Source organism: Coregonus clupeaformis, unplaced genomic scaffold, assembly GCF_020615455.1.
Source record: "Coregonus clupeaformis isolate EN_2021a unplaced genomic scaffold, ASM2061545v1 scaf2408, whole genome shotgun sequence".
In the NCBI taxonomy this organism is placed as follows: Eukaryota; Metazoa; Chordata; class Actinopteri; order Salmoniformes; family Salmonidae; genus Coregonus; species Coregonus clupeaformis.
The window spans coordinates 363-72,451 of record NW_025535862.1 but is presented as its reverse complement, the minus strand read 5'-3'; the positions used below and the strand labels follow the sequence as shown (position 1 = coordinate 72,451).

At 43.9% G+C, this 72,089-nt stretch overlaps 1 protein-coding gene across 1 annotated transcript; it reads left to right on the top strand.

Moving 5' to 3' along the window:
* The first annotated feature begins 34,203 nt into the window (after positions 1 to 34,203).
* LOC121558409 (polymeric immunoglobulin receptor-like) lies at positions 34,204 to 49,473 on the top strand. The gene is made up of 9 exons (XM_041871807.1): positions 34,204 to 34,282; positions 34,481 to 34,786; positions 41,178 to 41,507; positions 41,678 to 41,789; positions 47,407 to 47,501; positions 47,862 to 47,902; positions 48,925 to 49,008; positions 49,265 to 49,324; positions 49,432 to 49,473. Exons 1-9 carry the CDS (start codon positions 34,204 to 34,206, stop codon positions 49,456 to 49,458), a joined length of 1,134 nt encoding a protein of 377 aa, XP_041727741.1. The 3' UTR covers positions 49,459 to 49,473.
* The last annotated feature ends 22,616 nt before the right edge of the window (positions 49,474 to 72,089 follow it).

Here is a 72,089-nt window from a genome sequence, read left to right as displayed (position 1 = left end):
TCTTTGATGGGTCTAATGCCCACCTCTTTGACCTCTTTGATGGGGCCCATGCCCACCTCTTTGACCTCTATGATGGGGCCCATGCCCACCTCTTTGACCCCTTTGATGGGGCCCATGCCCACCTCTCTGACGGCCCCTTGTCCACCAGCTCTTTGATTTCTCCCTCCCCCTTGCTGTCTATCCTGCTCCTTGTTAAAGAAATTGCAAGTGTTCACACACACCCTTTTATATGGTGACCAATAGTGGTTGCACTATGTTTTACATTTTAGTCATTTAGCAGACGCTCTTATCCAGAGCGACTTACAGTTAGTGATTGCATACATTTTCATACTGGCCCCCCGTGGGAAACGAACCCACAACCCTGGCGTTGCAAGCGCCATGCTCTACCAACTGAGCTACAGGGGACTATGTGAAATCAATTAGTACTAATGAATGGTCATTATGTATGGTTATCATGTATCATACATGTCATTTAGATGTTTATACTATACAAACACACATTGTATTTATGTAGTTCTCTAAATACATATATATTAGACAAACCAGTCAAAAATCACTAGGTTTACCAACGGTTAAGTGACTAACCATTAAGCGCCGTTGGATTGCATGATGGTCAAATGTATTTAAACAAATGAGAAGAGAATCATATGAAAAGTATTGTGATTATTACATTGTTAAAGGCAATTACTTTATATGAAAGGTATTTCTAGATGAAACACTGATCATGTTTGGTGAAAAGGTTTGTGTGATTTTGTGTTTTGTACTTAGTCAATTGAAAATGTGCTTAAAGTTTTGAAAAAACTGCCTTTTTGATGATCTGTTTTGAGTTTTGTACTAAGAGTTGTGAAATTTTTTTTTTTTTTTTTTTTTTTTTTTTTTTTCTGGGGAATGGATCAGCTTAATATTGCAGATAGATTGTATCTTCTATCAATGTAATTGTCTGCATCACTTCCAATCCCCCATGTTTTTTTTTTTTTGTTTTTTTTTATATATATATATTTTTTTATATATATACTCCCCTTTATTACTTTTCAACCCCACCATCCTTTCCCTACTTGGAGTAAATTAGTGAACAACAATGCCCAGGCCTCTACTTCCGGTCTATACTTACTATCTACACCTTATGGACACAGTTAATTTTACAATGATTCTATTATATATATACATATATATATATACATATACATACATACATACATACATACATATATATCATTATTATTATTATTATTATTATTTATTTATTTTTTGCTCCTGAACTACTTCTACTCTCAACCTCTCCGATCGTTTTCATGATGTCCATCCGGTTTGCTTCTATATGCCATATCTTTCTAACTGTGCTCTTTCCCAAAAGCTCCCAACATACAGCCTATATACTTATTATGGACACAGTATGCTTTACATTATTAGCTATCTTTGTTATTATTTGTTGTTATTTGTTATTAGTCCCATCCTTCAACTCTATTCAATACCTCCCATCTATCTCTTAACACCATCCATATCGGATTTCTATTTGCCATATATATTTCAACCGTACTGTGATGTTTTACAAAAGTTCTGAACCTTTCTATTCTCATTGCTTCTACAGATTGAGAGTTAAAAATAAACAGCTTTGCTAAAAGTATTATTATATTATTGATTGATTGACTATGACTTTTCAGATCACCCAGTAATGCTATCTGCAAGGTTAGTTCCAGGTAAATATTGCAATCCTTTAGCCATTCCTGGACCAGTGTCCAAAAACAAGCTACAAATGGACAGAACCAAAACAAATGGTCCAATGATTCCGTCTCTTCACAGCAAAATCTGCAGAGCTGGGAAGATTGTATCCCCCATATAAATAACATTCTATTGGTAGCAAGGATTTTATATAATAATTTAAATTGAAAGATTCTAATTTTTGAATCCGTGTCGTTTTTGCGTGTCAGTTCATAAACACTATGCCATGGGATCGGTACATCAAAGATCTCTTCCCAACTATTTTGCAATCTATATGGGACGGCTGTCAATCCTTTGGTCCTTAAGTGAAACTGATATATTTTTTTTATTTATCACAGTTTTCCTTAACCAATTATGTTCTTTAATGCAAGGCCGACAGACAAGTTCCTTACTTTCTCCCCCTTCCACTTTCCTCTTCCATTTTTGCGGTAAAGCTGCCATTATTTGGTTGTAATTTTGGGTAGAGCAGACATTTCCATATGTTTTTGTTAGCTGCATGTGCGTCATAACTCCACCAGTCCTACCGATGATATCATTTACAAAGATTATACCTTTTTTAAACATTCTGTCAAAAATAAAGGTTTTTTGTCAATTAGTATATTTGAATTTAACCACAATATTTGTTGCATTATTTGTTCTGTCGTTTCTGGAGGATTAAATTGAAATTGCAACCAACTTTCTATGGCTTGTTTTAGAAATAGTGACATTTGGGAGATTATTTCCTTTTCAAATAACTGAAAGTGTGAGGTTGTAATCTGAATAAAGGGAAAAAGGCCTTTCTTGAACATTGGGTGAGACAATCTTACTAATTTGCTTGAGAACCAGTTCGGATTTAAGTATAACTTTTGTAAGACTGAAGCTTTTAGTGATAGGTCTAATGCTTTAATATTTAATAATTTCTGTCCTCCGAATTCATATTCATTATATAAATATGCTCTTTTAATTTTGTCTGGCTTGCCGTTCCAAATAAAATTGAATATTTTTTTCTCATATAATTTAAAAAACTGTTCGCTAGGGCGTAGGCAAGACCATAAGCAAATAGGTAAACTGTGATAATACTAATGAGTTAATCAGGGTGATTTTTCCACAAATTGACAGGTATTTTCCTTTCCATGGTAGTAAGATCTTATCTATTTTTGCTAATTTTCTATTAAAATTTATTGAAGTGAGATCATTTATTTCCTTTGGGATATGTATTCCGAGTATATCCACATCACCATCAGACCATTTTATTGGTAAACTACATGGTAATGTAAAAATTGTATTTTTAGTGATCCAATACGTAATATAGTACATTTGTCATAATTTGGTTGTAATCCAGAGAGGTTATAAAATGTATCTAGATCCTCTATGAGGCTGTGGAGGGATTCTAGTTGTGGATTTTAAAAAAACATGAATCATCAGCGTACAATGACACCTTTGTTTTTAAGGTCTTTATTTCTAATCCTCTGATATTATTATTAGATCTGATTTTAATCGCTAACATCTCGATGGCCACAATAAATAGATATGCCGATAGTGGACAACCTTGTTTCACTCCTCTTGACAGTTTAAAACTTTCAGAGAAATAGCCATTATTTACTATTTTACACCTAGGGTTACTATACATGATTTTGACCCATTTTATAAGAGATTCTCCAAAATTGAAATGCTCCAGGCATTTATATATAAACCCCAGTCGAACTTTATCAAATGCCTTTTCGAAGTCTGCTATGAATAGCAGGCCTGGTTTCCCATATTTTCCATAGTGTTCTAATGTTTCCAATACTTGCCTTATATTATCTCCAATGTATCTTCCATGTAAAAAACCTGTCTGATTAGAATGAATAATATCCGGCAATACCTATGTGCTATACATTTTGCTAGGATTTTTGCATCACAACACTGAAGTGTAAGGGGCCTCCAATTTTGTAAATGGACTGGATCTTTATATTTTCCACTTGTATCCTGTTTCAGTAATAATGAGATCAGTCCTTCTTCTTGAGTGTCAGATAATCTACCATTTACATAGGAGTGGTTAAAACATGCTAATAACGGTCCTCTTAGTATATCAAAAAAAGGTTTGGTATACCTCGACTGGTATGCCATCCAACCCTGGAGTTTTCCCAGACTTAAAGTCTTTAATTGCATCCAGAAGTTCCTCCTCTGTAATTTCACCTTCACATGAGTCTTTCTGTGTGGCTGTTAATTTGACATTATCAATAGAAAAAAATCTCTACAATTAGCTTCAGTTAGAGGAGATGGAGCGACTGAAAAGAAAACATATGCTTAAAGTACTTTGTTTCTTCCTTCAAAATGTCATTTGGTGAATCATGGGTGACTCCGCCAATTGTAACCAGTTTCATTAAGTTCTTTTTGGTAGCATTCCTATGTTGAAGATTAAAAAAGAATTTTGTGCATTTTTTCCCCATATTCCATCCAGTTTGCTTTATTTTTTATAATATGTTACACTTGATCTTTCTTGAATAAGTTTCTCCATTTCTTTTTGTTTTTCCTCTAATTTATTCTGAGCCTCTATGTTACAGTTTTTATTGCCATCTATCTGTTCTGTTAGACTTTCTATTTCCTTTCTTAGTATAAACTCTTTTGACCTAAATTGCTTTTGTTTTTCGAGATGAGTACTGAATTGCATGGCCTCTAAAGGCACATTTAAAGGTGTCCCATACAATAAGGGGATTCGCTGTACCTATGTTATGTTGGAAAAAATCAGTTATAAATTCCTTTGTTCTAATTATAAATAAATTATCATCCAATAGGCTTTGATTAAATTTCCAATATCCTCGCCCACGTGGAAATTCAGTAAGAGTAATATATATGCCTATTACATGATGGTCTGACCGCATTCTGTCCCCTATCAACACTTTTTTTACTTTTGGTGCCAACGAGAATGAGATAAGAAAGAAGTCAAGACGACTAGCTTGATTCAGTCTCCGCCATGTATATCTCACTAGATCAGTATATTTAAGCCTCCATATATCTACTAGTTCTAATGTATCCATGACATTCACAATTTCCTTAAGAGCATGTGGGTGATTGTTTGTGGTGTGATTTCCTTTACGGTCCATTGAGCTATTTAAAACAGTATTATAATCCCCCACCATAATAATATTGTCTTGAGTTGCTTGCAGGCTTGATAATTTATTATATATATTGTCAAAGAATTGTGGATCATCATTATTTGGTCCGTAAAGGTTAATGAGCCATATCTGTTTATGGTCCAATAACATATTTAAAATAATCCATCTACCTTGTGTATCTATTTGTACAATTTGCACATTTGGATCGAAATTACTATTAATTAATATCATCACCCCTTTTGAATTTCTTTGCCCATGGGAGAAGTATATTCCCCCATTCTTTTTCCACGCTACTTCATCTCGAATTGTTGAATGAGTTTCCTGTATACAATAGATATTATATTCCTTCTCTTTGAGCCATGTAAATATTGTTCTTCTTTTGTTATTATCAGCTAAGCCATTACAATTATAACTGGCTATACTTATTTCACCATACACCATAATGAGATACAAGTTTCAAGTCTATTTATCATTATATATGTTTGTAAATTTACCAATAAAAAATAGCGTAATGATTGAGTGTCCATATAGCTGTACCGTGATATTTGCATTGCTACGGAGTAGCCCTTCAATTGTTCTCCACTAATTCCCCCGCTAAAGCCCCTTCCCATCCCAAGTTGAGCCGTCATCGCCGTGATCAGCATCCCACCCACGTCCCTCCGTATCCCTAAGGCCCCCGAGAGGCCAGGACCCATCCATCGAAAACAGCACATAGTGCCACCCACAAAACAAAAGCAGGTCAACCGCCAAAAGCATTTCCAATGCTTTCACCTCTATATATATATATCTATTTATTTATTTTTTAATTATGCATATCCTATTTTTCATCATTATCAATTAATATGCGTAATAATGTCGGCAGTTCACGCGTAGGATTCTAACATATAACCCGGATTGCCATTGTATTACATTTAATTCATTGACAAGTAATTATTATCCCAGCAAATAATTCCCGCGGTCCATCCCATACCCTCCCCCCCAACATCCCCACCCCCCCACAACAGACGTCAGACAAGCACACACGCACATACTCACATACTCCAACACACTCAACCCCTCCCCTCCACAGTCCACCATAAAAACAGATACTCAACAGCTGTTATATCCCAGAGCCCAACTCGAGAAATAACTTGATCTACGAGTGCAGATACAGTTAAAGCTGACTGAGAAAGCATGCAGATTGAGTAGAAATTGATAACAATGTGAGATTTGATTAATCTACTTAATCTATGTCCAGTCCTAGGTGATGGAGATCAGATCACCCTCTTCACCTGAGACACAAACACTCTGATCCCCTGTTTTAACCATTTTCCCAAGCATCTCCATGCGATCAGACCTTTGATTATTTTGTGCCACCTGGGCTACAATGATAAACCCCCTCTCTGATTGTCCGAGTGTGACCCCCTCCCCCATGGGTTACTGCAGCCAGTGTTGCCAGCACTGCCACTACCTGGGTGGGCGTACCCCACGGAATCCCCACCGGCTAGGTAAAAGGTCGTCAAGGTTCTCATTAGCAGCTTTGAGAATTTCCTTGTTTATTATGCTCTCCCATCAGGGGGCTCTGGCTTTGTATGACCAACCCTGCCAGGCAGGCTCAGAATCTTGAGGCGGTGCTACTCAAGTAGGTCTCTGACCGTATTTATTTCTCTGTTTAGGCTGCATATTCACAGCAGGTCCAAAAAGAGATGGGAACTTCTCTTTGGTGTATAGGTCGCTCAGGTGGGTGTCAAGGTTATAGGGTTAGGGATCTTTCCATCATGATAGGACAATGGAAAATTAGATTAGATGTATACTATATTTAAAAATGTATATCCCTCATCCACACAAAATTGACAGCTCTCTCTCTGTACCCCTGCTCCCAGACCCCGGTCGGCTCCGGGATATGCAACCATTTCCCCTCTCACTCATTTAACGCCGCACCTTTTCAAACACAAAAATGCATACCACATGGTTGACTGGGGAAGAAATGGGCCGAGCGTGCAAACGCACCCGCATCCACATCTGCCGCAAGGGGGAAAGGACGCCAGAGAGAACACAGGACCAACCACAACAACCATCCGCCAAAACAACAACCTCCCGCCAAAAAAAAGCCATGTTCTAATTATTTGTATTTAAATATGTATTATTCTGCTTGTTATATCGTTTTATACAATACTATACTTACTATAAATGTCATTTAATATTACAATCCCTATCAGGTGCTCCAATATTTGACTCCTCTATTACCACTTAGAATAGCCATGGAGTAGTCTTTGTGTCTCTGAACATTTGGTTGTCAATATATAATTTATCCACCACTAATGCAACACGTTTCCCTTTTAATCTGTTTTCCTTGAAGATTGGATACAGAACTTTGCGCCTTTCTACAATCTCCTCGGGAACTGATCATTCATGCCTATTTTTGTGCCAGCAAGTCTTTTCCCAGGCTCTTCACCATAGCTTTCTCCTTAAAAAACGCAAATTTGGCAAACGATTGGGCGCTCATATTTCTGTCCTCTTTTTCCTAAACGATGTACACGTTCGAGTTGGATTTTATCGACAGCCTCGAGTGGGATTTGTAGCGCTGTATGCAGGAAGTCCTTCATAACATTCTCTGTTATTTCTCCCTCCTTTTCCTGAATACCGGTAAGTACTAGATTTTCCCTCATCGATCTAGTTTGGATGTCTAGTAAGGCTGCTTTCAGAAGATTGTTCTCCTTTTTTAGTTCCCTAACGTTCGTTTCTATTTTAGAGACTGTCACTTTTAATTCTTTGGTTTCTTTCTCCATTACCAAAGCTTTTTCATCACTCATTTGAACACTCGCTTTCAACTCTTTTTACGTCTTTACTGACCAGTTCTAGTATGCCCAATTTGTCATTTATCGACTTCAACAGGTCGCTTTCCACACTTACCATACCTAGTGGTGAAAAGCATATGTCATCCGTATCAGTTGAAGAGTCGCGTTTTCTTTTGGGGATCGGCTCTCCTCGCTTATCTTCCGCCATGTTTGGGTGTTGCGTGTTGATGTAATATTTGTCGATATATTTCTCTAGCCTTATGATCTGTTTTATGTTATTATCCAGATTGAATTATATTAACTGCGAATATATGAAATGCTAATATTTAGTCTAACTTATTGATTTTGAATATTATGTTTTTATCTTGAGGTGTTTCGTACCGATTTCTATTCAATACGCCATCTTGTCTACGCCCACTCTCTGTGTGTCTCAGGTTGGGAAACCTGCCTTGTTGTGAAATGTTACCACATACATGTGAAAATAGTATGAAAGCGATCAAAAAAAAATTCATGAATATTTTTAAAGACATTTCATTCTTCTCAAGATCATTTGTGATTTTGAGAGTGACATTCTGATGTATCTGAAGTAGTTTGCTGTATTGGAGCCAACAACAGAATGAATAGCTCAGTATTTAACATGACATTATGGAATGAGTTTAGCTTAAACTTGCAGCATTCTGAGCTAACTTTCACACTTATGCTTAGAGGACATCTGTGGTTGTGAGCTGTACATTTCCTGTATAGAAAAGGGAGAGAGACAGAGAGCGTTCTTGTTGAACGTAAATCCACATCAGACTGGGTTGTGGTCCGGAGGACCCTGAACCCTGACCTGGCTTAAAGTGAGAGTCTGTGGAGGTCTAGTTCCCATCACTCCATCTATGCAGCACACCTGAATTCTATCAATTTCTTTGACAAAATGAATGATATAGTTTATTTTATACAGAATTAATTCAGAAATATTGAATTTAGAAAAGAAAAGGTGCAACGCTCGCTCACCATAAAAAGTATTTGTTTTATTAAGCAAGTTTAAAAGACTGACGTTTCAGCCTTTAATGGCCTTCTTCAGAAATATTGAATTTGGCCATTGAAAATGTGGTGCATGATGCTCCTGCATCCAGTCTTTGTATCATTAGTGGCCTGTTTTCCATCAGAGGGTAACAGGATAGTAGTGACTCTTGGTGCATAAAAGGCCTTAGAGAAAGCTGAAATACATGTACATTGTAGTGACTATGACTTTTGGGTTAAACTAGCCAATTTAACGCAATAGTTGCTATCTGCCACTGTGGGGGGAATGTACACAGACACAGGAAGAGAGTTAAAGAAAGTGAGGTCTGTGAACATAAGGAAGTAGAGTATTTCTCGCTGTTGACTTTGTCCTTGACACACACATCAGTACATGGCTCCCAATCTCGCCCGCCTCATCCTCCTCTTCCTCATCTTCCCCAGACTCTCAGCAGGTATGTGTAACCTCCTACATAAAACAATATTACAGTTTACTATAGAATACTATAGTAAGCTTTAGTATACTGTAGAATTCTATACTCCACAATGTAGTGTACCTCGATTGTGTAGTGCTTACAATATAATTTTGTAGTATACTGGATAATTATATTCCACACACTGTAGTATTCCTCAATCATGTAGTACTTACTTTAGAATTTTTAGATGGATTGGACTGCTAGCTAGCTTTATTGCTAGCTGCTAGCTTTGTCCATGCTCTTTTGATTTGAACGTGCTGTCCTTGGGGAGCTGATGCCGGGGATTTCCACTGAGGTTCCCCCTCGATCATGTAGCGCTTACTATAGAATGTTGCAATATACTGTAGAATACTATACTCCACACTGTAGTATCCATTGATTGAAAATGTTATCTGACTACTTAAAAAAACAATACAACCACAAATGTGGATACAATGCATTTAGAAATTTGTCGAGAATAACACAAAAAACCTTTGACATTTATTTCGATTGTGATCCTAGTTCAAACATCAAATATATTACACATTTACAGCTTACCCACATTAATAAATACTAAAGTATACTATGGTCTAAATACTGTATTATTACTATAGTTATATACTATAGTATTGCGGACTAGTGTTTTTGCAGACATGACTGTAGTGTACAATAGTATTCACTGTTGTGTTTTTGCAGACTTTACTGTAGTATCTGTTGCAGCATGACACAGGGTCTCTAGTTTCCCCTTTGTTCCCTCTCTGTTGCAGCATGACATAGTGTCTCTAGCTTCCCTTCAGTTCCCTCTCTGTTGCAGCATGAAATAGTGTCTCTAGATTCCCCTCACTTCCCTCTCGGTTGCAGCATGACAGTGTCTCTAGCTTCCCTTCAGTTCCCTCTCTGTTGCAGCATGACATAGTGTCTCTAGCTTCCCTTCAGTTCCCTCTCTGTTGCAGCATGACATAGTCTATCTAGCTTCCCTTCAGTTCACTCTCTGTTGCAGCATGATATAGTGTCTCTAGCTTCCCATCACTTCCCTCTCTGTTGCAGCATGACATAGTGTCTCTAGCTTACCTTCAGTTCCCTCTCTGTTGCAACATGACAGTGTCTCTAGCTTCCCTTCAGTTCCCTCTCTGTTGCAACATGACATAGTGTCTCTAACTTCTCTTCAGTTCCCTCTCTGTTGCAGAATGACATTGTCTCTAGCTTCCCTTCAGTTCCCTCTCCGTTGCAGCATGACACAATGTATCTAGCTTCCCCCCACTTCCCTCTCTGTTGCAACATGACACAGTGTCTCTAGCTTCCCCTCAGTTCCCTCTCTGTTGCAGCATGGCATAGTTTCTCTAGCTTCCCCTCAGTTCCCTCTCTGTTGCAGCATGACAGTGTCTCTAGCTTCCCTTCAGTTCCCTCTCTGTTGCAGCATGACACAGGGTCTCTAGCTTCCCCTCACTTCCCTCTTTGTTGCAGCATGACAGTGTCTCTAGCTTCCCCTCAGTTCCCTCTCTGTTGCAGCATGGCATAGTTTCTCTAGCTTCCCCTCAGTTCCCTCTCTGTTGCAGCATGACATAGTGTCTCTAGCTTCCCTTCAGTTCCCTCTCTGTTGCAGCATGACACAGGGTCTCTAGCTTCCCCTCACTTCCCTCTTTGTTTCAGCATGACATAGTGTCTCTAGCTTCCCTTCAGTTCCCTCTCTGTTGCAGCATGACATAGTGTCTCTAGCTTCCCTTCAGTTCCCTCTCTGTTGCAGCATGACACAGGGTCTCTAGCTTCCCCTCACTTCCCTCTTTGTTGCAGCATGACATAGTGTCTCTAGCTTGCCCTCAGTTCCCTCTCTGTTGCAGCATGACATAGTGTCTCTAGCTTCCCTTCAGTTCCCTCTCTGTTGCAGCATGACACAGGGTCTCTAGCTTCCCCTCACTTCCCTCTTTGTTGCAGCATGACATAGTGTCTCTAACTTCCCTTCAGTTCCCTCTCTGTTGCAGCACGACACAGTGTCTCTAGCTTCCCCTCACTTCCCTCTTTGTTGCAGCATGACACAGTGTCTCCAGCTTCCCCTCAGTTCTCTCTCTGTTGCAGCATGACATAGTGTCTCTAGTTTCTATTCAGTTCCCTCTCTGTTGCAGCATGACATAGTGTCTCTAGCTTCCCTTCAGTTCCCTCTCTGTTGCAGCATGACATAGTGTCTCCAGCTTCCCCTCAGTTCTCTCTCTGTTGCAGCATGACATAGTGTCTCTAGTTTCCAATCAGTTCCCTCTCTGTTGCAGCATGACAAAGTGTCTCTAGCTTCCCTTCAGTTCCCTCTCTGTTGCAGCATGACACAGTGTCTCTAGCTTCCCCTCATTTCCCTCTCTTTTGTAGCATGACATATTGCATGTCTCTAGCTTCCTTTAGTTCCCCTTGAGCTCTCTTCAGTTCTATGGTTTTAGGTCATAAGGATTCACATGCTGTAAAAACACTGTTGGATGCATTGTGTAGAGCATGGCTCACCCTGTCTCATCTGATTTAGAAAGGTTCTGATCTCTAATTCTGTGTCTCATACCATCACACACACTACTATAAACTCTCTCACAAATAGGTGCACGAAAACGCACACACACACGAGCACACAAGCACACTATTATAAATACCCTTAGTCTCTGCCTTTTTAGTGTTCTCTCTATCTTTTTGGTGGAAATGTTCACACTCTCATTCCATTAAAGAAACACACACGTCTGAGAGGGGCCCTGCGCACTGTAAACGCCTGTAGTGTCTCTGAAAACATCACAATGCTCCCCAGTGTTGCCATGACAACAGATTGCGTTTGCCATAGCTAGCTACCTCTTTACCTCTGGAACGCAACGGCAGCACACAGGTGCATCACATACAAATTGTATAACACAGATGAAATGAGCAGGATCACACAGGTGCAGAACGTAGAAGTGGGACAACATAGATCTGGTAGGCAGGAGCACATGGAATACAAATAGAACAGACACATAGTTCCATAGGGAGAGCTATATGCTACAGTTCTTAAACATTGCTCAAGGATTATCATTAAATGCCACGGGGAGAGTCTGATTATGATCATTTCTCTAAAGTTTCCCATCCGTCAGTTTTTCAGAGGTGAGGAGCTCTCATCCTAACAGAGCTTGTCAGAGATGCGGAGCTCTCATCCTAAGAGAGGGAGGTCTGAGTCAATCACAAAGTGCTGCTTCATTCAGGCGGCCTGTCAAAACCCTCTTAAAGACTTGACAGAGGAGGAGAAAAGCTCTTTATCAGTTCCTCACTGTAGAGGGAGCTGTCAGTGCCAGGATCATCAGACGGACAGACAGGGTAGTGTAAAGAAGTGTTCACACAGTACACACTGTCTTAGTTTTGACAACACATGGACTACTGAACGTCCAGTTTAAGAAAAAACTTTATACCCCCCCACACACATACACAGCAGGATGATAATGTTGAGCTGCCTGTAAACTACTTCATAAGAAATATACATTAGAAGGTGATAAACCTTAATGATGCAACCTCAGACAAAATCACTCCAGTACTCAACTTTAAGGGTGGTGAAAGAGAGAGAGAGAGAGAGAGAGAGATAGAAAGAGAGAAAGAGAAAGAGAAAGAGAAAGAGAAAGAGCGAGAGAGAAAGAGAGAGAGAGAGAGCGAGAGACAGAAATCTACTATTTTCTACAGAAGATAATCCCACCATCCAGAGGCAATCCAAAACATTGGCCTCTTGCCCTCTCTCTAATCCAGTGGTTGTCAGAGTGGGTCCTCTGTCCTCACCCAGTTCTAATCCAGAGGATATTAGTTACTAGCACCCAGTCATAATCCAGAGGATATTAGCTACTAGCCACCAGTCCTAATCCAGAGGATATTAGCTACTAGCAACCAGTCCTAATCCAGAGGATATTACCTACTAGCAACCAATCCTAATCCAGAGGATATTAGCTACTAGCAACCAGTCCTAATCCAGAGGATATTACCTACTAGCAACCAATCCTAATCCAGAGGACATTAGCTACTAGCCACCAGTCCTAATCCAGAGGATATTAGCTACTAGCAACCAGTCCTAATCCAGAGGATATTAGCTTCTAGCCACCAGTCCTAATCCAGAGGATATTAGCTACTAGCAATCAGTCCTAATCCAGAGGATATTAGCTACTTGCAATCAGTCCTAATCCAGAAGATATTAGCTACTAGCCACCAGTCCTAATCCAGAGGATATTAGCTACTAGCAATCAGTCCTAATCCAGAGGATATTAGCTACTAGCAACCAGTCCTAATCCAGAGGATATTAGCTACTAGCCACCAGTCCTAATCCAGAGGATATTAGCCACTAACCTCCAGTCCGAATCCAGAGGATATTAGCTACTAGCCACCAGTCCTAATCCAGAGGATATTAGTTACTAGCAACCAGTCCTAATCCAGAGGATATTAGCTACTAGCAACCAGTCCTAATCCAGAGGATATTAGCCAGTAGCCACCAGTCCTAATCCAGAGGATATTAGCTACTAGTCACCAGTCCTAATCCAGAGGATATTAGCTACTAGCCACCAGTCCTAATCCAGAGGATATTAGCCACTAGCCACCAGTCCTAATCCAGAGGATATTAGCCACTAGCCACCAGTCCTAATCCAGAGGATATTAGCCACTAGCCACCAGTCCTAATCCAGAGGATATTAGCCACTAGCCACCAGTCCTAATCCAGAGGATATTAGCTACTAGCCACCAGTCCTAATCCAGAGGATATTAGCTCCTAGCAACCAGTCCTAATCCAAAGGATATTAGTTACTAGCAACCAGTCCTAATCCAGAGGATATTAGCTACTAGCAACCAGTCCTAATCCAGAGGATATTAGCCAGTAGCCACCAGTCCTAATCCAGAGGATATTAGCTACTAGTCACCAGTCCTAATCCAGAGGATATTAGCTACTAGCCACCAGTCCTAATCCAGAGGATATTAGCCACTAGCCACCAGTCCTAATCCAGAGGATATTAGCTACTAGCAACCAGTCCTAATCCAGAGGATATTAGCCACTAGCCACCAGTCCTAATCCAGAGGATATTAGCTACTAGCCACCAGTCAAGAGGGTAGTAATCATCCCTTTAGTATGGAAGAGGGTAGTAATCATCCCTTTAGTATGGAAGAGGGTAGTAATCATCCCTTTAGTATGGAAAGGGGTAGTAATCATCCCTTTAGTATGGAAAGGGGTAGTAATCATCCCTTCAATATGGAAAGGGGTAGTAATCATCCCTTCAGTATGGAAAGGGGTAGTAATCATCCCTTCAATATGGAAAGGGGTAGTAATCTTCCCTTCAATATGGAAAGGGGTAGTAATCATCCCTTCAATATGGAAGAGGGTAGTAATCATCCCTTCAGTATGGAAGAGGGTAGTAATAATCCCTTCAATATGGAAGAGGGTAGTAATCATCCCTTCAATATGGAAGAGGGTAGTAATCATCCCTTCAATATGGAAGAGGGTAGTAATCATCCCTTCAGTATGGAAGAGGGTAGTAATTCCATCCCTTCAATATGGAAAGGGGTAGTAATCATCCCTTCAGTATGGAAAGGGGTAGTAATCATCCCTTCAATATGGAAAGGGGTAGTAATCATCCCTTCAGTATGGAAGAGGGTAGTAATCATCCCTTCAGTATGGAAAGGGGTAGTAATCATCCCTTCAATATGGAAAGGGGTAGTAATCATCCCTTCAGTATGGAAAGGGGTAGTAATCATCCCTTCAATATGGAAAGGGGTAGTAATCATCCCTTCAGTATGGAAAGGGGTAGTAATCATCCCTTCAATATGGAAAGGGGTAGTAATCATCCCTTCAATATGGAAAGGGGTAGTAATCATCCCTTCAATATGGAAGAGGGTAGTAATCATCCCTTCAGTATGGAAGAGGGTAGTAATCATCCCTTCAATATGGAAGAGGGTAGTAATCATCCCTTCAATATGGAAGAGGGTAGTAATCATCCCTTCAATATGGAAGAGGGTAGTAATCATCCCTTCAGTATGGAAGAGGGTAGTAATCATCCCTTCAATATGGAAAGGGGTAGTAATCATCCCTTCAGTATGGAAAGGGGTAGTAATCATCCCTTCAATATGGAAAGGGGTAGTAATCATCCCTTCAGTATGGAAGAGGGTAGTAATCATCCCTTCAGTATGGAAAGGGGTAGTAATCATCCCTTCAATATGGAAAGGGGTAGTAATCATCCCTTCAGTATGGAAGAGGGTAGTAATCTCTGATCATTACCAATCTCATCACTGGGTCTTTAGATGATATGGTGGCACATGTTCCAATACTAACATGAACCCTTTCCTCCTCCCTTCCTTGAGGTAATCATTGATCTGCTATGACTGTGATGGTGGGAAAGCATTTGAAGTGGTCCCTTGTTGTCACCTATCCTTTAATGTTAGATCTGGGGCCTATCCTTTAATGTTAGATCTGGGGCCTGTCCTTTAATGTTAGATCTGGGGCCTGTCCTTTAATGTTAGATCTGGGGCCTGTCCATTAATGTTAGATCTGGGGCCTGTCCATTAATGTTAGATCTGGGGCCTGTCCATTAATGTTAGATCTGGGGCCTGTCCTTTAATGTTAGATCTGGGGCCTGTCCATTAATGTTAGATCTGGGGCCTGTCCATTAATGTTAGATCTGGGGCCTGTCCATTAATGTTAGATCTGGGGCCTGTCCTTTAATGTTAGATCTGGGGCCTGTCCTTTAATGTTAGATCTGGGGCCTGTCCTTTAATGTTAGATCTGGGGCCTGTCCATTAATGTTAGATCTGAGGCCTGTCCATTAATGTTAGATCTGGGGCCTGTCCATTAATGTCAGATCTGGGGCCTGTCCATTAATGTTAGATCTGGGGCCTGTCCTTTAATGTTAGATCTGGGGCCTGTCCTTTAATGTTAGATCTGGGGCCTGTCCATTAATGTTAGATCTGGGGCCTGTCCATTAATGTTAGATCTGGGGCCTGTCCATTAATGTTAGATCTGGGGCCTGTCCTTTAATGTTAGATCTGGGGCCTGTCCATTAATGTTAGATCTGGGGCCTGTCCATTAATGTTAGATCTGGGGCCTGTCCATTAATGTTAGATCTGGGGCCTGTCCTTTAATGTTAGATCTGGGGCCTGTCCTTTAATGTTAGATCTGGGGCCTGTCCTTTAATGTTAGATCTGGGGCCTGTCCATTAATGTTAGATCTGAGGCCTGTCCATTAATGTTAGATCTGGGGCCTGTCCATTAATGTCAGATCTGGGGCCTGTCCATTAATGTTAGATCTGGGGCCTGTCCATTAATGTTAGATCTGGGGCCTGTCCATTAATGTTAGATCTGGGGCCTGTCCATTAATGTTAGATCTGGGGCCTGTCCATTAATGTTAGATCTGGGGCCTGTCCATTAATGTTAGATCTGGGGCCTGTCCATTAATGTTAGATCTGGGGCCTGTCCATTAATGTCAGATCTGGGGCCTGTCCATTAATGTCAGATCTGGGGCCTGTCCATTAATGTTAGATCTGGGGCCTGTCCATTAATGTTAGATCTGGGGCCTGTCCATTAATGTTAGATCTGGGGCCTGTCCATTAATGTTAGATCTGGGGCCTGTCCATTAATGTTAGATCTGGGGCCTGTCCTTTAATGTTAGATCTGGGGCCTGTCCATTAATGTTAGATCTGGGGCCTGTCCATTAATGTTAGATGGCCGTATGTGGCCCAATGCATCAAGCGTCTCAGAATAGCAGCGCTGATCTAGGAACAGGTCCTCCGTGTCCATTTAATCTGATTCAATGTGATCTAAAAAGGCAAAACGTATCTTAAATCATGCTACCTGGTACCTATGATACAGCCATACCCATTATGCTGGTGATGACTCACAAGACCACTGATAATCTCCCTCGATCTGGGGCTCCATGCAAGATCTCACCCCGTGGGGTCAAAATGATCACAAGAACGGTGAGCAAATATCCCAGAACCACTAGGTCTAGCTCTCTGCAGACCTAGTGAATGACCTGCAGAGAGCTGGGACCAAAGTAACAAAGCCTACCATCAGTAACACACTACGCCGCCAGGGACTCAAATCCTGCAGTGCCAGACGTGTCCCCCTGCTTAAGCCAGTACATGTCCAGGCCCGTCTGAAGTTTGCTAGAGTGCATTTGGATGATCCAGAAGAGGATTGGGAGAATGTCATATGGTCAGATGAAACCAAAATATAACTTTTTGGTAAAAACTCAAACAATAGGCTGCATTAAATCTCGCTTAGCTAATTTTCTAAGCTTTGTGGAAAAGGAAGTGGACACCAGTGTGGCGTTTGACAATGTGCATCACAGTTCACAACATTAGTTCAGCTATACAGCTGAGGGATGGGGCTGGGGAAATTTCACTCCTCTCCAATTAATGAATGTTGAATGTCAACACTTATAAGCCACTGACAGGGCAGTTTCTCAAAATGTATTTTTCAATATTTTCAATAAACCACTAACTCAAGCTGAACTGGAAGAGGTGGCTGACTGGAAGAGGTGGCTGCAGCTATGGTCCATGTTGTGTCTACAACCGTCTCCAGCATCCCAACCACCCAAGTCATAGACTGTTCTCTCTGCTACCATACAGCACGTGGTACCAGAGCGCCAAGTCCTGGACCAAAAGGCTCCTGAACAGCTTCTACCCCCAAGCCATAAGACTGCTAAATAGTTAACCAACTAGCTAGCCGGACTATCTGCATTGACCCTTTTACTATTTCTGACTCTATACACACACACAATGGACTCTACATACACACACAGACACACTCACATAACACGTACACACATTCGCCACACACACACTCATCACATATGCTGTTGCTACTGTCTATTATCTATTCTGTTGCCTAGTCACTTTACCCCTATCTAAATTGTATTTCGTACCTATCTAAATTGTATTTCGTACCTATCCAAATTGTATTTCGTACCTATCCATATTGTATTTCGTACCTATCCATATTGTATTTCGTGCCTATCCAAATTGTAGTTCGTACCTATCCATATTGTATTTCGTGCCTATCCATATGTAACATAATATTTAGTGAAATATGTCTAGACTAGATATTGGTGGAGCTAGATGTTTGCTCTGGTTAACCACTGACTTGAACTATAGACTGAAAGGACCATGAGACAGATTTCCAGTTGAATAGTGTTTATCAGTCATACATTGCGTTACGTCAGTTGGGAGGTGTTACAAAGGTACAGCAGTTGGCAATTATCACAAAAATACATACTAATGGAGAATAACAAGATCATAGTTATTAGACTCATGGCAAACATAGGAGTTAACAGTTGCAGTGTTATCCTGCGCTAACAAAGGGAAAACAACCCTTGCATTGAAAAGATAGAGCCGATGTCTGCGCCCATGCGGAAATCTAATAATAATAAAATCACCATTAAAATATGTCTGTTTAAGCTAGATATATGTTTTTTTTGCATAGGGCTAAGTCTCAATCCACCGCATCCGCCTATGGCGGCCTTCCACATCTGTGGAGGAAGGTGGCAGAGCTACGCAGGTGTTAGTCAGACCAGGAGACATTAAAATTCGGTCTTCTCCAGAAAACATCTGTAGGATCCGAACGGTTTGGGCTACAAACTAGTATGACCCCTCTATGGAAAGATGAGACTCACAAACACGAGAATATAGATCTACGATATAGATAGGGACAGACACTTCAAAACAAACCTCCTTTGGATTTTTGGGGGGGGACTATCTGTTTTTCCATGCATGAATCTGTTATTCAATGTGCTTCTATGGGATAATAGTAGTACATTTCATCAAATAATGTTTATATATATTTTTTATACCTACAGGGTCCTACAATTCTAAATCTAGTGGCTAACTGATCCTTGTTATGCACATCATAAAACAAATCAATATGTTAGCTTACTAGAAACCCAGCCCTGGGTCCTTAAACTCTAGGGGGTTAAACCGAACATGTAAGGTCCTTGGACTAAGGACTAAGGTTAGGTTCCAGTCCATTATTGGGCTACAGGTAGCCTATCCAAAACGCAGAGAAATGATACGTCACAAAGAGCAGTAGTAAGCCTACACGGAGATAAAGTAATTCGGTTTTACCTGAACCATGCGGGGATTCCTTGAAGAGACGGAATGTGGTGTTTGGTGTAACAATTCCGTAATTTATAGTGGACTTTCGCCCGCAGCAAACTGTGATAACCTGACTGACAAGAGGTGTGTAGACGCTCTGTCACAAGTGACCACGCCTCTTCGTGAATATTCATAAATACTTTAGCCTATGCCAAGTTAGGAAATAAACGATCAATATGCCAAAACTTTAGTTGTACACAATCATAAATAAGCAAATTAATTCTATAAGGTTCCCTAAATGTGAACATGTAGTAGTTGAATGTTTTTCTGGATTTTTTTATTTTGTCTATTACAGTTTCATGGAAGTTGACAACGGTATTATGACGAGATCAATGGGTAAATTGTATTAATAATCATTCTGAAAAATGTGTGTAAATTAATAATAACAGCTGTGTGTCCTTGACTCCTTCCTAAATTTAGCTGTACTTTGCACTTACTGTAGGTTCATCGCTTCACATCGCAGGTGGAACTCTACTGACACCTGCTGGATGAAGATAGAAATCATTAGTATTCAGTGGGTCAAACACCCTATTGGGACAGTTATGAATGAAGATAGGCCTAATCTGAATAAAATGGCAGTCAGAACACAATGAGTTTGCTGGCACCGCAGAGATCCTATTAGGCTAAATAGTTCTATATCAAATCAAATTAAATTTTATTTGTCACATGCGCCGAATACAACCTACCTTACAGTGAAATGCTTATTTACAAGCCCTTAAACAACAATGCAGTTTTAAGAAAGTGTTAAGTAAAAAAATAGATAAGTAAGAAATAAAATAATAAAAATAGAAAATAACAAATAATTAAAGAGCAGCAGTAAAATAACAGTAGCGAGGCTATATACAGGGGGTACGGTACAGAGTCAATGTGCGGGGGGCACAGGGCGGCAGGTAGCTTAGTGGTTAAGAACATTGTGCCGACTAGGTGAAAGATCTGTCTGTGCCCTTGAGCAAGGCACTTAACCCTAATTGCTCCTGTAAGTCGCTCTGGATAAGAGTGTCTGCTAAATGACTAAAATGTCAAAAAAATGTTAGTTGAGGTAATTGAGGTAATATGTACATGTAGGTAGAGGTAAAGTGACTATGCATAGATGGGGGGGTGCAAGTAGTCCGGGTAGCCATTTGATTAGCTGTTCAGAGTCTTATGGCTTGGGGGTAGAAGCTTTTTGGACAGACTTAGCGCTCTGGTACCGCTTGCCGTGCGGTAGCAGAGAGAGAACAGTCTGTGACTAGGGTGGCTGGAGTCTTTGGCAATTTTAGGGCCTTCCTCTGACATCCGCCTGGTATAGAGGTCCTGGATGGGAGGAAGCTTGGCCCCAACGATGTACTGGGCCGTACGAACTACCCTCTGTAGTGCCTCGTGGTCGGAGGCCGAGCAGTTGCCATACCAGGCGGTGATGCAACCAGTCAGGATGCTCTCGGTGCAGCTGTAGAACCTTTTGAGGTTCTGAGGACCCATGCTAAATCTTTTCAGTCTCCTGAGGGGGAATAGGCTTTGTCGTGCCCTCTTCAAGACTGTATTGTTGTGTTAGGACCATGATAGTTTGTTGGTGATGTGGACACCAAGGAACTTGAAGCTCTCAACCTGCTCCACTACAGCCCCGTCGATGAGAATGGGGGCGTGCTCGGTCCCTCCTTTTCCTGTAGTCCACAATCATCTCCTTTGTCTTGATCACGTTCAGGAGAGGTTGTTATGTAATGCTGTGGCTGGTACCAAAAGAGAGACCAGAGTTGTGTGGCCTCTTATAAAGATGTACTTTTTTATTACATTAAACAGCTGCACAGACAAAGACTCAAATCCTTTATTTCAGTGTTGTTTTACCCTTCTGATCCGGGGAGAACTCAAAGTTGGAGGCGTCGCTAGCCAAAGCCTTACGGCTGTGTCACGGGGCTAAGCTGTGCCCTATAGAGTAGGCTACCGAAGCACCTACACACACCAGAATCATTTCCTTCATGTATATCTCAGTAACATCATAGCGGCACACATCAGATTACATGTTTGTTAACCGTGGTGGTCTAGCGCTATTCACATAATCCAATGCACTTTATTAAATGGGTCATTTTTGTAACTGTTGTTCGCTGTCAACATTTACGTTGATTAATTATGGTAGCTTACCTTATCTTATAGACAATATTATTTGTCCTTTTGAATGTGTTGTTTTTTGATTGATTAACTGTTTTGGTTTGTCTCCGTAGGTGGGGCTAACGCAACATAAAGGATGCGTTCCCCTGCTCAGATGTTGCATGCATCAACCAATGGTTGCCTTCCATGTCATTGACTGTGCGGTCCTTGCTATAACATATGAGTTGTGTTCCTCTGCTCAGACGTTGCTGATGCATGCCAGATCTCCTGCATGGGTATTTTACATATCAGCAAATCACATCATATGTTATTATAATTTATTCACTTTTATTTAATCAGGGGAGCCCAATTGAGACCAGGCGTTGTAAGATCTGAGCAGCAACGTCTGAGCAGAGAACACGGCTGGGGCAGAGCTCCTCCTGGGCAGACCATGGTGAACCTTTGACACAAGGTATTTAGCTTTTAGGGGCCCAACTTGAAGTCTAGTCTCAAGTTTGTCATTTTGTTTCGTTTTTCTATTTTGTCTTGCACTGTAATTTTCCTCACCGGATTCTGGAACTCCACAACCTTTTTGTAAAATAACCCAATGGTGACTCCATATCGCTGCCTCCCACTTTAATGCTTTTAAGCCTCCAACTGCTGGGCCAACCCCTACAGGCAGTAACAAAGGTAATAGAACTGAAAACCAAAATACAATAAAGGAAATTCAAAAGAAAATGTCATACTGCAGAAGTGCCTGTGGGCTATAAAAAATGATGTGAGCTCTGTGCTTTGTGAGTTTGAGTGTGATATTCTGATGTATCGGAAGTAGTTGGCTGAGTTGGAGCCAAAGATAGAAGGTATACAGTGCCTTCGGAAAGTATTCAGAACCCTTGACTTATTCCAAATTTTGTTACGTTACAGCCTTATTCTAAAATTGATTAAATAAATCAAAATCATCAGCAATCTACAGAGAATACCCCATAAGGACAAAGCAAAAACAGTTTTTTAGAAAACTTTGCAAATGTATAAAAATAAAATAAAATAAAATGTATTTGCAAAAAAACTGGTTGAGAAATTTTAAATAAATATGTATTTATATAAGTATTCAGACCCTTTGCTATGAAACTCAACATTGAGCTCAAGTGCATCCTGTTTCAATTGATCATCCTTGAGATGTTTCTACAACTTGATTGGAGTCCACCTGTGGTAAATTCAATTGATTGGACATGATTTGGAAATTCACACACCTGTCTATATAAGGTCCCACAGTTGACAGTGCATGTCAGAGCAAAAACCAAGCCATGAGGCCGAAAGAATTGTCCGTAGAGCTCAGAGACAGGATTGTGTCGAGGCACAGATCTGGGGAAGGGTACCAAACCATTTCTGCAGCATTGAAGGTCCCCAAGAACACAGTGGCCTCCATCATTCTTAAATGGAAGAAGTTTGGAACCACCAAGACTCTTCCTAGAGCTGGCCTCCGGCCAAACGCAGACAATCGGGGGGAGAAGGTTCTTGGGTCAAGGAGGAGCCCAAGAACCCGATGGTCACTCTGACAGAGCTCTAGAGTTCCTCTGTGGAGATGGAAGAACTTTCCAGAAGGACAACAATCTCTGAATCACTCCACCAATCAGGCCTTTATGGTAGAATGGCCAGACGGAAGCCACTCCTCAGTAAAAGGCACATGACAGCCCGCTTGGAGTTTGCCAAAAGACACCTAAAGACTCTCAGACCATGAGAAACAAGATTATCTGGTCTGATGAAACCAAGATTGAACTCTTTGGCTTGAATGCCAAGCGTCACGTCTGGAGGAAACCTGGCACCATCCCTACGGTGATGCATGGTGGTGGCAGCATCATGCTCTGGGGATGTTTTTCAGCAGCAGGGACTGGGAGACTAGTCAGGATCGAGGTAAAGATGAACGGAGCAAAGTACAGAGAGATCCTTGATGAAAACCTGTCCAGAGCACTCAGGACCTCAGACTGGGGCAAAGGTTTACGTTTCAACAGGACAACGACCTGTTGAAACGGGGGTTGTTGCTAAAATGTCTAAATAACTGTTTTTGCTTTGTCATTATGTGGTATTGTGTGGAGATTGATGAGGGGAAAAACTATTGAATCCATTTTAGAATAAGGCTGTAATTTAACAAAATGTGGAAAAAGTCAAGGGGTCTGATTACTTTCCAAATGCACTGTAGCTCAGTATTTAACATGACGTTGTGGAATGAGTTTACCCAATGTCACGATCGTCGAACACAGAGGAGGACCAAGGCGCAGCGTTGCAGGCAAATATACTCTTTATTTAGTGACACGATCAAAACGATAACGTGACAGTTCACGGTCTAACACTAACAGACTAGAAACAAGAACCCACAAACACAAAGGGAAAGACAGACAGTTTAAATATGGCTCCCAATCAGAGACAACCAGCACCAGCTGACACTCGTTGCCTCTGATTGGGAGTCACTCAGGCCAACATAGAAATACAAACTAGAACTCCCAACATAGCAATAGAATACATAGAATTACACACCCTGGCTCAACATAACAGTGTCCCCAGAGCCAGGGCGTGACACCCAAGACTTGCAGCCTTGTGTTACTGCAACTTCCTGAGCTAATTTTGACACTATGAAGATATTATCTGTGGTTTTGAGTTGCCTGTGGTTTTGAGTTGGCCCCTGAAGGACCCTGAACCTGACCTGGTTTAAAGTGAGAGTCTGTGGAGGTCTAGTTCCCATCACTCCATCTATGCAGACACACCTGAATTCTATCAATTTCTTTGACATAAATGTATGATATAGTTTATTTTATACAGAATTAATTCAGAAATATTGAATTTAGAAAAGAAAAGGTGCAACGCTCGCTCACCATAAAAAGTATTTGTTTTATTAAGCAAGTTTAAAAGACTGACGTTTCAGCCTTTAAAGGCCTTCTTCAGAAATATTGAATTTGGCCATTGAAAATGTGGTGCATGATGCTCCTGCATCCAGTCTTTGTATCATTAGTGGCCTGTTTTCCATCAGAGGGTAACAGGATAGTAGTGACTCTTGGTGCATAAAAGGCCTTAGAGAAAGCTGAAATACATGTACATTGTAGTGACTATGACTTTTGGGTTAAACTAGCGAATTTAACACAATAGTTGCTATCTGCCACTGTGGGGGGAATGTACACAGAAACAGGAAGAGAGTTAAAGAAAGTGAGATCTGTGAACATAAGGAAGTAGAGTATTTCTTGCTGTTGACTTTGTCCTTGACACACACATCAGTACATGGCTCCCAATCTCGCCCGCCTCATCCTCCTCTTCCTCATCTTCCCCCAGACTCTCAGCAGGTATGTGTAACCTCCTACATAAAACAATATTACAGTTTACTATAGAATACTATAGTAAGCTGTAGTATACTGTAAATTCTATACTCCACAATGTAGTGTACCTCGATTGTGTAGTGCTTACAATATAATTTTGTAGTATACAGGATAATTATATTCCACACACTGTAGTATTCCTCAATCATGTAGTACTTACTTTAGAATTTTTAGATGGATTGGACTGCTAGCTAGCTTTATTGCTAGCTGCTAGCTTTGTCGATGCTCTTTTGATTTGAACGCGCTGTCCTTGGGGAGCTGATGCCGGGGATTTCCACTGAGGTTCCCCCTCGATCATGTAGCGCTTACTATAGAATGTTGCAATATACTGTAGAATACTATACTCCACACTGTAGTATCCCTTGATTGAAAATTTTATCTGACTACTTAAAAAAACAATACAACCACAAATGTGGATACAATGCATTTAGAAATTTGTCGAGAATAACACAAAAAACCTTTGACATTTATTTCGATTGTGATCCTAGTTCAAACATCAAATATATTACACATTTACAACTTACCCACATTAATAAATACTAAAGTATACTATGGTCTAAATACTGTAGTATTACTATAGTTATATACTATAGTATTGCGGACTAGTGTTTTTGCAGACATGACTGTAGTGTACAATAGTATTCACTGATGTGTTTTTGCAGACTTTACTGTCGTATTCACTGCAGTGTTTTTGCGGACATGACTGGTATACTATAGTATTCACTGCAGTGTTTTTGCGGACATGACTGGTATACTATAGTATTCACTGCAGTGTTTTTGCGCACATGACTGGTAAACTATAGTATTCAATGTAGTGTTTTTGCAGACATGACTGTAGTATTCACTGTAGTGTTTTTGCGGACATGGCTGTAGTATCGTATAGTATTATTCACTAAGGGTTTGTGAGTAACGAATTACCATTTTTTTTCTTTTCTGTAATCCGTTAGGTTACCAGCTAAAATATTGTAATCAGATTACAGATACTTTTGGAAAACTACAAAGAGATGATTACTTCAAGGATTACTTTTAAATTCAGAAAATATGTTTGTGAATTTTTTGTTGTTGATACCTTTCTGTTTTCTCAATGACATTCAAGTCAGCATTGAAAAAAAGGCCAAGTTTAAAGTGGAACTGACAGCGTTTTTAACTACTTTGCAGACATGAAACAAACAGACAATCATAATATCAGTCAGAAATATCAAATTCCCAGTTTATGCTACAAACCAACTTCATAAGAGGTTTTAAAAATGGATTCTATTTGACTCAAAATTCCATGACGTACAGTAAGACATTGTTGGCAGAATAGATGGATGCAGTTCGATGCATGATATAATTCACCACTACATTTATTGGTAGTCCAAAAAATATTGCCATCAGGTTGTAAATCACAACTGACCTAACATGGTTTGCTGCCTCACCCATTCAGGATGCAGTCTTTCCAGTTTCAATGACTCAATATTTTGAACAAAAACGGAGGACTGTAACTAAGGCTGGGAATGTCAATACAATCAAAATCAGTCATAACATGGCTAATAGGCTAGCGTATCTATTTATGTAGATATGTATTTAGCAATCTAAAAACACGGAGCCTAACGTTAGCTAGCTAGCTGCTGGGAGGATTTCATGTCATTGGAGGCGTGGGTGAGTGACAGACTTTTTCCCTTCATCGCTTTTCAGTGGCTACAGCTACACATACTGGTGTCATTTGGTTAGCTAGCAAGAAATGTGAATCCGCTTTGCTAGCTAGCTATGCTGAACATGAACGACTGTTATCCACAGTTAGCATATTTCTTAGTTGTCAATCAAATCTATTTGGCATCGATCAAATAGGCGGGCAGGCAGGCAAGTTCCAATTTTGTCAAAACGTGGGTTGGGACAAGCATGCATTGGCAGGCAAGCTGCAGAATGGACTAGCAGGCTACTATTCCCCATTGTTTATCAGTGCTTTTTGACGGCCAACTAGCTGAAAAGGTTTGAGGGTTTATCTAATGTTCTCTCCCTTAGATTTTTTCTCATCTCGCTCTGGCCAGCTTTAGTTGTTGATGTGCATAGGCAACTGAGCGCGAGAGACCCTACCTTTTCACAGTTGTTTGATCAATAGGACTGTGAAGTTCCCAAATGTAAGAGGACTCCCGTGGTATTTACATATTTCCAGAAATCCATTCAGGTGTATTTTGTGGCTTTTGGCCAATGCATTCTAATGATCTAAAGTCACACTGTTGCTTCTGCCTGTAAATACACAGTTCAAACTGAATGATGGCAGGCCCATGTGAAAAATGGCTTATTTGCATATAGGCCTGCTGTAGATCTGAATAACTATGGCGCACCGGTCTGTGTAGACTTGGTCCTAGATGAGCATGTGTTTTTATTAGGTTTTATTTACTGCAGTGTCTATTAATTGTCCAAACGCAAGACCGCTTTCCCACTCTTTATTGCTATTGAATTTTCACAAATGCTTTAGTATGCCTCATTCCCAAACATTCTATGAATTTATGAAAATGACAAAATGACCATAATATTTAAGTGCTCTATAATTTTTGGAAAGGTGTCATATTCTTCCTGGGGTGTATACTGTATGTAGCAGGAGCAGTTTTCACTTGCATGTATTTGTATGAAGTTCGTCAAAATATTTGATTCTCATTCTAAAGGGAATAAATTCCAAGATGTTGTCTCTATTCAAGCTCTTATGCATTGTTCTTCCGCCCTCTCCTGGCATAAAATGGTATTGGTCTGGTGTCAAGTTCACCGTTGCCGCCATATTTGAGTTCCCTTTCCATTATGGCGAAGAAGGTATGTAGAAAGTTGAGCTTTTTTTGTGATATACCATGTCATAATCCTCATACAAGTCTAGTCTAGCTGAATAAAGTGCCTTATGAATGTTCTGTATATGGATCAAGCTGTGTGGAGATCAGACTATCTCAGCTATTTAATATCTCAGTATCTTGATGTATCGTGATGCTAGCTAACTACTTCGCACTAAATGAACGTTCTGAATGTTTACTTTGCTAGCTAATGAGTCGTGTAATGGCTAACGTTACCACGAGCGGTAAGACAAAGTTGTGACTACAAAAGGCTGTGAAGTATTTGTAGTTAATCATATCAGTAATTAGTCCATCATATCAGAGCTGTAGCTCCGCCCACCGGTGAAGTGGAGCAGAGCATGCTGGGCGATCTCCAGCTCAGAGAAGATCAGCTCGAGAGAAGTCAAGTGAGAGAAAGTTCCAGCCATCCTTGTGTTTTCCCACCAGGTAGCTTTCATTGTGTTAGCCAAGACCAGTGTGCGTCCTTGTTGAAATTTGCCAGACATCTAAGTGCCTTAGCCCATCCATACTACATACACTGTGCGTGCGGTGCTGTTCCGTGCCTGTCCATCTTCAGCGTTATTAAACCACCTCAACTGGAATCCCTACCTGTCTGGCATCTGTTCCCTTACCAGCACAGATGCCAGACAGGTACCCTAAAGGTAGTCCCGGTAGTCTCACAATGTTGCGCCTCTGGGTTTAGAATCTCTGTGACAAGAGTTTCTGTCAGACAAAGTCAGGTAGGTCCCTCCCCGTTTCATTCCATTGGCTTTTTTTGCAACATTTTGCAACATAATCTGCACAATGAATACGCCCCAGTGGACAGCTAGTGAAATATGCACTCTTGCAACAGCTGCATAGTGTATGGAATAAAAGTTTGAGTTTCTACCTTCTACCTTCTACTCCTGAGTGGCGCAGTGGTCTAAGGCACTGCATCGCAGTGCTAACTGTGCCACTAGAGATCCTGGTTCGAATCCAGGCTCTGTCGCAGCCGGCCACGACCGGGAGACTCATGGGCGGCGCACAATTGGCCCAGCCGTCTTCCAGGGTAGGGGAGGAATGGCCGGCAGGGATGTAGCTCAGTTGATAGAGCATGGCGTTTGCAACGCCAGGGTTGTGGGGTTCTATTCCACGGGGGGCCAGTATAAAAAATATGTATTCACTAACTGTAAGTCGCTCTGGATAAGAGCGTCTGCTAAATGACTAAAATGTAAAATGTAAACCCCCCATGGTATTGTAGCTTCAAAAAGTGGGGCTTTTATTGCTCAATTTAATTAGTGCTTAAAAAAAAATGGCATGCTCAAACTCACGCACTTTTTGATAGACTTATCGAGATTTCAAAGTGTCACCAACAAAAACGTAAACAATAGACCCATAGCAAATGCAGCATATGGAATACATTTTTCACATGCAAATATCACTTTTTGGTAGTGCTCAAAGCATGCCATTCCGAGAGCAGCTTTTATTTTTCAACTTGAAGCAATGAGCCCACTCAGTCCTCCATGACAACAACATCATAAACAACAGTGTAGGCTAATAGTCCTTAGTTTTTAGGTTATGCTCAGGTAAAACAATTTGACTAATTTATATTTCCAAGACCTATTGTTTAAGATCAAGGAGTATTACATTAATTGGAATGTCAAAATATCTGACAGACTGTTTTGTAAATGCAAATATATAGCCTTAATCATATTATTATCTGTAGTAGAAAGCAATGGGTTAGAAGAAGCCTATATAACCAACCCATAAAGTAAAATGCAACATACATTTATGGCAAGCTATGCAATAGATGTTGTTCAATTGATATTTGTGTCTTCTTCTAATTAAGCAGGTTGACGTTTATTGTGATGAGTCTTGTCCTTGAGGCAGAACTGAGCGATTTCCGCTAGATGGGCCAGCTTCAAAGTCAAAATTGTCTGTAGCTTATTGTAAAATGTATAAAAACAAAAACTAGCTTTTTGGTCTGAATTTAAGGTTAGGCATTAGGGTTAGCAGTGTGGTTGAGGTTAGAGTTAGGTATAAAAGCAGATGTTATGACTTTGTGGCTGTGCCAGCTACTAACCTGCACCTCTTAAGAGGAATGTAATCTAGTATACTGGCGACGTCGAATGCCGAAGGGGGTGGAGCGGGTGTAGACGTGACAGTACCACTCCCCCCACCGGCGCGGCTCCAGCCGCAGGACAACGCCGACCAGCGGGGCAGCCCCGAGAACGAGGAGCGGGCCGGTCCGGGCGGCGAAGGTGGAAATCACGGATGATGTTGGGATCCAGAATGTCCTCCACCGGAACCCAACACCGCTCCTCTGGGCCATACCCCTCCTAGTCCACCAGGTACTGGAGCCGACCCCCACGACGTCGGGAGTCCAGTAGAGATCTGACAGCATAAGCAGGACCCCCTCGATGTCGAGGGGGCGAAGGAGTGTCGTGGGGGGACAGCATAAGCTAGGGGACCAGGAACCACCGGCCTGAGAAGGGGAGACATGAAAAGAAGGTGAGATACGGTAGTCACTGGGAAGCTGTAACCTATATGTCACCCTCGTTGACCCTCCAGAGAACCTTGAATGGCCCCAGAAACCGGGGACTCAGCTTCTTGCAGGGGTGGAGTGGGAGGTTCCTGGTAGAGAGCCAGACACAATCCCCAGGATGGTACACAGGGTCGCACTGCGGTGGCGGTCTGCCTGCTCCTTTTGACGGTGGACGGCGAGCTGGAGTCTCATGTGGTCATTGCTCCACACTTCTTCTGTGCGGCTGAACCACTCAACCGCAGGAGTTTCGGTCTGGCCCGGGTTCCACGGAGCCAGGGCCGGCTGAAAACCCAGAACACACTGGAAGGGGGTCAACCCAGTGGAGGAGTGACGAAGCGAGTTCTGGGCGTACTCCGCCCATGGAAGGAGTCGAGCCCACTCTCCCTGCCGGTCCTGACAGTGACTCCTCAGGATCCTCCCCAGCTCCTGGTTCATCCTCGCTACCTTCCCGTTGGACTGAGGCCTATACCCGGAAATGAGGCTGACTGTCATAAAGGCTCTCCATACCCATGATGTGAATTGGGGGCCACTGTCGGAGACAATGTCCTCTGGAAGGCCATAATGCCGGAAGACCTGCTGGAATAGTGCCTCAGCGACCTGGAGAGCGGTAGGGAGGTCAGAAAGAGGGATTAAATGACAGGATTTAGAAAATATATCCACAACCACCAAAATGGTGGTGAAACCCTCAGAGGAGGGGAGACCAGTAACTAAGTCAGTGGATAGATGGGACCAGGGACGCTGAGGCACGGGAAGGAGTTTCCCTGCTGGAGCGTTGTGGGGGGATTTGGTTTGGGCACATACGGAACAGGAGTTGACGTAGCGAATGATGCCCTGCGCCAAGGTGGGCCACCAGTACTTCTCAGAGATGGATTGGGTAGTGCGAGAAATACCTGGATGTCCAGCGACGACAGCTGTGTGTGCCAAGGTCAGCAGCCAATCCCTTATTCCCGTGGGAACGTAGATGCGCTCGGGAGGACAGTTAGTGGTCGCGGCTCCCTCTCCCGAGCCTGGCAACATCTACATCCCAGACCACAGGAGCTACGACTTGGGAGGATGCACTTAGGACAGGACCCTCTCCCGAATCGTAGAGACGGGTCAGGGCATTGGCCTTGGTGTTCTTTGAACCTGGGCGATAGGTCAGCGTGAAGTCGAACCTTGTGAAGAAAAGGGACCACCTTGCTTAGCTAGGATTCAGCCTCCTCGCTGTCCGTATGTACTCCAGGTTCCAATGGTTGGTGAGGATGACGAATGGTACCTTGGTGCCCTCCAGCCAGTGTCTCCACTCCTCTAATGCCAACTTCAACACCAGGAGCTCTCGATCACCGACTTCCTAATTCCTCTCTGCAGGGGTCAGTTTCTAAGAGATATATGCACATGGATACAATTTCTGTGGATTACCCTGTCGTTGAGACAGAACTGCCCCCACACCCACCTCTGAAGCGTCCACCTCCACCACAAAGGATATCGTTGGATCTGAGTGTTTGAGCAATGTGGCGGAGGTGAAACATCCCTTGAGTAGACGGAAGGCCTCGTCGGCTGCTGGGCTCCATACCAACCTCACGGGGACCACCCTTGAGGAGAGAGAGGTGAGAGGGGCGGCGACGAGTTGAAGTTCCTGATGAAACTGGCGGTAGAAGTTGGCAAACCCCAAAAACCATTGTAACCCCTTTATGGTGGTCGGGACTGGCCATAACCTGACTGCATCTACCTTCTTGTCGTCCATCCTCACTCCCCTGCGGGCTGATTTGGTAGCCTAAGAAGGAGACAGCCTTCTGATGAAATTGGCACTTCTAAGCCTTGACGAACAGGTGGTTAGCCAGGAGGCAATGTGTGACCTATTTTCCAGCAGAAGGTAACAGGATAATCGTGACTATTGCTCCCAAAGAGCCCTTGCTGAAAGGGGCAGTGCAGTCAAAATGTGAGTTTCTTGTTTGTTTTTAAATTATATTTCCACACAATGAGGTTGAAATAATACTGTGAAATTGTAACACATTTGGATAATGCCCTTTTAGTGTAAGAGCTTTTTGAAGAAATAAACGCCAGGATTTTCAGACTGTTCAGGTGGAATGGAGTTTTTGACCCACAGAATGACATCACAATCTGAAATGATTATTCTGATTCTGTTTTATTTGCATATGTATCCTCCTACTTTGAAGGGGTAAGCTGGGTAGGCTCTAGTCTATACAATCCTCTCCACCAATCAGGGCTCTGTATTTAAATATATTTACATTTGTATCAACACGCACACATGATCACACAGAGCATTTCAATGTCAAAAGGAGGCTCAGGAAAATAAATCATGAAAAATGTATTTTTGATTTGTTTTCATGAAATGAACACAGACAGTGATTTAAAAATAAAATGAAACTGCATGGGGGCTTGAACAACGTTGTAGTGACTATGAGTTTGGGTTAAACTAGTCCATATGATGCAATAGTTGCTATATGCCACTGAGGGGGGCATGTACACACAAATAGAAGCAGGAAGAGTTAAAGTGAGGTCTGTGAACATTGGGAAGTAGAGTCATTCTCGACTGGTGCCTTTGTCCTTGACTGATCTACACATTAGTACACAGATACTGTGTCACACACACAGACTCAAACCTTCACGACTCCCCACCTCTTTGACCTCTTTCATGGGGCCCATGCCCACCTCTTTCACCTCTATGATGGGTCTAATGCCCACCTCTTTGACCTCTTTGATGGGTCTAATGCCCACCTCTCTGACGGCCCCTTGTCCACCAGCTCTTTGATTTCTCCCTCCCCCTTACTGTCTATCCTGCTCCTTGTTAAAGAAATTGCAAGTGTTCACACACACCCTTTTATATGGTGACCAATAGTGGTTGCACTATGTTTTACATTTTAGTCATTTAGCAGACGCTCTTATCCAGAGCGACTTACAGTTAGTGATTGCATACATTTTCATACTGGCCCCCCGTGGGAAACGAACCCACAACCCTGGCGTTACAAGCGCCATGTTCTACCAACTGAGCTACAGGGGACTATGTGTAATCAATTAGTAATAATGAATATTCATTATGTATGGTTATCATGTATCATACATGTCATTCAGATGTTTATACTATACAAACACACATTGTATTTATGCAGTTCTCTAAATACATATATAGTAGACAAACCAGTCAAAAATCAATAGGTTTACCAACAGTTAAGTGACTAACCATTAAGCGCCGTTGGATTGCATGATGGTCAAATGTATTTAAAAAAATGTGAAGAGAATCATATGAAAAGTATTGTGATTATTACATTGTTAAAGGCAATTACTTTATATGAAAGGTATTTCTAGATGAAACACTGATCATGTTTGGTGAAAAGGTTTGTGTGATTTTGTGTTTTGTACTTAGTCAATTGAAAATGTGCTTAAAGTTCTGAAAAAACAGCCTTTTTGATGATCTGTTTTGAGTTTTGTACTAAGAGTTGTGAAATGTTACCACATACATGTGAAAATAGTATGAAAGCGATAAAAAAAAAAATCATGAATATTTTTAAAGACGTTTTATTCTTCTCAAGATCATTTGTGATTTTGAGAGTGACATTCTGATGTATCTGAAGTAGTTTGCTGTATTGGAGCCAACAACAGAATGAATAGCTCAGTATTTAACATGACATTATGGAATGAGTTTAGCTTAAACTTGCAGCATTCTGAGCTAACTTTCACACTTATGCTTAGAGGACATCTGTGGTTGTGAGCTGTACATTTCCTGTATAGAAAAGGGAGAGAGACAGAGAGCGTTCTTGTTGAACGTAAAATAATATCAGACTGGGTTGTGGTCCGGAGGACCCTGAACCATGAACCTGGTTTAAAATGAGAGTCTGTGGAGGTCTTGGTCTAGTACCCATCACTACATCGCTGTAGCACATGACCCCTCAAATCTATCAATGTCTAGCACATAGAGTACATTTATCATATCGTTTCTTGTATACCGAAATATAGATTTTTGACAATGGAAATATTGTGCATGTCACCTAATTATCAAATCTTTTTATCATTAGTGGCCTATGTTCCAGTAGAGGGTAACAGGATAGTAGTGACTCTTTGTCCCAAAGAGCCCTTAGAGAAAGCTGAAAGCTTAAATAAATTACATTGTAGTGAGTATGATTTTGGGGTTAAACTAGTCTTTGTAATGCAATAGTTGCTATCTACCACTGAGGGGGCCATGTACACACAAACAGAAGCAGGAAGAGAGTTACAGACAGTGAAGTCTATTAACATTAGGAAGTAGAGTCATTCTGGCTGTTGCCTTCGTCCTTGACACACATTTGTGCTCAGGTACCATATAATATACCAGGCAGACTGAAACCATAAACATGGCTCTTCATCTCTCCCTCCTCCTCCTCCTCTTCCTCTTCCTCTTCCTCACCCTTATCCTCTTCGTACTCTCAGCAGGTAAGGGTACTATTTCTATGAATTAAGGGCGAAGTCCCCTTGGACTATTCACTTAAAACACTGTATAATCAATCTCAATCATGAACAAGCTGTGTAAAAGTGTTGGAGCAATGTGATTCATTTAGTATTTTTCCTTCTTACAGATTCTGTTAAATGTTAACTCTAATTTAAATGTGTTTTGTGTTGATGTGTCCACAGTGAAGTATGTGTCTGTGCAGTCAGGACGCTCCATCACCATCCCATGTCACTATGATCTGAATCACATCAACCATGTGAAATACTGGTGTAAAGGATTAGGCTGGGCTGTGTGTTCTTATGTGGTACGTACTGACCATCCTAAGATCAGTGGTAAGGCCTCAATCTCTGATGACATCAACAAGAGAATCTTCACTATGACCATGACTAACCTGAAGTCATGGGACTCTGAGAATTACAGGTGTATTGTGGAGATCAATGGAGGACCAGATATCAGGATACAATGGTTCTACCTATCTGTCACTTTAGGTAAGATCCCTTCACTGTTTGTATCTGGTAAAGTAGAATGAATAGTGCTCAGCAATGTCACGGTTCAGACAGACGACAAGAGGACCACAATTGCGTCACACCAGAAAGTTTATTAAAACTTAAGGGAAAAGGGAAGTAGGGGAGTGAGTGAAGGCTCAGGGGTTATCCCGTCCCAATGTGCTGGGTCTGTGCCCCCCCAGTGGCAGCGATCGTCCGATGACGCCGGTGGTTGGTGGTCCAGAAGTCCTGGGGGAGGAAACACAGACACAATGGGGCGGATGAAACAAGGCAGAAGTACAGTTCAAGGGAAATCCAAATACGTTGTAGCAAGGCAGAAGGCTGGTCAGAGTTACCGGGTCGAAGAGTAGTCAGGGAGTCGTAATGGCAGAGAGCAGGTCTGGTTTTCCTGGGGGCAGAAGAGTATCCAAGAATCAGGCAGGTCCGGGGTCACAAAACAAGGGTGAGCCAGAAGCGCGAGCACACAGGTTCCGGGGTGTGAGCTTTGCAGACGATCTGACAAAGGAGAGCTGAAAGACGGGACTTTAAATACTGGGAGAGGTTAGTGGGTAATGCAGCGCAGCTGGCAGAGTAATTAGAGCCGAGCAGAGCAGGGACAGGTGGAGCTCGTTAGGGCTGAGTAGAGAGAGAGAGATGAGCAGAGTGGAAGATAGTGGAAACACATAAAGGTGGTAACCCGGTGGAGTGAGAGGGCTCATGACAGAACCCCCCAGGGACGGCCCCAGAAGTCCCAAGAGCAACACCACGCCGGGCGGGAGGAGGGAGCCGGAGGAGGGCTAGAACTCCTCCGAACGGTCCGAGCGAACGCCCTCATCCTCGGAGGAAGCCGGAGGGCCGTGGTCGGGAGATGGGACAGGTCCCGAGACAGGATCAGGCACAGGACAGGAAGCCGAGCGGGCAGGACGGTTAGGGATCCCTCTGGGGCGGCCCTACGGATTGCAGGTTGATCAGGATGCCGTTGGTGGAAGGCGGTGATGAGAGTCCTATCCACAATCCGACTAGCTGGCACCCAGGTCCTTTCCTCAGGTCCATAGCCCTCCCAGTCAATGAGGTACTGGAGACCCCTACCCCTCCGTCTGGGACCGAAGCAGGCGGCGGACGGTGTAAACCAGACCACCATCGACGAGCCGTGGAGGAGGAGGACAAGGCGCAGCAGGGACCAGCGGACTCTCATGAATGGGCTTAATCTTAGACACATGGAAAGTGGGGTGCACCCTCATGGAATTAGGCAGTTGGAGCCGGACAGCAGTTGGACTAATCACTCTTATGATAGGGAATGGGCCAATGAACCGAGGTGCCAACTTCTGCGACTCCACCCTGAGTGGCAGGTTCCTTGACGACAACCACACCCTTTGACCAACATGGTAGGTGGGAGCAGGGATTCTCCGACGGTTGGCCCCGGTAGTGTAGCTGGCAACGGATCTGAGAAGTGTGGCTCGGGCCTGTGACCAGGTGCGGCGACATCGACGGGCAAACGCAAGTGCAGATGGGCAAGTAACCTCCCTTCCTGACTGGCAAATAGAGGAGGCTGGTATCCATAAACACATTGGAAAGGGGACATACCGATGGCAGAGCAGGTCAGAGAATTGTGTGCGTACTCCACCCATGTCAATTGCTGCGACCAGGAGTGGGGTTGCGTGACGTCATGCATCGCAGTGCCTTCTCGAGCTCCTGATTTGCCCGCTCTGACTGCCCATTGGATTGGGGATGGAATCCGGAAGTCAGACTGACTGTGGCTCCCAGCAGGTGACAGAACTCCCCTTCCAAAAAGCGGAGGAGAATTGTGGACCACGGTCAGAAACTACATCCTTTGGCAGTCCGTGGATCCGGAAGACGTGTTCCAGGACCACCTGGGCGGTCTCCTTGGCGGTTGGGAGCTTGGGGGAGGGGAATGAAGTGTGCCATCTTGCTGAATCGGTCAACTATGGTGAGAATGACGGTCTTGCCCCTTGAAGGGGGCAGCCCCGTGACAAAGTCAAGGGCGATGTGAGACCAGGGACGTCTGGGCACAGGCAGGGGCTGCAGCAATCCCGGCTGGGGGCTGGCAGGACGACTTGTGTTGGTTGCAGATGGGGCAGGCTTGGACGAATTCCCGTACATCCTTTCTCAGAGCGGGCCACCAGAACCTCTGGGCGAGCAGGTTGTAAGTGCTGGGTGGAGCCAGGGTGACAAGCTAGGCGGGAGTCATGTCCCCACTGAACGACCTGGGACCTTAGGGTTTTCGGGGACAAAAAGGCGGTCAGCTGGGCAAGTGCTGGGACCGGGCTGGTTACGGAGAGCTTCCAGCACCTGTTCCTCAACAGCCCAGGTCAGAGCTGCTACGATGCAGGGACTTGGCAGAATCGACACAGGATCCTTGGAGGGGTTGTCATCCTTCTGGAATTGACTGGGAGAGGGCGTCTGGCTTGGTGTTGCGTGATCCAGGCCGGTATGACAGAGTGAAATTAAACCTGGTGAAGAACAGGGCCCAGCGGGACTGCCTGGAGTTCAACCGTTTGGCCGTGCGGATGTACTCCAAGTTCTTATGATCGGTCCAAACGAGAAATGGAATGGTGGACCCCTCCAGCCAGTGACGCCACTCCTCCAAGGCAAGCTTCACAGCCAGCAGCTCTCGGTTCCCTATGTCGTAATTGCACTCAGAGGGGGACAACCGACGTGAGAAAAAGGCACAGGGATGGAGCTTCCTATCCTCCGCCAGCCCACTGAGAAATCACAGCACCAACTCCCACATCCGAGGCGTCCACCTCCACAATGAATTGCCGGTCCACGTCAGGCATCTGGAGGATGGGAGCGGAGGTGAACCTTACCTTGAGGGTACTGAAGGCCTTGTCGGCTGCTGGGGTCCAGGTGAAGGGTTGCTTGGTGCTGGTTAGAGCAGTGAGAGGGGCAGCAACGGTACTGTAGTTCCGGATAAACTTTCTATAGAAGTTAGCAAACCCCAGAAACTGTTGCAGCTTCTTTCTGTTCTCCGGAACTGGCCATGACGTGACTGCTGATACTTTGGCAGGATCCATTTGGATACTTCCCTCTGCCACTATGTACCCCAGGAAGGCCACTGTCTTGACGTGAAACTCACATTTCTCTGCCTTGGCGTAGAGGGAATTCTCCAGAAGACGATGAAGGACTTGCTGGACATGGCGGGTGTGTTCAGACAGGTTTCTGGAGTAGATTAAGATGTCATCCAGGTAAACGAAGACAAACTTGTTTAACATGTCCCGCAGTACATCATTCACTAGAGCCTGGAACACAGCAGGAGCATTGGTGAGGCCAAAAGGCACAACCAGATACTCGTAGTGGCCTGTTGGTGTATTGAATGCGGTCTTCCATTCATCTCCCTCCCGGATCCGCACTAGGTGGTAAGCGTTTCTGAGATCCAACTTGGTAAAACAGTGGCTCCCTGGAGCAACTCAAAAGCAGAGGTGAGCAGAGGGAGAGGGTAACGGTTTTTCACTGTGATGTCGTTGAGTCCCCTGTAGTCGATGCAGGCGAAGAGATCCGTCCTCTTCCCCACAAAGAAGAAGCCAGCACCAGCCGGAGATGAAGATGAACGGATCAATCCTGTGGACAGAGAGAGTCATTGATGTAGTCCTCCATGGACCTTCTTTCAGGAGCAGACAACGATAAAGACGGCTCCCCTTGGAGGGGGCTGTTCCAGGAGGAGGTCGATGGCACAGTCGTACGGTCGGTGAGGGGGCAGAGATGTGGCTCTTGCTTTGTTAAACACTTCTCTGAGACCATGGTAGCATTCTGGGACATGGGAGAGGTCAGGGGCGGAGTTAGTAGGTACTGGCCGAGGGGGTAGTGCGGCAGCAAGCAGGCAGGTTCGGTGGCAGTCCTCTCCCCACTCCCTGATCACCCCGGTCACCCAGTCGAGCTGAGGGTTGTGCCGGCGGAGCCATGGGTAACCCAGGATGAGGGGTTGGCCTGGAGAGGGGAGCAGGTGAAACTGGATAGTCTCTTGATGGTTTCCGGACAGACCCATCAAGACCGGGCCGTGACATGAGTGACCGATCCGAGTAAGTGTCCGTCCAGTGCCCGGGCAGGAATAGGAGGTGTCAAACGGAGGTTCTCCAGTCCCAGTTGGCGTGCCAGCTTGATGTCCATTATGTTGGCTTCGGCGCCAGAATCCACCAGAGCAGCCAGGGTGTGAGTAGAGTCAGAGAGGCGGAGGTGAACTTGCAGCAAGGGTTTGCGGTCGGAGGACTGGATGGTCATTGAGCTCAACCGGACTCCCCCTATGCCCGGGTGAGCTTCGGCTTAAAGGGCAGGTTACCACACGATGTCCATCACCTCCACAATAGAGGCAGAGGTTTGAGGTGAAGCTGCGTGGCGCTCTGCAGGAGTGAGAGAGGCTCGCCTAATCTCCATAGGCTCAGACTGATCAAGCTGACTTGGGTGAGTGGCAGTAGCTGACAGGAGCCCAGATCGAGATCTCTCGAATGCCGGTAGTTGGTGGACCTTGGCGCCCCCTCTCACGACGACGGGTCTGCTATCCTTCTGCCGATCCGGACAGTCAGTGCGATGGCTTCATCAAGAGTGGAAGGCAGTTCATGGGAGACCAACTCGCCTTGATATAGTCAGCCAAGCTATGGAAGAACGCGTCCACCAACGATGGTGTGTTCCAAGAACTTCGCCTTGCCAGGGTTCGGAAGTCGATGGAATGGTCTGCGACTGTACGTCTGCCTTGTCGAATACTGAACAGTTCAGTAGACGCCTCGCGGTTGGTGAATCCAGGTCAAACACCTTCAGCATCTCCTCAGCAAACAGGTCGAAGGTTGCACATGCGGGGTTTGACGTTCGAACTCTGCTGTTCCCCAGAGTCGAGCTCGGCCCGTCAGGTGAGTGATGGCATACCCGACCCTAGCCCCTCCGTGGCGAAGGTCCTCGGCTGCAAGGAGAACTGAAGTCGGCAGCTAGTCAGGAATGGCCGGACCTGGGTAGAATCGCCGTTGAACCGGCGGTTTCCAATCTTGGGTTCCGGGGCAGCGGCTGAAATGACCGGGGCAGGTAACTCGGAGGCAGGGCTGGTGGGCAGACTGGCTGGGGTAAGGTTGGTGAGGAGTTGGATGATCCTGGCGAGTTGTTGTTGCTGCTGCTGGGACTGCTGCTGGTGCTGCTGGAACTGCTGATGCTGTTGGTGGCCGACCTGAAGCAGAGAGGTGATGTCGCCGCTCATGCGACCCAGCTCTCTCTCAGTGTGTTCCAGGCGTAGCATGGCGGTGGGTTGCTCAGGTTCTTCGGTTTCCATGTCGGGGGAAGTGTGCGCTGAGTCCATGATGGTCAGATCGTACTGTCACCGGTTCAGACAGACGACAAGAGGACCACAATTGCGTCACACCAGAAAGTTTATTAAAACTTAAGGGAAAAGGGAAGTAGGGAGTGAGTGAAGGCTCCAGGGTTATCCTGCCCAATGTGCCGGGTCTGTGCCCCCCCAGTGGCAGCGATCGTCCCGATGACGCCGGTGGTTGGTGGTCCAGAAGTCCTGGGGGAGGAAACACAGACACAACGGGGGCGGATGAAACAAGGCAGAAGTACAGTTCAAGGGAAATCCAAACACGTTGTAGCAAGGCAGAAGGCTGGTCAGAGTTACCGGGTCGAAGAGTAGTCAGGAGTCGTAATGGCAGAGAGCAGGTCTGGTTTTCCTGGGGCAGAAGAGTATCCAAGAATCAGGCAGGTCCGGGTCACAAAACAAGGGGTGAGCCAGAAGCGCGAGCACACAGGTTCCGAGGTGTGAGCTTTGCAGCCGATCTGACAAAGGAGAGCTGAAAGACGGGACTTTAAATACTGGGAGAGGTTAGTGGGTAATGCAGCGCAGCTGGCAGAGTAATTAGAGCCCGAGCAGAGCAGGGACAGGTGGAGCTCGTTAGGCTGAGTAGAGAGAGAGAGATGAGCAGAGTGGAAGATAGTGGAAACACATAAAGGTGGTAACCCGGTGGAGTGAGAGGGCTCATGACAAGCAATGTCCTATGGATTGTCCTGTAAACCTGCAATGTCAAATACAAAATAATGACCCAATTATAAATATTGTTTTACAACAAATGAAATGATAAATGTGTAACCAGTCTGAAATTCATAGACAGAGCTATGCTGTATACGTAGGTGCAAGAACTGACCATGTTTACAATTACATTCTTTACAAACCACTGAGTAAAACAATAATATATTTGGGGTCATGATGGGGTAACAGTTGAACTAAACTCGTGAGGCAACTTTAATTATTCAAGAATCAATGGCTATATATAATTATTATGAATTCAAAAGACCAAAAATGGATGTACCAATCACTGACTGCAGCTTTAAGGAATTTGTAAGGAGCCTTTTGTAAAAACACCTTTTTCTTCTCTGAATTCTTGTTTTTTACCTCTGTGTTCAGGTACTCCAGAACTCTATGTGGACCAACAGGAGGTGACTGGAGTTGAAGGAGGGAGTGTCACTGTCCGTTGTTACTATAGTAACTCTGAAGATATAAAGTGGTGCAGGATGGGTGGTGATTGTGTGTCGTATTCTGGGACTTTACATGGAACATCAGTGACATTAAAGCGGACTAGTGATGCCAACAACAGTGTCTTAACAGTGACTATGGGTGGACTGAAGATGGAGAACACTGACTGGTATTGGTGTGAAGTGGGACAACTAGGGATGCCTGTTCACATCACTGTCAGTCAACAAACCAAATCACAGAGAACCACTAAGATGACCTCAAGTTAGTAGATCAATCACATACTTTATGATCAAATATGATTCACTCTGTTTAATTCAGTGGCATCATCTGGAACAAATTGTAATATTAACTATGAATGTGATGTTGCTATACAACCTGACTATCTGGTATTGCATTAATTTCATTGATGCCATTGTTGTTTTACATCACAGCAACCCAAGCTCCAACCAATCAACAACCCTCTGCCTCTCCAACTGCTGAGCATGTTCAGACTGACAACACAAGTCAAGGAGCTGAGGGGAACATGGAGGACGTCCACCAGAGGTTATTATCACTCATTCAGCTGTATTATCCCACATATTATAAAAATGTAAATGTAAAAATATTATGGCAATTGTTTCATAATATGAACACAAAGAAACATTACAATTCCATCATACACTACAACAGTTATGTCACGGTTTCGGCCGAGGCGGCTCCTCCTCCTTGTTCGGGCGGGTTTCGCCGGTCGTCTTCTCCGGAGTACTAGTTGCCACCGCTCTATGTTTCTTGTTTGATTGGTTTTGTCTGTTAGTCACACCTGTTTTGTGTTATGTCTCATTTAGCACCCTATTTAGTTTCCTTGTTGTTAGTTTAGTGTTGTGTGTAATTGTTCGTGTTGTGTTGTTGCGCTACCCGTGTCGGTACGCTATTTTTATAGCTTCCTCCTTGTGTTTAGGAGAGTATTTTCGCACCTGTGTGTGCGCTCGCTTATTTACGCCTGTGTGCGTCCTTTTGCCTCCGGGCTGTTTGGATAATTTTTGTGTGCTCTAGTAAAGTCTTGTTGGACTAATCCTCTGCTTCCTGCGCCTGTTTCTACACCACACCAATTCACAGCAGAATTACACACCACACATGGAATCAGCAGGAGCACCCGTCGACATCATGGAGGAGCGTCTCCTTGGTCAAGAGCACCGAATCAACCGGATCGGGCACGCCTTGGAGGGCGTCATGGACACCCTCCGTCGATGGGAAACCAGCGGGGTTCCCACAGCCCCACCTATCGCACCATCACCACCGGACAGCCAGCCCGTCCATCGACCGAACCCAGTGAGATTCGGCTCTCGCTCCCGAGGGCGTACGACGGCACCGCTGCCGGGTGTCAGGGGTTCCTATTACAAGTGGAGCTCTACCTTGCCACCATACACCCGGCGCCTCGGGATACGAGAGCGTTTCCGCCCTCATCTCCTGTATCACCGGCAAGGCGTTGGAGTGGGCCAACGCCGAATGGAGGGGAATAGACGCCGCCACAGTCACCTATGCGGAGTTCTCCCGCCGCTTCCGTGCTGTCTTCGACCATCCACCAGAGGGGAAGGCGGCGGGGGAGCGTCTATTCCACCTCCGACAGGGGATGAGGAGCGCTCAAGAGTTTGCGCTGGAGTTCCGGACTCTAGCGGCTGATGCTGGGTGGAATGAGAGGGCCCTCATGACCACTTTAGATGTAGCCTTCGGGAGGGACGTCCGAGGGAGTTAGCATGCAGGGACACTACACTAACATTTGACCAGCTGGTGGACATGGCCATTCGACTGGACACCCTGCTTGCGACCCGCGGACGTCCCAGGTGGGGGGCCTCCCATTCCACCCTCCAGCGCTCCGAGCAGAGTCCGATGGAGCTTGGAGGTGCTGGCGCTAGAGGGAGAAGAGGTAGGAGCCCGAGGGCAGTCTCCTGCACCAAGTGTGGCCGCGGAGGGCACACCGCGTGCTAGGTGCTGGGGAGGGTCCCCTGGTGAGAGAGATGGCAGGTCATACAGTGGGGAGTCCTCCCAGGTGAGTAGGCGCCCTACTTACCCAGAGCTTTCTGTCGTACACATTACATTACCTGTTTGTTTCCCACAGGTTGCACCTCGTTCCCCAGCATAAGGCGCTAGTCGATTCAGGCGCAGCTGGGAATTTTGTAGATCGGAGATTCTGTGTTAAGTTAGGGATTCCTCCTTCCAGTCGAAAAGCCCTTTCCTGTACATGCCTTAGATAGTCGTCCCGTTAGGATCTGGGTTGATTGGGAGGTCACAGCGCCACTTAGGATGATGACGCGGGGGGTCATGAGGAGACGATTCAACTCTATCTGATCGACTCTCCTGCGTATCCGGTGGTACTGGGGCTTCCCTGGTTGATTACCCATGATCCTACTATTTTAGTGGCGAGAGAAGGCTCTTAAAGGGTGGTCTGCTCAGTGTGAGGGGTTATGTCTGGGTGTTTCCGTGAGGGGCGACTCGGTGGAGAGTCCAAACCAGATGCCAGCACTGCACATTCCTCCTGAGTATGAGGATTTGGCGCCGTGTTTAGTAAGACCAGAGCGGCACGGTTGCCACCTCACAGACAGGGGGATTGTGCGATAGACCTCCAGACAGGAGCCGCTTCCGCGGAGCCATGTGTATCCTTTGTCACAGGAGGAGAAAAGGGCAATGGAAACTTACATTGCCGAAGTCTCTGAGACAGGGATACATACGGCCCCTCCACTTCTCCCGCGTCCTCGAGCTTCTTTTTTGTGAAGAAAAGGATGGAGGTTTGCGTCCGTGTATTGATTACCGCGGTCTCAATCAGGTGACTGTGAAATATAGTTATCCACTCCCGCTGATTGGGACCATGACGGAGTCATTACACGGGCACGGTTCTTCACAAAAATTGGACCTCAGGAGCGCATATAACTTGGTGCGCATTAGGGAGGGCGATGAGTGGAAGACAGCATTTAGTACTACCTCCGCCATTACGAGTATCTCGTCATGCCATATGGGTTAATGAATGCTCCATCAGTCTTCCAATCGTTGTAGATGAAATTTTCCGGGACATGCAGGCGCAGGGAGTAGTGGTGTACATAGATGATATTCTTGTGTACAGTTCTACTCGGGCCGAGCATGTAGCCCTGGTGCGCAGGGTATTGAGGAGACTGTTGGAGCATGACCTGTATGTCAAAGCTGAGAAATGTCTGTTCTTTCAGGAGTCAGTTTCCTTTTGGGTTACCAGTTGTCTGCGTCAAGGGGTGAGAATGGAGGTGGACCGAGTGTCCGCGTGCGTGAATTGGCAAACCCCAACTACGGTTAAAGAGGTGCAGCGGTTCTTGGGTTTTGCAAATTACTACCGGAGGTTTATCCGGGGTTTTGGACAGGTGGCAGCTCCCATAACGCTCTCTTCTGAAGGGGGTCCGGTGCGCTTGCAGTGGTCTGCTGAGGCGGACAGGGCCTTTGGGAGACTGAAGGACCTGTTTACCTCGGCTCCGGTGTTGGCGCACCCGGATCCCACTTTACCCTTCCAGGTTGAGGTGGACGCGTCTGAGGCCGGTATCGGGGCAGTTCTTTCTCAACGATCCGGTACACCACCTAAGCTCCGCCCCTGTGCTTTTATTCTAAGAAGCTCAGTCCGGCGGAGCGGAATTATGACGACGGGACAGGGAGCTGTTAGCCGTAGTACAGGCCCTAAAGGTGTAGAGGCATTGGCTTGAGGGGGCTCAGCACCCTTTCCTCATTCTGACCGACCATCGTAACCTGGAATACATTCGGGCAGCTAGGAGACTGAATCTCGCCAGGCTCGATGGACTATGTTTCTCGCCCGGTTTGTGTTCAAGATCACTTACATCCCTGGGTCCCAGAACGGGAAGGCAGATGCTCTGTCCCCGTCGGTATGACACGGAGGTGAGGTGCGTGGAGTCCATTCCCCATACTACCGGAGTCTTGTCTGGTGGCACCGGTGGTGTGGGAGGTCGATGCGGAGATCGAGCGGGCGTGCACGCACCGACCCTAGTCCTCCACAGTGTCCGGTGGGTCGGGCGTACGTCCCCGCTCGAGGTCCGGGATCGGCTGATTTATTGGGCTCACACGTCCCCCTCCTCTGGACATCCAGGTATTGGCCGGACAGTGCACTGCCTTAGTACGAAGTACTGGTGGCCAACGTTAGCCAGGGATGTGAGGGTTTATGTCTCCTCCTGCTCAGTGTGTGCCCAGTGTAAGGCGCCCAGACACTTGCCCAGGGGGTAAATTACAGCCCCTGCCCGTTCCACAACGACCTGGTCTCACCTCTTGGTGGATTTTGTTACCGATCTTCCCTCCTCACAGGGGAATACCACCATCCTGGTCGTTGTGGATCGGTTCTCGAAGGCCTGTCGTCTCCCTTCCCATGCCGGGTCTTCCTACTGCCCTACAGACCGCTGAGGCTCTATTTACTCACGTCTTCGGCATTACGGGGTGCCCGAGGATATAGTGTCCGATCGAGGCCCCAGTTTACCTCCAGAGTCTGGAGAGCATTTATGGAACGTTTGGGGGTCTCGGTGAGCCTTACCTCGGGTTACCACCGGAGAGTAATGGGCAGGTCGAACGAGTCAACCAGGATGTGGGTAGGTTTCTGAGGTCATATTGTCAGGGCCGGCCGGAGGAGTGGGCGAGATATGTGCCCTGGGCCGAGATGGCACAGAACTCTCTCCGCCACTCCTCCACGAGACTAACCCCTTTCCAGTGTGTTAGGGTACCAGCCGGTTCTGGCACCGTGGCATGAGAGCCAGATCGAGGCCCCGCTGTGGATGAGTGGGTGCGGCGCTCGGAGGAGACGTGGAACGCTGCACACGTCCATCTGCAGCGTGCCATACGTCGACAGAAGACGAGCGCCCGACCTACACCGCAGTGAGGGGCCAGTGTACGCACCTGGAGATCGAGTCTGGCTCTCAACCAGAAACCTGCCCCTCCGCCTGCCCTGCCGGAAGCTGGGTCGGCGGTTTGTGGGGCCTTTTAAAGTCCTGAGGAGATTGAACGAGGTGTGTTACAGGTTAGAACTACCTATTGATTACAAGAATATTAACCCCTCGTTCCATGTGTCTCTCCTCAGGCCGGTGGTAGCTGGTCCACTCCAGGACTTTGAGATTGAGGAGACTCCTCCGCCCCGTTGGACATCGAGGGCTCCGGCGTACACTGTTCGGACCATCCTGGATTCGAGACGCCGGATGGGGGTCTCCAATATCTCGTGGAGTGGGAGGGGTGCCGGTCCGGGAGGAGCGGTGCTGGGTGCCGAGGAGGGACATTCTGGATCCGTCCCTGATGACCGAATTCCATCGTGGTCATCCTACGCGCCCTGCTCCGCGTCCTCCTGGTCGTCCCCGAGGCCGGAGGCGTACTGTCAAGGTCAAGGGGGGGGTACTGTCACGGTTTCGGCCGAGGCGGCTCCTCCTCCTTGTTCGGGCGGGTTTCGCCGGTCGTCGTCTCCGGAGTACTAGTTGCCACCGCTCTATGTTTCTTGTTTGATTGGTTTTGTCTGTTAGTCACACCTGTTTTGTGTTATGTCTCATTTAGCACCCTATTTAGTTTCCTTGTTGTTAGTTTAGTGTTGTGTGTAATTGTTCGTGTCGTGTTGTTGCGCTACCCGTGTCGGTACGCTATTTTTATAGCTTCCTCCTTGTGTTTAGGAGAGTATTTTCGCACCTGTGTGTGCGCTCGCTTATTTACGCCTGTGTGCGTCCTTTTGCCTCCGGGCTGTTTGGATTATTTTTGTGTGCTCTAGTAAAGTCTTGTTGGACTTATCCTCTGCTTCCTGCGCCTGATTCTACACCACACCAATTCACAGCAACGTGACAAGTTAAAGCTAACCAAACACCCTCCCTAAATGCATATAGACACTGTTAGCACTTCCTCTTGGGTAGAACATTTCTTTGGAGAAGTAGCATCAATTTTGGTGTTATTCTCACTCGTTTGCAAGGGCAAGTTGCACACAAAAAAAACGTTATTTGTATAGTAATAATCTCAATAATAATCATATCATCTCTTCAATTGCATGGTCTTCTTCCACACATGTGAATATCTAAATAATTGTTCCATTTATCACAAAAGTTCATACAACAAGTTATTACTTTTTCACAAATGATCAATTTATAATGATCTATTTGAATTGTGTTTTTGATTCAAGTTCTTCTATGTAATCCATCAGGTCCATAGATGTGAAAGTCCTACTGATTCCTTGGGGCATGTTGGTGGTGGTGACAGCTGGTATCCTAGTCACATGGAAGATGTGGACAAAGCATAGTAAGTAGTCATTTTATGTGAATATAAAAAAGGAAAATAGTTAAGAAAAATATGTATTGACATTGTGACCAACAGTATATTGCTTGCCTGTGATTTATCTTGAATGACAGAAAATATTTGGTGGAGTTGTCTATAAGAAATCAATTCAGAGGTATTATTGTACTATAACAATCTCAGAAGTAATTGACATCTTCCTCTCTTTATGAATAATGGCACTGGAGGGGCTGCCGTTTTACAGGCTCCTAACCATCTGTGCTTATTTCTTGATCTGCATTGTTGGTTAAGGGCTTGTAAGTAAGTATTTCACGGTAAAGTCTATTCGGCGCATGTGACAAATACATTTGATTTGATTTATTCCAGAGGACAATAAGGCCAAGGACCAGACAACTAACAACTCAGTGGTAGGATACACTTAATTTTATTATATTATATTATTTTCAACCATCTGCTTTTCTGTTCTTGAGTTCAGATCATCTACCATTTGAGTTGAGCGTTACCTCTTCAGTTGGTTATCAATGAGTTGACATAAAAGGTCCCATATTCTGAACCTAAGGTCTTAAAGCACTCAAGATGTTGAAAAATGATGTTTAAAAGACAGAGAACAGGAAATTGTCAGTTCACTAAATATACCTCTGACTGCATCCTATCATATTACAGCATTACAGCTCATGTCTATTTCTAAACCAGTTCTGTGCATTCTTGACATACACTTAGTGTGCAAAATATGTGTGATACCACATTTTAATATGCACACATGACTGTAAGTCGCTTTGGATAAAAGCGTCTGCTAAATGGCATATTATTATATTATTATGTGGTAAAGGAGTTTACCACATAGTCCTGTTTCTCTTTGCTGTTTATTTCTTTGCAGTCTGCTGACCCTGAGCAGGACATTATATACAGCACAGTGAGCCACACCAGAGAAACAGCACAGCAGGTACAAACTGAATAAACCTGGTTTAGGTCTGTGGAGATCTTGGACTAGTACCAATCACTCCATCTCTGCATGGAGCTAAGGTTCTCTCTCTCTTTCTCTCTCCTCTATCTATGTAGTGTGAGCGTGGGTTCTCTCTCTCTCTCTCTCTCTCTCTCTCTCTCTCTCTCTCTCTCTCTCTCTCTCTCTCTATGCATGTATCCATATGTTTACCTTCTGTCCTGTCCATTTCCCAGAGCCCAAACCCAGACAGCCACCATGACGTGATGTACAGCACTGTGATGCCTGATCAGTTCAGGACAGAACAGAAGGTCAACATATGTCTACATGCATCGTTGGTCTTAGACAACATTATGGCTGTTTGCATCTGTTTTAGAAAACAATTGTATTTACAGTATCATTTTCTGTCTTGGAACAAGCAATAGGTAAATGTACACTATAACAATATAACAATACATTTTTGTTATCTGGGTCTCTCTCTACCAGCAGGCCCCATTTCCTGAAGATGATGATGATGTCACATACAGCATTGTCATCCCCCAGCACAAGGCCCAACTAAAAGTACAGGCCAAGGTAAAGCTGCTCTGTTGATTAGCCACAGCTAGTATTATGTTATCAGAAACAACAGTAGGTGATTGTTTCCTCAGTGTTAATATAGTCATGGTTATGTCACCATTATACCTATAGGTATAATATATCACATTTATGTCACATATAACAATTATAACTGTCTACACTTTTAATTTCACTGAGAAGTCTGTTTCAAACTGTACTCTCCATTATAACAGAACTGTCCCTGTTCACCTCTCTACCTGTTCCTCCTCTGTAGGCAGCAGAACCAGATGATAATGTGGTCTACAGCTCACTAGCTCTACAGGTGACCACACAGGTCAGTGTTGGTGTCTCCTCTGTCTGTTGTACCAGATACCGTTATCATTGTCTATCCATGAGAAGACAGTGTTGTGATTGTGACTGAATGTTTATCTTCCTCTCCAGCAGAGGGCAACAGCAGAACAGCATTGACTGACTGAGTGACCTTGGTTGAGTTCTTATCCTGGAAGGACAGCCCACTCCCCGCTCCTGTGTCACAACATCTATTTCAAATTAAGGGCTTTATTGTTAATGGAAACATATGTTAACATTGCCAAAGCAAGTGAAATACATAATATAATATTATGTATATTTACAGTGTTGTAATGATGTGCAAATAGTTAAAGTACAAAATAGAAAATAAATCAACATAAATATGGGTTGTATTTACAATGGTGTTTGTTCTTCACTGGTTGCCCTTTTTTTGTGGCAACATGTCACAAATATTGCTGCTGTGATGGCACAATGTTGTATTTCACCCAATAGATATGGGAGTTAATCAAAATTGGATTTGTTTTCGAATTCTTTGTGGGTCTGTGTAATCTGAGGGGAATATGTGTCTCTAACATGGTCATACATTTGGCAGGAGGTAAGGAAAGCTTTGACTATGTACAGACTCATTGAGCATAGCCTTGCTACTGAGAAAGGCCGCCGAAGGTGATGGTTTTGTTATGGAAGGTTTGGGAATCGCTTCCTTTTAGGTGGCTGTAGAATTTAACGGCTGTTTTCTGGATTTTGATAATTAGCGGGTATCGGCCTAATTCTATTCTGCATGCATTATTTGGTGTTTTACGTTGTACACAGAGGATAATTTCGCAGAATTCTTCATGCAGAGTCTCAATATGGTGTCTGTCCCCTTTTGTGAATTCTTGGTTGGTGAGCGGACCCCAGACCTCACAACCATAAAGGGCAATGGGGGTTCTATAACTGATTCAAGTATTTTTAGCCAGATCCCTAATTGGTATGTCGAATTTTATGTTCCTTTTGATGGCATAGAAGGCCCTTCTTGCCTTGTCTCTCAGATCGTTCAAAGCTTTGTGGAAGTTACCTGTGGCGCTGATGTTTAGGCCGAGGTAGGTATAGTTTTTGATTCGGGGGTAGATCAGCTTAATATTACAGATCGATTGTAACTTCCATCAATGTAATTGTCTGCATCACTTCCAATCCCCATGTTTTATATATATATATATATATATATATATATATATATATATATATATATATATATATATATATATATATATATATATATATATATACATACAGTGGGGAGACCAAGTATTTGATACACTGCCGATTTTGCAGGATTTCCTACTACAAAGCATGTAGAGGTCTGTAATTTTTATCATAGGTACACTTCAACTGTGAGAGATGGAATCTAAAACAAAAATCCAGAAGATCACATTGTATGATTTTTAAGTAATTAATTTGCATTTTATTGCATGACATAAGTATTTGATCACCTACCAACCAGTAAGAATTCTGGCTCTCACAGACCTGTTAGTTTTTCTTTAAGAAGCCCCTCCTGTTCTCCACTCATTACCTGTATTAACTGCACCTGTTTGAACTCGTTACCTGTATAAAAGACACCTGTCCACACACTCAATCAAACAGACTCCAACCTCTCCACAATGGCCAAGACCAGAGAGCTGTGTAAGGACATTAGGGATAAAATTGTAGACCTGCACAAGGCTGGGATGGGCTACAGGACAATAGGCAAGCAGCTTGGTGAGAAGGCTTGGTGAGAAGGCAACAACTGTTGGCGCAATTATTAGAAAATGGAAGAAGTTCAAGATGACGGTCAATCACCCTCGGTCTGGGGCTCCATGCAAGATCTCACCTCGTGGGGCATCAATGATCATGAGGAAGGTGAGGGATCAGCCCAGAACTACACGGCAGGACCTGGTCAATGACCTGAAGAGAGCTGGGACCACAGTCTCAAAGAAAACCATTAGTAACACACTACGCCGTCATGGATTAAAATCCTGCAGCGCACGCAAGGTCCCCCTGCTCAAGCCAGCGCATGTCCAGGCCCGTCTGAAGTTTGCCAATGACCATCTGGATGATCCAGAGGAGGAATGGGAGAAGGTAATGTGGTCTGATGAGACAAAAATAGAGCTTTTTGGTCTAAACTCCACTCGCCGTGTTTGGAGGAAGAAGAAGGATGAGTACAACCCCAAGAACACCATCCCAACCGTGAAGCATGGAGGTGGAAACATCATTCTTTGGGGATGCTTTTCTGCAAAGGGGACAGGACGACTGCACAGTATTGAGGGGAGGATGGATGGGGCCATGTATCGTGAGATCTTGGCCAACAACCTCCTTCCCTCAGTAAGAGCATTGAAGATGGGTCATGTCTGGGTCTTCCAGCATGACAACGCACCCCGAAACACAAAGCCAGGGCAACTAAGGAGTGGCTCCGTAAGAAGCATCTCAAGGTCCTGGAGTGGCCTAGCCAGTCTCCAGACCTGAACCCAATAGAAAATCTTTGGAGGGAGCTGAAAGTCCGTATTGCCCAGCGACAGCCCCGAACCTGAAGGATCTGGAGAAGGTCTGTATGGAGGAGTGGGCCAAAATCCCTGCTGCAGTGTGTGCAAACCTGGTCAAGACCTACAGGAAACGTATGATCTCTGTAATTGCAAACAAAGGTTTCTGTACCAAATATTAAGTTCTGCTTTTCTGATGTATCAAATACTTATGTCATGCAATAAAAGCAAATTAATTACTTAAAAAATCATACAATGTGATTTTCTGGATTTTTGTTTTAGATTCCGTCTCTCACAGTTGAAGTGTACCTATGATAAAAATGACAGACCTCTACATGCTTTGTAAGTAGGAAAACCTGCAAAATCGGCAGTGTATCAAATACTTTAGTCAGCCACCAATTGTGCAAGTTCTCCCACTTAAAAAGATGAGAGAGGCCTGTAATTTTCATCATAGGTACACGTCAACTATGACAGACAAAATGAGAAAATAAAATCCAGAAAATCACATTGTAGGATTTTTAATGAATTTATTTGCAAATTATGGTGGAAAATAAGTATTTGGTCAATAACAAAAGTTTCTCAATATTTTATTATATACCCTTTGTTGGCAATGACACAGGTCAAACGTTTTCTGTAAGTCTTCACAAGGTTTTCACACACTGTTGCTGGTATTTTGGGCCCATTCCTCCATGCAGATCTCCTCTAGAGCAGTGATGTTTTGGGGCTGTCGCTGGGCAACACGGACTTTCAACTCCCCTCCAAAGATTTTCTATGGGGTTGAGATCTGGAGACTGACTAGGCCACTCCAGGACCTTGAAATGCTTCTTACGAAGCCACTCCTTCGTTGCCCGGGCGGTGTGTTTGGGATCATTGTCATGCTGAAAGACCTAGCCAGTTTCATCTTCAATGCCCTTGCTGATGGAAGGAGGTTTTCACTGAAAATCTCACGATACATGGCCCCATTCATTCTTTTCCTTTACACGGATCAGTCGTCCTGGTCCCTTTGCAGAAAAACAGCCCCAAAGCATGATGTTTCCACCCCCATGCTTCACAGTAGGTATGGTGTTCTTTGGATGCAACTCAGCATTCTTTGTCCTCCAAACACGACGAGTTGAGTTTTTACCAAAAAGTTCTATTTTGGTTTCATCTGACCATATGACATTCTCCCAATCCCTCTTCTGGATCATCCAAATGCACTCTAGCAAACTTCAGACGGGCTCTCGACATGTACTGGCTTAAGCAGGGGGAGACACGTCTGGCACTGCAGGATTTGAGTCCCTGGCGAGCGTAGTGTGTTACTGATGGTAGGCTTTGTTATTTTGGTCCCAGGTCTCTGCAGGTCATTCACTAGGTCCCCCCGTGTGGTTCTGGGATTTTTGCTCACCGTTCTTGTGATCATTTTGACCCACGGGGTGAGATCTGCGTGGAGCCCCAGATCGAGGGAGAATTATCAGTGGTCTTGTATGTCTTCCATTTCCTAATAATTGCTCCCATAGTTGATTTCTTCAAACCAAGCTGCTTACCTATTGCAGATTCAGTCTTCCCAGCCTGGTGCAGGTCTACAATTTTGTTTCTGGTGTCCTTTGACAGCTCTTTGGTCTTGGCCATAGTGGAGTTTGGAGTGTGACTGTTTGAGGTTGTGGACAGGTGTCTTTTATACTGATAACAAGTTCAAACAGGTGCCATTAATACAGGTAACGAGTGGAAGACAGAGGAGCCTCTTAAAGAAGAAGTTACAGGTCTGTGAGAGCCAGAAGTCTTGCTTGTTTGTAGGTGACCAAATACTTATTTTCCACCATAATTTGCAAATAAATTCATTAAAAATCCTACAATGTGATTTTCTGGATTTTTTTTCTTCTCAATTTGTCTGTCATAGTTGACGTGTACCTATGATGAAAATTAGAGGCCTCTCTCATCTTTTTAAGTGGGAGAACTTGCACAATTGGTGGCTGACTAAATACTTTTTCCCCCACTGTATATACACATATACATACACATACACATACATATACATATATAAATATATATATACACATATATACACATATACACACACACATACATACACACATACAAACACATACATATCCTTAAAAAATATATATATATTCCCCTTTATTACTTTCCAACCCCGCCACCCTTTCCCTACTTGGAGTAAACTTGTGAACAACAATGCTTAGGCCTCTACTTCCAGCTTATACCTACTATCTACATTTTATGGACACAGTCAATTGTACAATAATTCTATTTTTGTTTGTTTTTTCTCCTGAACTTCCTCTACTCTCAACCTCTCCGATCATTTTCATGATGTCCATCAAGTTTGCTTCTATATGCCATATCTTTCTAACTGTGCTCTTTCACAAAAGCTCCCAACCTACAACCTATATACTTATTATGGACACAGTATGCTTACATTATTAGTTATCTTGTTATTATTTGTTGTTACGATCGTGACAATAAAATTGAATATTTTTTTCTCATATAATTTAATAAACAGTTCGCTAGGCGTATGCAAGACCATAAGCAAATAGGTAAACTGGGATAATACTAAAGAGTTAATCAGGGTGATTTTTCCACAAATTGACAGGTATTTACCTTTCCATGTTAGCAAGATCTTATCTATTTTTGCAAACTTTCTATTAAAATTAATTGAAGTGAGATCATTTATTTCCTTTGGGATATGTATTCAGAGTATATCCACATCACCATCAGACCATTTTATTGGTAAACTACATGGTAATGTAAAAATTGTATTTTTTAGTGATCCAATACGTAATATAGTACATCTGTCATAATTTGGTTGTAATCCAGAGAGGTTAGAAAATGTATCTAGATCCTCTATGAGGCTGTGGAGGGATTCTAGATGTGGATTTTAAAGAAAACATGAATCATCAGCGTACAATGACACCTTTGTTTTTAAGCCTTGGATTTCTAATCCCGTTATATTATTGTTGGATCTGATTTTAATCTAACATCTCGATGGCCACAATATATAGATATGCCGATAGTGGACAACATTGTTTTACTCCTCTTGACAGTTTAAAACTTTCTGAGAAATAGCCATTATTCACTATTTTACACCTAGGGTTACTATACATGATTTTGACCCATTTTATAAGAGATTCTCCAAAATTGAAATGCTCCAGGCATTTATATATAAACCCCAGTCGTACTTTATCAAATGCCTTTTTGAAGTCTGCTATGAATAGCAGGCCTGGTTTTCCAGATTTTCCATAGTGTTCTATTGTTTCCAATACTTGCCTTATATTATCTCCAATGTATCTTCCATGTAAAAAACCTGTCTGATTAGAATGAATAATATCCGACCATACCTTTTTAATTCTATGCGCTATACATTTTGCTAGAATTTTTGCATCACAACACTGAAGTGTAAGGGGCCTCAAATTTTTTATATGGACTGGATCTTTATATTTTCCACTTGTATCCTGTTTCACTAATAATGAGATCAGACCTTCTTCTTGAGTGTCAGATAATCTACCATTTACATAGGAGTGGTTAAAACATGCTAATAACGGTCCTCTTAGTATATCAAAAAAGGTTTGGTATACCTCGACTGGTATGCCATCCAACCCTGGAGTTTTCCCGGACTTAAAGTCTTTAATTGCATCCAGAAGTTCCTCCTCTGTAATTTCAACTTCACATGAGTCTTTCTGTATGGCTGTTAATTTTACATAATCAATAGAAAAAAAATCTCTACAATTAGCTTCAGTTAGAGGAGATGGAGGCGACTGAAATGAAAACATATGCTTAAAGTACTTTGTTTCCTCCTTCAAAATATAATTAGGTGAATCATGGGTTACTCCATCAATTGTAACCAGTTTCATAAAATTATTTTTGGTAGCATTCCTATGTTGAAGATTAAATAAGAATTTGGTGCATTTTTCCCCATATTCCATCCAGTTTGCTTTATTTTTATAATATATTACACCTGATCTTTCTTGAATAAGTTTCTCCATTTATTTTTGTTTTTCCTCTAATTTATTCTGAGCCTCTATGTTACAGTTTTTGTTGCCATCTATCTGTTCTGTTAGACTTTCTATTTCCTTTGTTAGTATAAACTATTTTGACCTAAATTGCTTTTGTTTTCGAGATGAGTACTGAATTGCATGGCCTCTAAAGGCACATTTAAAGGTGTCCCATACAATAAGGGGATTTGCTGTACCTATGTTATGTCGGAAAAAGTCAGTTATAAATTCCTTTGTCCTAGTTAAAAATAAATTATCATCCAATAGGCTTTGATTACATTTCTAATATCCTCGCCCATGTGGAAATTCAGTAAGAGTAATGTATATGCCAATTATATGATGGTCCGACCGCATTCTGTCCCCTATCAACAATTTTTAAACTTTTGGTGCCAACGAGAATGAGATAAGAAAGTAATCAAGACGACTAGCTTGATTGAGTCTCCGCCATGTATATCTCACTAGATCAGGATATCTAAGCCTCCATATATCTACTAGTTCTAATGTATCCATGACATTCACGATTTCCTTAAGAGCATGTGGGTGATTGTTTGTGGTGTGATTTCCTTTACGGTCCATTGAGCTATTTGAAACAGTATTATAATCCCCCACCATAATAATATTGTCTTGAATTGCTTGCAGGGTTGATAATTTATTATATATATTGTCAAAGAAGTGTGGATCATCATTATTTGGTCCGTAAAGGTTAATGAGCCATATCTGTTTATGGTCCAATAAAATATTTAAAATAATCCATCTACCTTGCGTAGCTATTTGGACAATTTGCACATTTGGATCGAAATTACTATTAATTCATTTCATCACCCCTTTTGAATTTCTTTGCCAATGGGAGAAGTATATTTCGCCCCCCCCCCATTCCTTTTTCCACGCAACTTCATCTAGAATTGTTGAATGAGTTTCCTGTAAACAATAGATATTATATTCCTTCTCTTGGAGCCATGTAAATATTGTTCTTCTTTTGTTATTATCAGCTAAGCCATTACAATTATAACTGGCTATACTTATTTCACCATACACCATAATGAGATACAAGTTTCAAGTCTATTTAGCATTATATATGTTTGTAAATTTACCAATAAACAATACCGTAATGATTGAGTGTCCATATAGCTGTACCGTGATATTTGCATTGCTACTAAGTAACCCTTCAATTGTTCTCCACTAATTCCCCCGCTAAAGCCCCTCCCCATCCCAAGTTGAGCCGTCATCCCATTGATCGGCATCCCACCCATATCCCTCCGGATCCCTAGGGCCCCGAGAGGCCAGGACCCATCCATCGAAAACAGCACACAGTGCCACCCACAAAACAGAAGCAGATTAACCGGCAAAAGCATTTCCAATGCAGTCACCTCCCTCTCTATATATAACTATTTAAAAATATATATCTATTCAAATATCCTGTATATCTTATTTTCCATCATTATCAATTAATATGCGTAACAATGTTGGCAGTTCATGCGCAGGATCTCAACATACAACCCGGATTGTCTTACTGAGATTTACTGTCAGGGCCCAGGTCTGGGAGAATCTGTGCAGAAGATCTAGGTGCTGCTGTAGGCCCTCCTTGGTTGGGGACAGAAGCACCAGATCATAAGCAAACAGACATTTGACGTCAGATTCTAGTAGGGTGAGGCCAGGTGCATCTATCTGCCTCCAATATACTTCTGTCATACCTCTTAACCCACCCCAGAAAGACCCCTCTATCCTTTTGTGTCCATAAACTACTGAAGACAGTCTGCTGTGTTAGTTTTCATTGTCACCCCATACACTATCTGTTATAGTAGTTATGTGTCACCCACCTTTTACCCTTGTCACTTGTTTTTTACATCATCATCTTATTTATCTTATGTATCTAGTCAAATGTCCAACACCAGTAACTAATCATGATCAAGAGTGTAAATTAAATGTACAAGCTGTGTAAGAAAATAAATATGATTATGATGCTGAATACAAAATGTGTTGAAATTAATATGTTTTAGGTTAAAACTAGACCATAGAATACCATAGCTAATATCTGCTGTGTATTTATTTAATGAAAATAGCTTCAAATATATTTTTTATAATTTCTTTCCCTAAACCTTCTTTTGCCATTGAAATGCTTGGTCTGATCTTGTGGGTGTGTTGATACAAATGTAAATATATTTACATTTACAGCCCTGATTGGCGGAAAGGATCGTGTAGACTCCCCGCTTACCCCTTCAAAGTAGTAGGACATTTTACATTTACATTTAAGTCATTTAGCAGTTTCCACTGCACTGCCCCTTTAATAGTTACTATGAGTGGACTGAAGATGGAGAACACTGACTGGTATTGGTATAGAGTGGTAGAACTAGAGATGCCTGTTCACATCACTGTCAGTCAACAAACTATAACGCAGAGAACCCCCTCTATCAGTAAGTTAAGTCTGGTTGGGTCCTGATAAACTATTTAATATGCATAGTTACTTCACAAATAATTCAATAATTTTCTTACATTAGCATCACCCTGATAATATGTATTTAGTCCATGATTTACTTCCTCACATAGATGATAGTATGTGAAAAACATAGTCTGCATGTCTATCTGATTGCAATTTGCAGAGCCTCAAAACAATGTTATTCTTATGTAGTTTACAAAAGTTTAATCAGGAGGTCCCGGGTCTTGGATTCTACTAAGTTACTAAGCTAACATATGGAATTGTTTTAACATCATCATAGGATCATGCCAAGGATAATTTAGCTATTTGATTTAGAATTGTTAAGTATAAAAAAAAGAATAACTAAATTATTTGATAAAACATTGAATTTGGCCTTACTGCTATTATCTCATAGAAACACATTGTGGATAAAACACACACACACACACACACACACACACACATTTGTTTTTTTTGTAAATCGTTTCATTCAGGAATCGTGGTGTTACAATGACCAAAGTGTTTTGACAATACTTTTTGTTTCATAGTTGTAATTTGGTCGTCTGGTTTACTGTAGCAAATCCTCTCCTTGTTGAATCAGACCCTTGGAGTACTTTACCTTCTCCAGCTTCAATGGAATATATGAATGCTTTGTTACAGTTTTTTTTTTAATCGCTTTGGCACTTTTTTCACATGTATGTGGTACATTTTCACAACTCTTAGTACAAAACTTCAAACTAACGCATTCAGTCTTTCTTTCGGAACCTGTCATTGTGCATTCATTTGGATTGTAAACGTGTAATGAGAACATTGTTTAATCACCAAAACTCAACAAAATAAATATAGTCGTTTCAAATCGCCCTTAGAAGTGCTGAAAATAATATGCTACAGTACTGTAAATTACAGTAGATTACACTGTTTTCACATTAGGCAATACACTTACATTACGCAACAAAATTGACAGAAAATCTATAATTTCCATAATATCTATCCAATGTGTGATCAAAGGTGTGATCAATGAAGACATCTAAGGAAGACATTGGTCTGAATTGATGTCGTGGCATGCCTCATCCATGGCCAGAAGGAGGGTGGCACACTCATGGGGATGGTGATCGTACACCTTCCACCTCCATGCTGAAAAAAAATCCTCAATAGAGTTGAGGAAAGGAGAGTATGGGAGCAGGTATAGGGTCATGAATCGGGAATGGGCCCGAAACCATGCCTGAACCACATCTACATGTTGGAACCTGACATTGTCCCACACAATGACATAGGTGACCCCTTCACCTTGACAGGCCTGCTCAATTTCATTGAGAAACACAATGAGGTGTGCAGCTTTATAGGATCCAAGTAATGGCATACGTCCTACACCACCATCTTCAGAGGAATCTGCACACATGGAGATATTTCCTTCACATGTAGGAACTTGGATGGTCACCCGTTGGCAATCTTTTCAGATTGGGATGAACTAATCTGGCAGCCTCTGCCATGGTAAGGCCTCTGTTTACCACATGTTCAACAACGATGGCCCAGACTTCATTAGACACAACAGTTCCCTACCATCTGCTCCCTCTCTCTGATGAACACATCTTTGACCTCTTTGACAGGGCCCATGCCCACCTCTTTGACAGGGCCCATGCCCACCTCTTTGACAGGGCCCATGCCCACGTGTCTGAAGGGCTTCTTGTCCATCAGCTCTTTGATTTCTCCCTCTCCCTTGTGGTCTATCCTGCTCCGTGTTGAAAGAAAATGCAATTGTTCACACACAAACACCCTTTTATATGGTGGCCAATTGTGCTTACAACTATGTGAAATCAATAATAATAATGAATAGTCATTATGTATGGTTATCATGTATCATACATGTCATTCAGATGTTTATACTATACAAACACATATTGTATATCTGTGGTTCTCAAAATCCATACAGTGGGGTGAACAAGTATTTGATACACTGCCGATTTTTCAGGTTTTCCTACTTACAAAGAATGTAGAGGTCTGTAATTTTTTATCATAGGTACACATCAACTGTGAGAGACGGAATCTACAACAAAAATCCAGAAAATCACATTGTATGATTTTTAAGTAATTAATTTGCATTTTATTGCATGACATAAGTATTTGATACATCAGAAAAGCAGAACTTTAATATTTGGTACAGAAACCTTTGTTTGCAATTACAGAGATCATACATTTCCTGTAGGTCTTGACCAGGTTTGCACATACTGCAGCAGGGATTTTGGCCCACTCCTCCATACAGACCTTCTCCAGATCCTTCAGGTTTCGGGGCTGTCGCAGGGCAATACAGACTTTCAGCTCCCCTCCAAAGATTTTCTATTGGGTTCAGGTCTGGAGACTGGCTAGGCCACTCCAGGACCTTGAGATGCCTCTTACGGAGCCACTCCTTAGTTGCCCTGGCTGTGTGTTTCGGGTCGTTGTCATGCTGGAAGACCCAGCCACGACCCATCTTCAATGCTCTTACTGAGGGAAGGAGGTTGTTGGCCAAGATCTCGCGATACATGGCCCCATCCATCCTCCCCTCAATACGGTGCAGTTGTCCTGTCCCCTTTGCAGAAAAGCATCCCCAAAGAATGATGTTTCCACCTTCATGCTTCACGGTTGGGATGGTGTTCTTGGGGTTGTACTCATCTTTCTTCATCCTCCAAACAAGGCATGTTGAGTTTAGACCTAAAAGCTCTATTTTTACCTCATCAGACCACATGACCTTCTCCCATTCCTCCTCTGGATAATCCAGATGGTCATTAGCAAACTTCAGACGGGCCTGGACATGCGCTGGCTTGAGTAGGGGGACCTTGCGTGAGCTGCAGGATTTTAATCTATGACGGCGTAGTGTGTTACTAATGGTTTTCTTTGAGACTCTGGTCCCAGCTCTCTTCAGGTCATTGACCAGGTTCTGCCGTGTAGTTCTGGGCTGATATTGCAGATAGATTGTAACTTCCATCAATGTAATTGTCTGCATCACTTCCAATCCCCCATGTTTTTTATACATATATACATACATACATACATACACACATACATACATATACATATATATATATATATATATATATATATATATATATATATATATATATATATATATATATATATATATATATATACATACATACATACACATACATACACATACATATCCTTTTAAAATATATATATATATTCCCCTTTATTACTTTCCAACCCCGCCACCCTTTCCCCACTTGGAGTAAACTACTGAACAACAACACCTAGGCCTCTACTTCCAGCCCATATCCACTATCTATATTTTATGCACACAGTCAATTTTACAGTAATTACATTTTGTTTGTTCTTTCTCCTGAATTTCTTCTACTCTCAACCTCTCCGATCCTTTTCATGATGTCCATCCGGTTTGCTTCTATATGCCATATCTTTCTAACTGTGCTCCTTCACAAAAGCTCCCAACCTACAACCCAAACATTTATTATGGACACAGCGTGCCTACATTATTAGTTATCTTGTTATTGTTTGTTGTTAGTTGTTATTAGTCCCATCCTTCAATTCCATTCAACACCTCCAATCTATCTTTTAACACCATCCATATAGGATTTCTATTTGCCATATATATTTCAACTGTACTGTGATGTCTTACAAAAGTTCTGAACCTTTCTTTTCTCATTGTTTCTACAGATTGTGAATTGAAAATATTTTTTTTTTGCTAATAGTATTATTATGTTATTGATCGATTGACTATGACTTTTCAGATCACCCAGTAGTGCTATCTGCAGGGTTAGCTCTAGGTAAATATTGCAATCCTTTAGCCATTCCTGGACCTGTGTCCAAAAACAAGCTACAAATGGACAGTACCAAAACAAATGATCTAATGATTCTTTCTCTTCACAGCAAAATCTGCAGAGCTGGGAAGATTGTATCCCCCATATAAAAAACATTCAATTGGTAGCAAGAATTTTATATAATAATTTAAAATGAAAGATTCTAAGTTTTGAATCCAGTGTCGTTTTGTGTATCAGTTCATAAACACTATGCCATGGGATCGTTACGTCAAAGATCTCTTCCCAACTATTTTGCAATCTATATGGGACGGCTGTCAATCCTTTGGTCCTTAAATGAAACTGATATACCTTTATATTTATCACAGTTTTCCTTAACCAATTATGTTATTTAATGCAAGGCCGACAGACAAGTTCCTTACTTTCTCCTCCTTCCATTTCCTCTTCCATTTTTGCGGTAAGGCTGCAATTATTTGGTTGTAATTTTGGGTAGAGCAGACATTTGCATATGTCTTTGTTAGCTGCATGTGCGACATAACTCCACCAGTCCTACCGATGATATCATTTACAAAGATTCTACCTTTTTATAAACATTTTATCAAAAAAAAAAAGGTGTTTTTGTCAATTAGTATATTTGAGTTTAAACACATTATTTGTTGCATTATTTGTTCTTTCGTTTCTGGTGGATTAAATTGAAATTGCAACCAACTTTCTATGGCTTGTTTTAGAAATAGTGATATCTGGGAGATTATTTCCTTTTCAAATAACTGAAAGTGAGTGGTTGTAATCTGAATAAAGGGAAAAAGGCCATTCTTGAACATTGGTTGAGACAATCTTACTGATTTGCTAGAGAACCAGTTCAGATTTAAGTATTGCATGACTGAAGCTTTTAGTGATAGGTCTAATGCTTTAATGTGCTTTTGTGTGTTGTACTTAGTCAATTGAAAATGTGCTTAAAGTTTTGAAAAAACAACCTTTTTGATGATCTGTTTTGAGTTTTGTACTAAGAGTTGTGAAACGTTACCACATATGTATGAAAATTGTACCAAAGCAAAAAACTATGTGTGTGAGTTTGAGTGTGAAGTTGTTTGCTGTGTTGGATGCATTGCTCAGTGGTTAACATGACGTTGTGGAATGAGTTTAGCTGAAACTTGCAGCATTCTGGTAATGCAGCTTCCTGAATTAACTTTAACACTTTGGCTTGGAAGACATCTGTGGTTATGAGCTGTCCATGACCAGGGTTCATTTCCTGTATAGAAAGGGGATAAAGGGGCCTCCCGATTGGCACAGCGGTAAAAGGCACTGCACCGCAGTGTTGAGGAGTCACTACTGCCTGGGGTTTTATCCCAGGCTTTGTCAAAGCCGGCTGTGAGCGGGAGTCCTATAGGGCGGTGCACAATTGCCCCAGCATCGTCTGGGTTAGGGCAGGGTTTGGCCCAGGGGCTTTCCTTGGCACATCGTGCTCTAGCAACTCCTTGTGGTGGGACAGCAGTCGTCAGTTGAACGGTGTTTCCTCCGACACATTGGTGCGGCTGGTTTCCGGATTAAGCAAGCAGGTGTTAAGAAGCAGCGCGGCATGGCGGGTCATGTTTCAGAGGATGCATGATTCGACCTACGGTCGGGTAAAATTACTACAAAAATCTTTAAAATAAGTGGGAGAGAGACAGAGAGCGTTCTTGTTGAACGTAAAACCACATCAGACTGGGTTGTGGTCCGGAGGACCCTGAACCCTGACCTGGTTTAAAGTGAGAGTTTGTGGAGGTCTTGTTCTAGTCCCCATCACTACATCTCTGTAGGACAAGACCCCTCTAATCTATCAATGTTTAGCACATTGAGAACATTTATCATATTGTTTCTTATATACTGAAATATTGAATTTGCCAATGTGGTGTATGTCGCCCAATTATTGAATATTTGTAATCATTAGTAGCCTATGTTTCAGTAGAGTGTAACATGATAGTAGTGACTCTTGGTTCCAAAACCCTTAGAGAAAGCTGAAATATATTTTAGTGACTATGATTTTGGGGTTAAACTAGTCCATATGATGCAATAGTTGCTATCTACCACTGAGGGGGCCATGTACACACAAACAGAAGCAGGAAGAGAGTTACAGACAGTGAAGTCTATTAACATTAGGAAGTAGAGTCATTCTGGCTGTTGCCTTGGTACTTGACACACATTTGTGCTCAGGTACCATATAATATACCAGGCAGACTGAAACCCTCACATGGCTCTTCATCTCTCCCTCCTCCTCCTCTTCCTCATCCTCTACAGAGTCTCAGCAGGTATGTGTAACATGTTTCTATAAAGGGCTGAAGTCCAGTGGGTCAATTCACTGTAAACACGGTGTAATAAATCTCAATCATTAACAAGCTATTTTTTTTCTGCAATGCAGATTCTGTTGAATTCCAACCTAAATGTGTTTTGTGTTGATGTGTTCACAGTGAGGTATGTGTCTGTGCAGGCCGGAGGCTCCATCACCATCCCATGTCACTATGATCAGTATTACATAAATCATGTGAAATACTGGTGTAAAGGGTATGATTGGAATAGTTGCTCCTCTCTAGTACGCAGTGACCATCCTAAGAGCAGTGGTAATGCCTCAATCTCTGATGACATCAACCAGAGAGTCTTCACTGTGACCATGACTGATCTGGAGCCAGAGGACTCTAAGACTTACAGGTGTGTTGTGGAGATCAATGGAGGATCAGATATCATGATACAATGGTTCTACCTATCTGTCACTCCAGGTAAGATCCCTGCAACTCTTACAATTCAGTAAAGTAGAATAGGTAGTTCTCAGTAATGATGAGACAATCAGAAATAGCCTGCTTCCACAAACTAAATGACTGGTGTTCTCATGTCATTTCCTGGTAACTGGTTCCTTGTCTGGTAACTGGTATCACCATTATTGTTCAAGTTGACCTGAAGAATACTTGATGTTCTCTGTATGTAGATTGTGGTGTAAACTTTGTTTAAACTCAGCTGTGGTCGGTTTTAAAACATTTTTTAAATAATAATATTAATAATAAAATACTTACTAGAAATAAAGTTCTGCTGCTGAGTTCTTTCTTTGGTGTCTGTACCTCTGTGTTCAGGTACTCCAGGACTCTATGTGGACCAACAGGAAGTGACTGCAGTTGAAGGAGGGAGTGTCACTGTCCGTTGTTACTATAGTAACTCTGGAGATATAAAGTGGTGCAGGATGGGTGGTGATTGTGTGTCGTATTCTGGGACTTTACATGGAACATCAGTGACATTAAAGGATATCAATCTGGCCAACAACAGAACAGTCTCAACAGTGACTATGATTGGACTGAAGATGGAGAACACTGACTGGTATTGGTGTGAAGTGGGAGAACTAGAGATGCCTGTTCACATCACTGTCAGTCAACAAACTGCAACACAAAACATCACTGCTATCAGTAAGTACTTTCTGTTTGGGTCACAAAAATAGTTTAATATCCATACTTACTTCACATCAAAATGATGTAATTTTCTTACATTAATATCACCCTGAAAATATGTATTTATTCCATGATTTACTTCTTGACATAGATGATGTCAGGGTTGAGTGTAGAGGTGGTGTAGAATCAGGCGCAGGACACACAGAGGTTTCGAACAGCGTCTTTAGTAAAGTCCAAAAAACGAGTCACACACGGCAACAGGCTACAGGCGAACTTTACGCACAACAGTAAAGTAAGCTAAGGCGCACAAAGTGCGGAACTCTCTCTCAAAACACAAAAGTCAGAGAGAACAAAATAAACGAACTAACACACAACGTGACAAGGAACAATTACACACAACACCTGACCAAACACAAGAGAACTAAATAGGACTCCTAATTAAACACTAATAAGGAACAGGTGTAGCAAAACAGACAAAACCAATCAAACATAGAAACATAGAACGGTGGCAGCTAGTACTCCGAGACGAACGACCGCCCGAAGCCTGCCCGAACAAGGAGAAGGAGCAGCCTCGGCCGAAACCGTGACAGTACCCCCCTTGACGCGCGGCTCCAGCCGTGCGCCGACCCCGGCCTCGGGGACGACCAGGAAGACGCGGAGCAGGGCGCGTGGGATGACCACGATGGAACTCGGTCAGAAGAGACGGGTCTAGGGATGTCCCTCCTCGGCACCCAGCACCGCTCCTCCTGGCCGTACCCCCTCCCACTCCACGAGATATTGGAGACCCCCCATCCGGCGTCTCGAATCTAGGATGGACCGAACAGTGCGCGCCGGAGCCCCCTCGATGTCCAACGGGGCGGAGGAGTCTCTTCTATCTCATAGTCCTGGAGTGGACCAGCTACCACCCGGCCTGAGGAGAGACACATGGAACGCAGGGGTTAATATTCTTGTAATCAATGGGCAGTTGTAACCTGTAACACACCTCGTTCAATCTCCTCAGGACTTTAAAAGGCCCCACAAACCGCCGACCCAGCTTCCGGCAGGGCAGGCGGAGGGCAGGTTTCTGGTCGAGAGCCAGACTCGATCTTCAGGTGCGTACACTGGCCCCTCACTGCGGTGGAGATCGGCGCTCGTCTTATGTCGACGTATGGCCCGCTGCAGGTGGACGGTGCAGCGTTCCCACGTCTCCTCCGAGCGCCGCACCCACTCATCCACCGCAGGAGCCTCGATCTGGCTCTCATGCCAAGGTGCCAGAACCGGCTGGTACCCTAACACACACTGGAAAGGGTTTAGTTTAGTGGAGGAGTGGCGGAGAGAGTTCTGTGCCATCTCGGCCCAGGGAACATATCTCGCCCACTCCTCCAGCCGGCCCTGGCAATACGACCTCAGAAACCTACCCACATCCTGGTTGACACGTTCGACCTGCCCATTACTCTCAGGGTGGTAACCCGAGGTAAGGCTCACCGAAACCCCCAACCGTTCCATAAACGCTCTCCAAACTCTGGAGGTAAACTGGGGGCCTCGATCAGACACTATATCCTCGGGTACCCCGTAATGCCGGAAGACGTGGGTAAATAGAGCCTCAGCGGTCTGTAGGGCAGTAGGAAGACCCGGCATGGGAAGGAGACGACAGGCTTTTGAGAACCGATCCACAACGACCAGGATGGTGGTATTCCCCTGGGAGGGGGGAAGGTCTGTAACAAAATCCACCGAGAGGTGAGACCAGGGTCGTTGTGGAACAGGCAGGGGTTGTAACTTACCCCTGGGCAAGTGTCTGGGCGCCTCCACACTGGGCACACACCGAGCAGGAGGAGACATAAATCCTCACATCCCTGGCTAACGTTGGCCACCAGTACTTTGTGCTAAGGCAGTGCACTGTCCGGCCAATACCTGATGCCCAGAGGAGGGTGACGTGTAAGCCCAATAAATGAGTCGATCCCGGACCTCGAGTGGGATGTACGTCCGACCCACCGGACACTGTGGAGGGCTAGGGGTCGGTGCGTAACGCCCGCTCGATCTCCGTATCGACCTCCCATACCACCGGTGCAACCAGACAAGACTTAGGTAGTATGGGGAGTGGGCTCAACGGACCTCTCCTCCGTGTCATACCGCCGAGACAGGGCATCTGCCTTCCCGTTCTGGGACCCAGGGATGTAAGTGATCTTAAACACGAACCGGGCTAGAAACATAGTCCACCGAGCCTGGCGAGGATTTAGCCTCCTAGCTGCCCGAATGTATTCCAGGTTACGGTGGTCAGTCAAAATGAGAAAAGGGTGTTGAGCCCCTTCAAGCCAATGCCTCCACACCTTTAGGGCTTGTACCAGGGCTAACAGCTCCCTGTCCCCTACATCATAATTACGCTCCGCTGGACTGAGCTTCTTCGAATAAAAAGCACATGGGCAGAGTTTAGGTGGTGTGCCGGACCGTTTTGAGAGAACGGCCCCGATACCGGCTTCAGACGCGTCCACCTCCACTTGGAATGGTAAAGCGGGATCCGGGTGCGCCAACACCGGAGCCGAGGTAAACAGGTCCTTCAGTCTCCCAAAAGCCCTGTCCGCCTCAGCTGACCACCGCAAGCGCACCGGACCCCCCTTCAGATGGGACGTTATGGGAGCTGCCACCTGTCCAAAGCCCCGGATAAACCTCCGGTAGTAATCCGCAAAACCCATGAACTGCTGCACCTCTTTAACCGTGGTTGGGGTTTGCCAATTACGCACGGCTGACACATGGTCAACCTCCATCTTCACCCCTACGCAGACAACTGATAACCCAAAAAGGAGAACCGACTCCTGGAAGAACAGACATTTCTCTGCCTTGACATACAGGTCATGCTCCAACAACCTCCTCAACACTCGGCGCACCAGGGCTACATGCTCGGCTCGGGTAGAACTGTACACCAGAATATCGTCTATGTACACGACCTCTCCCCTGCCCCCTGCATGTCCCGGGAAAATCTCATCTACAAAGGATTGGAAGACTGATGGAGCATTCATTAACCCGTATGGCATGACGAGATACTCGTAATGACCGGAGGTAGTACTAAATGCTGTCTTCCATTCATCGCCCTCTCTAATGCGCACCGGTTACAGTGGGGAAAAAAAGTATTTAGTCAGCCACCAATTGTGCAAGTTCTCCCACTTAAAAAAGATGAGAGAGGCCTGTAATTTTCATCATAGGTACACGTCAACTATGACAGACAAAATCAGGAAAAAAAATCCAGAAAATCACATTGTGGATTTTTTATGAATTTATTTGCAAATTATGGTGGAAAATAAGTATTTGGTCAATACCAAAAGTTTCTCAATACTTTGTTATATACCCTTTGTTGGCAATGACACAGGTCAAACATTTTCTGTAAGTCTTCACAAGGTTTTCACACACTGTTGCTGGTATTTTGGCCCATTCCTCCATGCAGATCTCCTCTAGAGCAGTGATGTTTTGGGGCTGTGGCTGGGCAACACTGACTTTCAACTCCCTCCAAAGATTTTCTATGGGGTTGAGATCTGGAGACTGGCTAGGCCACTCCAGGACCTTGAAATGCTTCTTACGAAGCCACTCCTTCGTTGCCCGGCGGTGTGTTTGGGATCATTGTCATGCTGAAAGCCCCAGCCACGTTTCATCTTCAATGCCCTTGCTGATGGAATGAGGTTTTCACTCAAAATCTCACGACATGGCCCCATTCATTATTTTCTTTACACGGATCAGTCGTCCCTGGTCCCTTTGCAGAAAAAACAGCCCGAAAGCATGATGTTTCCACTCCCATGCTTCACAGTAGGTATTGTGTTCTTTGGATGCAACTCAGCATTCTTTGTCCTCCAAACACGACCGAGTTGAGTTTTTACCAAAAAGTTATATTTTGGTTTCATCTGACCATATGACATTCTCCCAATCCTCTTCTGGATCATCCAAATGCACTCTAGCAAACTTCAGACAGGCCTGGACATGTACTGGCTTAAGCAGGGGACACGTCTAGCACTGCAGGATTTGAGTCCCTGGTGGCGTAGTGTGTTACTGATGGTAGGCTTTGTTACTTTGGTCCCAGCTCTCTGCAGGTCATTCACTAGGTCCCCCGTGTGGTTCTGGGATTTTTGCTCACCGTTCTTGTGATCATTTTGACCCCACGGGGTGAGATCTTGCGTGGAGCCCCCAGATCGAGGGGAGATTATCAGTGGTCTTGTATGTCTTCCATTTCCTAATAATTGCTCCCACAGTTGATTTCTTCAAACCAAGCTGCTTCACCTATTGCAGATTCAGTCTTCCCAGCCTGGTGCAGGTCTACAATTTTGTTTCTGGTGTCCTTTGACAGCTCTTTGGTCTTGGCCATAGTGGAGTTTGGAGTGTGACTGTTTGATGTTGTGAACAGGTGTCTTTTATACTAATAACAAGTTAAAACAGTTGCCATTAATACAGGTAACGAGTTGAGGACAAAGGAGCCTCTTAAAGAAGAAGTTACAGGTCTGTGAGAGCCAGAAATCTTGCTTGTTTGTAGGTGACCAAATACTTATTTTCCACCATAATTTGCAAATAAATTCATTAAAAATCCTACAATGTAATTTTCTGGATTTTTTTTTCTCAATTTGTCTGTCATAGTTGACGTGTACCTATGATGAATATTACAGGCCTCTCTCATCTTTTTAAGTGGGAGAACTTGCACAATTGGTGGCTGACTAAATACTTTTTTTCCCCACTGTATATGCGCTCCTGAGGTCCAATTTTGTGAAGAACCGTGCCCCGTATAATGACTCTGTCATAGTCGCAATCAGAGGGAGAGGATAACTATATTTTACAGTAATCTGATTGAGACCGCGGTAATCAATACACGGGCGCAAACCTCCATCCTTCTTCTTCACAAAAAAGAAGCTTGAGGATACGGGCGAAGTGGAAGGCCGTATGTATCCCTGTCTCAGAGACTCGGCAATGTATGTCTCCATCGCCCTCTTCTCCTCCTGTGACAAAGGATACACATGGCTCCGCGGGAGCGCAGCTCCTGCCTGGAGGTCTATCGCACAATCCCCCTGTCTATGAGACGGTAACCGCGCCGCTCTCGTCTTGCTAAACACGAGTGCCAAATCCTCATACTCGGAGGGAATGTGCAGTGCGGGCATTTGGTTCGGACTCTCCACCGAGGTCGCCCCTACGGAAACACCCAGACATAGCCCCTCACACTGGGCAGACCACCCCTTAAGAGCCTTCTCTCGCCACGAAATAGTAGGATCATGGGTAATCAACCAGGGAAGCCCCAGTACCACCGGATACGCAGGAGAGTTGATCAGATAGAGCTGAATCGTCTCCTCATGACCCCCCTGCATCTCCATCCTAAGTGGCACTGTGACCTCCCTAATCAACCCGGATCCTAACGGACGGCTATCTAGGGCATGTACCGGGAAAGGATTATTTACCGAAAGGAGAGGGTTCCCTAACTCTACACAGAATTTACGAACTACAAAATTCCCAGCTGCGCCTGAATCTACTAGCGCCTTATGCTGGGAACGAGGTGCAACCTGTGGAAAACAAACAGGTATAGTTATGTGTACGACAGAAAGCTCTGGGTAAGTGGGGCGTCTACTCACCTGGGAGGACTCCCCAATGCGTGGCCTGCCTTCTCTTCCACCAGGAGACCCTCCCCAGCACCTAGCCGCGGTGTGCCCTCCACGGCCACAGTTGGTGCAGGGGACGGCCCCCCTTGGGCTCCTTCTCCTCCGTTCTCTAGCGCCAGAACCTCCGAGCTCCATAGGACTCGGCTCAGAGGTGCTGGAGGGTGTAATGGGCGACCCCCATCCGGGACGCCCGCGAGTGGCGAGCAGGGTGTCCAGCCGAATGGCCATGTCCACCAATTGGTCAAACGACAGCGTGGTATCCCTACATGCCAACTCTCTCTGGACGTCCTCCCGGAGGCTGCAGCGGAAGTGATCTATGAGGGCCCGCTCATTCCACCCTGCATCTGCCGCTAGAGTTCGGAACTCCAGTGCAAACTCCTGAGCGCTCCTCATCCCCTGCCGGAGGTAGAATAGACACTCCCCCGCCGCATTCCCCTCTGGTGAATGGTCAGACACTGCACGGAAGCGGCGGGAGAACTCCGCATAGGTGATAGTAGCGGCGTCTATTCTCCTCCATTCGGCGATGGCCCACTCCAACGCCTTGCCGGTGAGACAGGAGATGAGGGCGGAAACGCTCTCGTGTCCCGAGGGCGCCGGGTGTACGGTTTCGAGGTAGAGTTCAACTTGCAGCAGGAACCCTTGACACCCGGCAGCGGTGCCGTCGTACGCCCTCGGGAGCGAGAGCCGATTCCCACTGGGTTCCGGAAGATGGACAGGCGGACTGATCGATGGTGCTGGTGTGGTAGGTGGGGGCGTGGGTACCCCGCTGGTCTCCCATCGATAGAGGGTGTTCATAACTCTATCCAGAGCGTGTCCGATTTGATTAATCCTGTCCTCCTGTCCACGAAGACGCTCCTCGATTATTTCAATGGGTGCGGTAGCTCCTGCTGATTCCATAACTGGTGTGTAATTATGTCAGGGTTGAGTGTAGAGGTGGTGTAGAATCAGGCGCAGGACACACAGAGGTTTCGAACAGCGTCTTTAGTAAAGTCCAAAAAACGAGCCACACACGGCAACAGGCTACAGGCGAACTTTACGCACAACAGTAAAGTAAGCTAAGGCGCACAAAGTGCGGAACTCTCTCTCAAAACACAAAAGTCAGAGAGAACAAAATAAACGAACTAA

Bases quoted from the DNA above. Each gene is read 5' to 3' on its own strand.
- LOC121558409 (XM_041871807.1), top strand. From the start codon at position 34,204: ATGGCTCTTCATCTCTCCCTCCTCCTCCTCCTCTTCCTCTTCCTCTTC. The intron at 34,787-41,177 runs GTAAGATCCCTT...CTCTGTGTTCAG, and splicing joins CTACCTATCTGTCACTTTAG to GTACTCCAGAACTCTATGTG. The intron at 47,502-47,861 runs GTAAGTAGTCAT...GATTTATTCCAG, and splicing joins GAAGATGTGGACAAAGCATA to AGGACAATAAGGCCAAGGAC.